At 36.4% G+C, this 68,567-nt stretch overlaps 1 protein-coding gene and 2 pseudogenes across 2 annotated transcripts; 2 read left to right on the plus strand and 1 right to left on the minus strand.

Annotated features, from left to right (window-relative positions):
• Positions 1–5,361: 5,361 nt before the first annotated feature.
• Positions 5,362–6,243, plus strand: LOC148203155 (uncharacterized; annotated as a pseudogene).
• Positions 6,244–15,666: 9,423 nt separating this feature from the next.
• On the plus strand, positions 15,667–57,812 carry LOC124849010 (putative acyl-activating enzyme 19). 2 transcript variants are annotated; one of them, XM_088105691.1, is made up of 17 exons: positions 15,667–16,038; positions 17,009–17,512; positions 29,330–29,526; positions 39,283–39,486; positions 39,839–40,555; positions 41,114–41,760; positions 49,843–49,918; positions 50,003–50,089; positions 50,838–50,881; positions 53,893–54,001; positions 54,085–54,144; positions 55,006–55,087; positions 55,194–55,258; positions 55,350–55,409; positions 55,740–55,784; positions 57,126–57,235; positions 57,498–57,812. In XM_088105691.1, the coding sequence occupies exons 1-17, from the start codon at positions 15,681–15,683 to the stop codon at positions 57,724–57,726; spliced, it is 3,594 nt and encodes a 1,197-aa protein (XP_087961817.1). In that variant the 5' UTR covers positions 15,667–15,680; the 3' UTR covers positions 57,727–57,812. The 2 variants fall into 2 exon arrangements, with proteins under 2 accessions (XP_087961817.1, XP_087961818.1); XM_088105692.1 differs by having other exon boundaries at positions 57,126–57,203.
• On the minus strand, positions 36,482–37,968 carry LOC148203156 (uncharacterized; annotated as a pseudogene).
• Positions 57,813–68,567: the final 10,755 nt, after the last annotated feature.

Consider the following 68,567-nt stretch of genomic DNA (forward strand, 5'->3'; position numbering starts at 1 on the left):
GAGAATCATTATCTCAGCCTCAGTATGCCCAGATAATTGGGAGCTTATTGCACTTGATGAGCTTTTCTAGACCCGATATTGCTTATGCAGTAGGTAGACTAAGTAGGTACACTCAATGTCCAAATCAAGAACATTGGGATGCACTTCCAGGCTTATGAGATACTTAAGAGGTTCAATGGAGTATGCCATTGAATATAGTGGATTTCCCGCTGTACTAGAAGGGTATAGTGATGCTAACTGGATCTCTGATTCAGATGAGACAAAATCCACTAGTGGTTATGTATTCACACTAGGGGGTGGTGCGATTACATGGAGATCTTCCAGACAAACTATTATTGCAAGATCAACAATGGAATCTGAGTTTGTCGCTCTTGAGATGACTGGAAGTGAGGCTGAGTGGTTGAAAAACTTCTTAGCAAACATTCCACTAGGAATGAAACCAACCCCATCGGTGTCAATACACTGTGATTGCCAATCGGCAATAGCTATAGCTAAAAACAAGAATTACAATGGAAAGAATAGACATATCCAATTGAGACACAATTTGGTGAAGCAACTGCTAAAGAGTGGAACTATTTCCATTGACTATGTGAAGTCAGAACGAAATCTAGCAGATCCTCTGACAAAACCCTTGGGAAGAAATATGATCTTAAAAACATCGAGGGGAATGGGACTTAAGCCACTAGCAAACAAACAAGTGATGGTAACCCAACCTTTGTGATTGGAGATCCCATTAATAAGGTTCATATGGGTAAAAACAAGTCATTTGTTAGTTCTGATAGCACTAATTTGATTTTAAATCAAATATGTCCATTCCTATGGTGTGTGTGTGTGTGAAAGTGTTAGAGACTGCATTATTGAGAGGTTAAACTTTGTAATTAATCAAAGTTTTAAATGATCTTCATATCCCTTACGGGTGGTGTATGATTTGCAGCATACACTTGATGAAATCACCTATATGAGTGTCAAGTGGGGCCGCTTGCATGAGATCTTGGCATGATCTCTAGAGCACTCATGAATACCGGGCACGCGCATGGCCTAGTAAGCGCATCACAGCGATAACAGCAAGGATTGTGGGGGTGTACTGTGATTGATAAACCTCTAACACACTCAAGTATCTTTGGTTCATATAGCTTGCTATACCAAATATACTGTGTGTTAAGTTTAGGGATGGCAAAAAAATCCGCGCCCGCGGATATCCGCGGATAAAATCCGCGACAGATAGTTGGTACCCGCGGATATTTACTATCCGCGGGTTGCGGGTAGCGGGTTTTTTAATACCCGCTTATAAACGGGTCGGGTACGGGTATTATACTATCCGTATCCACGGATATCCGCTACCCGCAAAAAATAAAAATAAAAATTTAATTTATATTTTATTAAGTTAAATTTAATTAAAATTAACATTAATTTATATTTTATAAAGTTAAATATAATTAAAATTAAATTTTAATTTATATTTAATTTAATATATATTATATTTTATATATTTTTTGTAATTTTATTTAAATTTTATTATAATATTTTATAAAAATATATTTTTTTAAATATTTATGGGATATTCACGGGTATCCACGGATATCCGCGGGTTTTAAAATATCCGCGGATATTTTTTAAACGGATATCCGTGCGGGTAACGGGTCGGGTAGCGGGTGGATTTTTTTTTGTCGGGTCGGGTTGCGGGTAGGCACTATCCGTGCCCGACCCGATCCGTTGCCATCCCTAGTTAAGTTTCTTGATCTAGGACTGGTTCATATAGCTTGCTATACCAGCTCTGATGCATTACATCTTATAAAACCCAGGATTTTTCTCTTTCTTTCTTTCAAATCATTGTTTCTTATCTTTTGCAATATGTGGGGGATTGTTATTATTTATTAATATAATATTGCAAAATATAATTTAAAGTTGATACGTTCCGCAAGTTTCGTATGATGCGGTTGCTAACGTTATATTTTTTAATGTGCAACGTTTAAATTGTTGTTGCATGGTCAAAGCCACTTCCGGAAGGCACGAGATTTTTCCATTGGCGTTGGGCCTTAGGCCAATCTTTGTTGATTTCCCACTCTATAAATAGAGTGGCTTTCTTCATTCTAGAGACGCAGATTTGCACTCTCTTTCCTTTCTCTCATTTTCTAATTTTTTTTTGTCTTCTTTTCTTCTAAAAATATTTTGGGTTTATTTATTCTCTTTTTAAGAGATCCTTGTTAGTTCTGAGATCCTCAGAAATTCTGAGAAGTTCCTGTTGTATCCTGGGGGGCTTGCGCAATACACTGCGGATAAGTCCTTAAGAACAGTGATCTACACGCCTCAGGAAGTACATTGTTCGTGATCTTTATTCTATTATTGTCAGCTTTTACAACATGAGTTCGTATCAGATGCACACCACTTAAGCCATGAATTGCTGAAGCAAATAGCTTGGTGGCATCTTGTGAAAACTCCAACAGTATCAAAGTTGTAGTTTATCGATCTGCATTGTCTTGTTTGAGTCTAGTTTTGGTTTTAAAATCTGTTCTGGCATATAGATCTTGCTGGAAATCTTGCATTAACTTCCCTGTGTCGTGTTTAAGCTTCAAATTGCTGTTTTAAAGTCATTTTCATCAATAATTTGTCAATTGACTCCATAAAACTTAAAACTGGTGGTGTGGTTGAGCTGTTTGATTGCATAATTGGCTATTGCAAGTTCAATTTTCGAATTACTATGTTCTGCATCCAATTTTAATGCAAAACAAGTTTGTTTTGATGTTTTAAACATGTTGAGATAGTTTAATTCGAGTTATATCAGCCTTTGTGCGTTTTTCACCTTTTGAAACCACCATTTTAAGTCAATTTTTTCTATGAAGCAAGTAGAGTGCAGTACTGACATTTTGATTTGTGCATTTATGATTCAGTTGGATTGTAGTAAGAGCTAGGGTCTGTTGAATGAAATCAAAACAAGTGAAAAAGAATATCTATACAAGTTTAAAAAGCGTTCAGACCTTGTGCAATCCAACTAAGACAAGCTCCAAATCAAAAACTGAAAACATTATCAGTTATGAACTAATTTTGTTGGGGCATTTTATCAAACGCTTTTGTAAAATTCAGTACTGGAGTCACTTAACTGTTTCTGCTCTAACTTGCTTGTTTTTCTTGCTTTCTTAATCCCCTCTAGAGCAATTCTTAGGTTCATTTTGAGTGCTTTCCTTCTTCATAGCTTTGTTTCTTGTTTGTCTTTGTTGGTTATCTAGTTTTGTCTGCAATGCATGTGAAATCTATTCTGCCAATCTTTAATTGAAGCTTTTAATTGCTTATTTCATCTGGTCTAGAGTTTCCTTTAGTAGAGTCTGCTCTGCTGTTTAAGTGGTTGTCCTGTTTGTCCATCACTTTGCCTTAGCCTAACCATTTTTTTTCTGAATTGAGAAATCTGTTTCCATTCTGGTTTTTGGGATTTGAAAGAAGGTAAGTGTGAATGGTAGCATATTAGGTGGTGGTCATCCACATGATTTTCTGGGCTAAACTGAAAATTTCCCTTTTAAACCTTTCATTTGAGTGCTTTAACTTTTTAAAGAGAAACCTCAGTGCTGTGAGCTTAGTATGGCTGATTTAGCCCACTTCCTTGGCACATTTATATGAGAGAATCAGTTTTACTTAACTGTGTGCTGACGGTTTACTTGTGCAGGAAAGTGAGATTGATTAAGCTGGAATGCAACCCATTGGACCAAGAGAGAAAGTTTTCTTGCATTGAATCTGTTTATTACATTCTGTTGCATTCATTTTAGATTTTAAGTTGTTTACTGAAATCATTGGTATATTAATTGTTTGGAATGTGAATGCTGATTCTTATTTGATAAGACATATGGGAATTTGGTAGATGCATAAGAATTGCAAATAAGGTGCTGATTGTTTTATGAGCATTTCTGGAAGTGCAACAACTTCTGATTTGCCTCACATTACTCTTTGTCCATTGATTTGATTAGCATGGTCCACTGATTTCTGAATTAGTTTAGGACATTATTCTTGACTGGTTTGGTCCATTGTTTCTGCCCAGTGTAATTCATTGATTTGTTGAAAAGGCTGCTCTTGTCATAATCAGTTGTGCATCAAATTGTTTTTAATTGCCAATGCATCCTCCAGTTTTAAGAAGTGATTAAAGCACCTAAATTCCAGTTTTGACTTGGCGGTTGAATTAATTAGGTGGTTAGTTTCTGCATTGAATTACATCCAATCTGAATTTAATTCACTGTCCATTTGCACTTGCTGGATTTTGTTGAGATTTATGTGTGCAGAGCTGATGTTTGAGAGTTTACTTTTTACTATGTTTAGATCGTTAACATGAAGCTCGTGTGTCAATCCAAAGAATCAAAGAACCATAGAAGCAAGAAGAAGTGTGAAAAAGAAGAACATTGAAGATGACATCGTAGCTTGGGTGCAGTTGATTCCCATTCATCTTGGCTTGTTGTAGCTAGGGTGCAGCTAGCCTGCAACTGAGTGCTTACTCTCTGGAACGTTGCTGCTAGGGTGCAGCTGAGCGCCTACTCTCTGGAAAGTTGTCGTTGGGTTGTAGTTGGGGTGCAACTGAGTGCTCTGTCACTGGAATTCTTTAGTTGGATTGTAGTTGGGGTGTAGCTGAGTAGTGGCGACATTGATGTGGCAAATTTGGTTTATTTAGGGCTGAAACGTGAAGGGATTTGTATCTTTGGGCACCCAAACGCGACTGCTCTCTAGTGGAGCACTTGGAGGCGAAATAGGAGTTGTGGGAACAATCCTTCTTCTTCCTTGGGTTCTATACCTTCTTCAATTTCCACCATTGTTGTAAGCTTAAGCTCTCCATTCATGGAGAGCTAGTTTCATTTATTGTTGGGGATTGATTTAACCATGAATCTCTTATGTAAACTACAATGTTTTGAATTATTATATGCCTCTTTCATTGATTGTTAGTGTTTACTTTCTTTACTTAAAGTTTGTTATGATGTAATCAACCATGACATGATTTTAGGGTTTGCTTAATATTGGTAAATATTGTGTGAATCTGGAACTGGATTAAACACCTAAAGGAAATTGTATCTAGGAATAGAACTAGGACCTTTGGTTGTCGTTAATCTCAATTCTGAATGTGGAAATAATTGTTAGGTTTTCCAAGGGATTGGAATCTAATAAGGAAGTCTAATCTTATCGGTTTATACATGAAATGATTTGGTACACTTGCCAAAATCTCAATAAGTTTTTGGCGCCGCTGCTGGGGACCCATCTCTAAAACTAGACTTTTGTGTGATTTTTAACCGATTTAGACTCTATTCTTTTGTGTATATTTTTTTGTTTTATTGTAATTACTATCTCTATATTTTTGGGCTAACTTGTGGCTCGAGTTTGGCTGTTCTCTAATGTATGCAGGGAAATATCTGTACAAGGAGGACTGTGTCATCTGAACCACTCCTTGTCGACCCTGAGATCGAGAAAACAGCTCGCAGAAACAAAAGTGGCACAAGGAGATGACGAGTTATAAGTCAACAAGCTGCCCTTGAATCTTCAACTTCTTTCAACAATCAAAACAGTGAACTTCTTGATACTTCTTTAGTGAACGAAATGGCTGGCACAAGACCACCTCCAAGGAGAACCATAGGGGACTCTATTGCTTACACAAGCCCGAGAAACTTCTCAAGCATTGTGAGGCTCACTATGAGTGACAAGTTGGCAGAAATGAAGCCTGGTATACTCCAGCTCATCAATTCAAATCAATTTTCTAGCATGGAGAATGAAGACCCTCATGCTCATTTGGTCACTTTCTATGAATTGTGTGGCTCTGTGGGTGTAATGGGAGAGGATGAAGAAGCGTTGTACATGAGACTCTTCCCATTTTCTCTGAATGGAAAAACAAAGGCTTGGCTTCAATCACAGCCTAATCAAAGTTTGACTAGTTGAGAGGATGTGAAACACAAATTTCTTGCTCGCTTCTTTCCACCATCAAAGAGCACAAAAATTAAGGCTACAATTGCTACTTTCATCCAAGGAGTAGATGAACCACTATGTGAAGCTTGGGAAAGATTCAAAGCTTTATTGAGAAAGTGTCCCAATCGTGGATTTAGCCTGGAAAAGCAAGTGCAAACTTTTTGTAATGGGCTACAACCTCACACTAAGATGATACTAGATACATCTTTTGGTGGTTCGGTTCTATTCAAAACTACTCATGAAGCCATTGCTATTATTGAAAATATGGCTTCCACTAACATGAGGAGTCAACATGGGAGAACACAAGCACAAAAGAGATGAGTTTATGAACTTAGTGCTCAAGATGCATTGCTTGCACAGAACAAACTTCTCGCTCAACAAATGTGTTGATAGGGGGAGCACTGTGTTAGCTGAACTCAATCCCTATATGTTAGTTTTTAATGATGACAACACATTGGTAATAAAAACATATGAATGTTGTCATGTCACAACATAATGTTTCTGTATTGTGTTATATGTTAAATGTGTACATGCTTATTGTGTAACATGCACATATTGTGTTTGTTCATTTGTTGGACATATTGCGTTGATTGATGCATATTATTGTGTTTATGAAGTGATTATATATGTGTATGCACAATGTATGTTTCTATGATATGAAAACCACATGCATAAAAGCATATATGCATGACTTAATCGATTATAGTGTTGTGATAATCAATTAAGGTCATTAGACAACTTGAGTTTTGAACTGAGGCAAAACAACTAGTTGAGAATCGATTACATTAGTTGATAAATCGATTAAAACTCGTGTGTTTGCACATATCTTTTTCAAAAGTTTTGTGATGTGTTTTTAGAAAGAAAAGTTGATCGATTACATTTGTTGGACATACTGTGTTTATTGATGCATATTATTGTGTTTGTGAAGTGATTATACTATGTATGCACAATGTATGTTTCTGTGATATGAAAACCACATGCACAAAAGCATATCTGCATGACTTAATCGATTATAGTGTTGTGATAATCAATTAAGGTCATTAGACAACTTGAGTTTTGAACTGAGGCAAAACAACTAGTTGTGAATTGATTGGATTAGTTGATGAATTGATTAAAACTCGTGTATTTGCACATATCTTTTTCAAATGTGTTGTGATGTGTTTTTAGAAAGAAAAGTTTTCAAAAATCTTCTAAGTGTTAAAGCTTAATCGATTAAATGCTTTGTGTATTCAATTAAGTCCGTTATGTTTGAAAACTGACTTATGCTTGTCATAACTGTTATGACGGTCATATTTTTTAAATGTGTTTGAACAACATTTAATGAGAATCGATTGCATTAATTGTGTATTCAATTAAAAGCTGAATTGGTTGTATTTCTGTTACATCTATCTAATGTAACCAATTACATAAGTTTGGCAATCGATTAGTTTGCGTCAAGACTGATATAAACTATACAAACTATATATTGATGTAGTGATTGTTTTCTGTAAGAACTTTTGATTATTCTAACATTGTCATATATGATTGTAATTGAGTTTAGAAACTTTACAGATTACAAAAAGGCTCCAAGAATCACGAACGTTAGAGTTTGACAGATCTTGGAAGAATTCTTGTGAAGCAGATTAGTAGACTGCTTTGACTGATCGCTTTAGCACACTGAAGGTGCATCTTGATTGATCAGGAGAGAAGACTTGCAATCTTTGATTTGTTATTTTCCTGTACATGTGGCGTTAGGAAGAAGAGTGGTGTACTCTTGACTTTGATAGGGGATATCTCAAAGGGTTTGCTGCAACAAGGACAAGTTGTTCTATGTTGGCAGGTTTTGTTGTTCTATATTTGATTGAGAGTTTGTGAGGTGTTTACATTGGAGAGTTTCTCTATAAAGCCTTAGTTGTAATACTCTGATCATTATAGTGAATTACTCTCCAATCTAAGTTTGATTGTGAGGGTGACTGGATGTAGGCATTGAGGTTGAACTAGTATAAAAGCTGAGTTTGTTTTTCTTCTCTCTTTCTCTTTACATTTGCATTTGCATTGACATGTTCGCATATTGTTTTACTGCACACGTTTGATTGTTGCGCAAGAAAGGTTTCAAGAACATTATTGTTTGTGAAAAAGATTTAAAAAGTGAAGGTTTTTATAAAACACCAATTCACCCCTTCCCCCCTCTTAGTGTTGAGAAACAAAGTCCATCAATTTTGACAAAATGGAGCTCCTAACTCAACATATGGCCAAGCTACCTCAACAGTTGCAAGCAAAGCAAGCTCATGCTCAACCGCATCATCAGGTAATGAGATGTGATCTCTAAGGAGATAATCATCCTAATGGTCATTGCCAAGTTCCTAGTAGTTCCCAGTCTGAAGGAATCAATTATATGGAAAACCAAGGACGACAAAATTTCTTCAACAACCCTTTTTCTAATCCTTTCAATCAAGGGTGGAGGCAAACTCAAGGAGCTTCTAGCAGTACAAATCCATATAAACCTGCTCAACATTATCCATCTCAGAATGATCGGACTTCAAAACTAGAAGAAACATTGCAAATGTTCATGCAGTAGTCCATCCAAAACCAGAAAAATACTGATGCATCCATAAAGAATCTAGAAGTGCAAGTTGGTCAGTTAGCTAAGCAATTGACAAACCAACAAGGTGGACAAGTTTCTGCTAATACTCAAGTCAACCCTAAGGAAGAGTGCAATGTTATATTCACTAGAAGTGGAAAAGAGCTTGGGAGTGATGAGTGCATATTTATGCCCATATTTATGTTTTAAAATTCAATTTTTTTATGAGATTCTTGTGCTTAAATGATTGATTTAAAATAAGATTTGTGATGATTGGCTTTATCAGGTTTCAGAATTAAAGTGGCTTAAAATGTTATTTTAGTTGCATAAATTATTTTGGATAATCTAATGTTTGTTTATGTACCTGGAATTAAAGTCTGAATTGCAATTCTGAAAAGAAAGATGTTTTGGTCAAGTTATCTAGCTTGATAGACTATCCTGATTCATGATACTAATGCTTGAATATGAAATGATGCTTGAGATTGTACAGTTAAGTTCAAATTGTGGTTGTTTTCATCATGAACAGTTTGAGAATGCTTTTTGTTTAACTGCGATAAATAATCAGGGCAGTTGCCTAATGATGTTTGTGGAACCTTGAGTTAACCTTGTGAGATGTTGTTCCTTAGATTTTTCTCGTGAATGCTATCATGTTAGATCACAATTGACTTTGCCTGAGTTTCTCTGTTTGAATCATTTGCTTGCTTGTTACATATGATCAAGGTCATCTTTGTCTTCTACCTCTTCTGCATGTTTGAGCCAAATAAGCCAATACAAACCCCTTGAACCTTAATGAAAGATGTGTTCCCTCTCTGGACCTCAAGTCTAATGAAAATTCCCTAATTTCCTTACCTTGAGCTGAATAAAGCAATCATTTGTACTACAGGAGAATGGGTTAAATTTGGGAGAGTTTGTTCTATAATGGTGTATTGAGAAAAATAGAAAGATAGAAAAATGAAAAAAAAGGAAGAAAGAAGAAGATAAAGAAAAATAATTGAATGAAAGAAAGTTGGGATATAAGCTAGAAATTGGTTGTAATTTAAGTGAAGCAAAAGAGAAACTTATGTGCATGATTTGAATTTTTTAATCTCTGAACTCAAGGTGTTTTGTTATCTAGAAAAACCATGTTTTTTTCTTAGCCCAGCCACAATACAAGCCAATGAAAGTCCTTGTGATGCTGACTTGCTTGTGAATGTGTTTAATATGGTTGAAACGAAAGACAAAGTTCATTTGTGTGACATTGTGATGGTAGAGTGGTTGACACACATCCTTATACACTAGTGCATTAGAGTGAAACACTATCTTGAGTGAGGAATGGTTCTACACATTTCAGTAAAGCGTTCTGCCTTGATTGTTGATCTCTTATAAACTGTGGCATTTAAATGATTCAATGTGTTGTGAGCACCATCGTGGAAGACTAAGATGTTACTCATTTCTAGTTGTTTCAAAACAAGCGAGTATTATGAATTCTACAATGTTTTTGAAATAGTTGTTTTGTGTTAAGGCCAAAAATACCTTTTGCTTGAGGACAAACAAGGTTCCAAGTTTGGGGGAGTTGATAATATTGAATTTTACCTATATTTCTATTATGAACAAGTAAACAAAATCAACTCTTTCTTAGCTTTCTACCTTTTTTATGCCTCAATTTGTTATGTTTCTAAGTAATTACATCTTGAGTTGTATTGATTCAATTTCATCACTAATCCCCACTTTTTTCTATGTTTAAATCATTCACATGAAGCTTGTATGCCAATCTAAAGAATCAAAGAACCATATAAGCAAGAAGAAGTGTGAAAAAGAAGAACATTGAACATGACATCTGTAGCTGGGGTGTAGCTGAAGCCCCATTCATCTCGGCTTGCTATAGCTGGGGTGCAGCTGGCCTGCAGCTGAGTGCCTACTCTCTTGAATGTTGCCGCTAGGGTGCAGCTGAGTGCCTCCTCTATGGAATGTTGCCACTGGGTTGTAGTTGGGGTGCAACTAAGCGCTTTATCACTGGAATTCTTTAGCTGAGCTATAGCTGGGGTGCAACTGACCAGTGGCGATGCTAATGTGAAAAATTTGGTCTATTTAGGGCTCAAACGCGAATGGACTTGTATCTTTGGGCACCCAAATGCGATTTCTCTCTACTGAAGCACTTGGAGGCAAACTAGGAGTTGTGGAAACAATCCTTGTTCGTCCTTGGGTTTTCTCCCTTCTTTCATTTCCACCATTGTTGTAAGCTTAAGCTCTCCATTCATGGAGAGCTAGTTTCATTTATTGTTGGGGATTGATGTAATCACGAATCTCTTATGTAAACTACAATGTTTTAAATGATTATATGTCTCTTTCATTAATTGTTAGTGTTTACTTCCTTTACCTAAAGCTTGTTATGATGTAATCAACCATGACATAATTTTAGGGTTTGCTTAATATTGGTAAATATTGTGTGAATTTGGAATTGGATTGAACACCTAAAGGAAATTGTATCTAGGAATAGAACTAAGACCTTTGATTGTCGTTAATCTCAATTCTTAATGTGGAAATAATTGTTAGGTTTTTAGAGGGATTGGAATCTAATAAGGAAGTCTAGGCTCTCTCTACCAAGGGATTGAGTTTGAGTAAATTTATAGATTGACATTGCCATTTTAATGAAGAGGAAGCAAATTACCATGCATAAAAGTGAAGTAGGTGAAATCATACCCCCAACAATATCATTCCATATCATCTCAAATCTTTCCATTCCTAAGTATTTGAGTTACCAAAGTTCACTTTTACTATTCTTGTCTTATATTTACCTTAATTGCATTAAAACCCAAATTATGGAATCATTCTTTAGTCTAAGTTAGTTAGAAATTATATGATTGTTTGGTGACAACGAGTCTCTTGGGAAACGATATCCGGTCTTACCAGTTTATTACTTGAAACGATTTGGTACACTTGCCAAAGTCTCAATAGTTATGAGATCATAATTAGTTGAAGTCTACTGTTACTTCTTGATGTAGTTAATTAGAGTTTAGTTTTGGGTTCTTTTTGGGTCTACTTTGGGGATTTTGACATGTGAAAATTTAAAAGAGTGGATTAGGGAAGAAGGTAAATGTTTGAGATCTATTTTTGAGTTATTTGTGACTTGTTTAACCACTTAGATAATTAAAACATAGTTTTTAACATGTAGAAGTTAAGTTGTGAACTTTTGAATTATTGGTTTGATCTAGTGAATCTAATTCATGACCAAATAAGCAAATTGATATTCAATTTCAGTTATAAGCATGTTTCTCAATCAAAGTTTCAAGGATACCAATTTGGTCATTTGGATAAGTTTGGGATGAAACCAAATCAGAAATCAAAGTTTGTTATAATGGAAGATGAAAAATTAATAAGGATAATCGATTATCTTACTTAATAATAGATTTTTCAGTTATTAATTCATCTTTTCTTAAAAACTCTTTGGAATAATCGATTATCTTACTTGATAATTGATTATTTTAGTGAGAAATTCATCCTTGCATAAAAAACTATATGGGATAATCAATTATCTCAAAAGAAAATCTCTATGTATCATATTTTTGGCTTTTTATGTTGTTTTCTGACTTTAAATCTTTTGTTTGGATTTAAGTTGGTTAATATGATGTTATGTATAGTTTGTAGTATGTTATGAATGTCCTTTGAATGGTAATGGCGGATAAGTATTCAGTTTTAAGTTTATGGTAAAAGGAATTCCATGGAGAAAATCCTAATATTGTGTTTAGTGTAATGTATTGTTGTAAGGACTCCGAAATGGGAAAATGTTTTCGACACTCCAATAGTCATCTAATCTCAAGTCGAGAGGGATTGTTATGCGGTGAGGAGTAGTAGGAGATCTTTAGCCTAAGATAAGTTTAACCATAGGTGTATGATGGATTAACCTTATGTGGTAATTTGGTTTGTTGTTTCACCGCACATGCACATGTCTCCTAATAGTTTGACATCAATATATGTATCCAGATGGTCAAGTCTAGAGTTTAGATAATTTGATTCTTTGATGGACTTTGAGAATGAAATTGTTATATTTTGAATTTATTAAATTGCATGTTTGGATCTTTCAAAATTTGCTTACCCTGTTACTTGTGTTGGTTTGTTTTGTGTGAATCTTTCTCTTAGTAATGATCTCATAATTTGTGTGAGCTGAGGAGGATATTTCAGTGGAGCAGATGTTGGGTGATGTGGGTGCTGACGCTTAGATAAAGTCCTTTGATTTATTATCGATGTTTTGAAGAACCTTAATTATTTTATAGATATTACTAGTAGTATATGATATATTGTATATAAAGTTTTGATTTATGGTTTTATTTTGGATAACTGTAATCATATTATATATATATATATATATATATATATATATTAGTTAATTGTTCTTGTTTATTGAAATGTGATGATTCCCTTATAATTTTAACACTATAACTTTTAGGATGTTATAAATGTCAGTCTCACATATCACTATTATGTCATATGTCATTCTCTTAGTTTAAATTTAGTATTATTTTTATTTTGTCTCAATTAAGTTCTATTTTTGTTATCTTAAGCAATTTTGTTTCTCTCCATATTAAAACAAAATTTAATTTTTATATAAATGTAATACACACATTTTTATTAAATATTGATACAAATGTTAAGTTTATTATTTTTATATTTTACATTGAACTTTATTTAAAATTATTTTTCAGTTTTTAAATTTTTTTTTTAAATTGTTATAAAAGATTTTAAAATTTTACATTTTAATTTATAAAATTGTTATTTTTAAATCAACTTAAATTTTATATAGAAATAATTGAATTTTACATATTTTAAAAAATTGAAATGAATTTAATAAACAAATTTAACGTAATTGTTAGTTGAAATTAGTTTGGAATGTTTTTCTATTAATATTACTTTTTATTTATTGACAACTTTAAAATAATTTTAAATAAAATTCAATATAAAATATAATATAAATAGATTTTTTAAAAATGTTTAATAAAAATATTAATTTTAATAAAAATATTTGTATAATATTTATATAAAAATTAAATTTTATTTTAATTTAAAGGGACGAAATAGTTTAATTTAAAAAAAAATTAGAACTAAATTAAAAAATAAAAAATTAAAAAATTAAATTAAAACTAAAATAATAACAAGAAATAAAAAATAATTAAACAAAAATATTTTTAAAAAATGAAAAAATTATGAATTGAGAACTTACCATTGTTAAGACATTATTATAAAAAAAAACTGATGGTATTAAGATTTTTTTAATAAAAAATAAACTAAGATCTATAAATAAAAGATGATTAATTTGAGATATTTCTATAAAAATAGGAGCTATATAAATTATTTAACCTTAGACACATTAGTAAAAATGTTCGAATAGAATTGATGAGAATTAAAATTAAATTAAAAAAATATTATAATTAAATTGAATAAATTAAAAAAAAGGATAAAATTTAAAGAATGGTTAATTTAGTCTCTAAACTATCAAGCGAATTTCTTTTTAGTCCCTCTTTCAAAGTAAGGTACGTTTTAGTCCTCCTCCTTAAGTAAACTTTGATTTTAGTCCTCAAAAATTAACATCAGCTGATGTGACTAACGGTGGACTAACACGATTTTTTTTTCTTGCGCTGACAGTGTTTCTCATCTTTTCTCCCTCTTTCTCCCTCGTCTCTTCCTTCCATCTTCCACCCAACCTCCCCACCCTCTGCCATTGACACTGTAAGTTCATTCTTTGTTTTCGTGCACATGTTGAAAAAGTTTCCACTGTCAATCTTCCTTATCCCATTCAAATGGAGAAAGCAAAGAAGATACTGAAAGTGTGTATGAACCATTTTCTTAGTTCCAGCTTTATTTAAATCTTAAGTGTGATTTGATAGAAGATAATGGAGAAAATATTCCTGTAACCATCAAACAAAAAATCAACTCAACAAAAAATGCTCCTAGACAAGGGAACACGACCAAGACCATGAAGATGTGTTTCCCAGCTCAGCTTAGAGGCAACTCTTTCATGTTGTGGAAAATATTCCTGTAACCATCAAACAAAAAATCAGCAAATAAATACAGACATTTACATGTAAAAAACAAACCATCATATTTTTCCACAAACATAGTCTATAACATTAACCATCATTCACAAACTGTTTTAAAACTATTAAACCAGAAAGAGAGATTGCAATTACCTCCATCTTTTTGAAAAGCTCTTTTGATGATGGGTAAGATACAATTATGTGGCGAGCTTTGGGGCTAATGAAGCCTTCCTCCATAGCTTTGTCATTGAAAGACAACAAGGTATTGTAGTATCCATTTACATTCAGCAACCCCACCTTCCAAAACCATGATATCTTTGTTAAGAAATTACCTTTTCATTAACAAAAACAATTCTTCAACTTAATACATTGTAAATCTTTGAACATTAAAAAGGGTCCTTACTGGTTTATCAGATAATTAGCCAAAGCAGCAATCAAACTCGATTTCCTTCCAGGGGACCCGAAAGCAAGTACCCTCTCTTCCACGCCTTCCCAACACTCTTATATAAACCCTTCCTCTCTACAAACCTATCCAAATCCCTAATTATCATCTCCTTCAAGTCCTAATCCATCGTCATAGTCACAAACCTCGAAAAACTGCACCGCGACGTTCGATTTGCCGCGTCAGGACATAAGCCTCTACCAAAACAGCACATCGTTGAAGGCCAGATGTTAGCAGTGAGGGCAGTGGCTGTGGTGGTATTTTTGGATGGTTTTGCGGTGAGGGACATGGCAAGGAATTTGAGGAAGCGACGCGGGAAGGGGCAGCGGGTGGCTGAGGGGATCGTCGGTGGCTGAGGGGCAATGGGAACATCTCAAGGGCAGCGGGAGGTGGAGGGGGGGCGTTGCGCCGTTTAGGGGTTGAGGTCCATGGTGGGGGAATGGGGTTGGGTTGATAGAAAAGGAGAAAATCCGACAGGAGTGATGTCAGAAAAAAAAAATTATGTAGCACTACACCATCAACCAACTCAGATGATTTTTAACGTGTTAGTTTTAAAGGATAAAAAATTAAAGTTTTCTTAGGAAGAAAGACTAAAATATACCTTATTTAAAAGAAAGAACTAAAAACAAATTTACTTGATTTAGAAACTAAAATCATATTTAATCCGGTATTTTTTCACTTTAGTATAAAATGATATAAGCCGCTTCACTTTAAATAACGAAACCTCACAATAACCGGAACGAAACCGATGAACACTGAAATGACTTGCGAAGGAAAGAGGAGTAAGGCAGAGTTCTGTTGCATTTCTCACGAATTCTTTCGAACAGCGTACGCAAACCCTAACAAAATCGCAGTGATTCATGCTACCGGCGGGGCGCACCTTAGCCGGGAGTTTCGCCGGCAAAATTCTACCACCACGGACTTCAACGGCGACATTGCCGCCCTCTTAGAGAAGCACGTCGAGTCCATATCTCCGCCATTTTACGACGGGGACCGGTGCTTCACTTACTCTCATGTCTTGGATGCGGTTCGTTCCCTCAGCTCACGCCTCCGCTCTATCCTGCTTGGTGCGGATGACCCACACTTGATCACTGCACAATCTCCAGGTTAGTTATTCACTCGACGATGGAACGTTTTGGTACTTAGATTGTTAGCTAGTGTGTATAAACTTTTGAAGGAACACTTAAACAGAGAACAATAAAACGAGTTAAAATTAGTTTATGTATAAGTTTTTTTGGTAAAGTTCTCTCATATTAGCTTATTCATAAGCTAATTTGAGTTTCTGGAAAAAGGTTATTTCAGTTTTCGTCTTCTAGAATTTTTTGTAGAGGAATTTATTCGAATATAGTGTTTCACTTAAATGCATTGTTTTAATTAGTTCACAACATTCAAAGTTTTTTCTGCTTTGCTTTAGTGGGTTCAGTGAGTTTAGGGAGAAGGGTGATTAAAGCCGTCCTTGGCAACAAATACCTAGCACCTAATCAACGTGAGACTTTCGGGAGGGTTGCAACGGTTAGATAGGTAGTCAGTTTTCAGTTTCAAGAGCAAGCTTCTTGCTTGTAAATGGCAGCATTGAGTGAAATTGCCGTGAATTTTTCTTGTGCTGTTTGGTTCGATGAAATTGAAGGGAGAGTAAGGGAGTAGTTTTGTTTTTTTTTTTTTTTTTTTTTCATTTTTAGAATTGTGAAAATTATGAAAATGTTTATAAAAGTGAACAACGCACCAACATTACGTTGCTTGGAGTAGAACTGGACTCGAATTTCTTATTCAAGGTATTGTGTTTTAGTTTTGTAAATGGAAAAATGTGGTTGGAAGGGAAAACTTTGCTTAAGGTGGCCAATCAGGTCTTATAATCAAAATTAGTTATCGGCGAAATCAGTTATATTTCACACCTATTACATGGTAACGAAAAAAGTAAATAAGGAATTATTGGATGGTTAGTCCAGGTTAAGAAAATATGTGATTCCACTTCTCAAATGTCTGTATTTGAAAAGATTTTACAAATGCCTGAATGTGGAAAAGTTTGTGTGTATGAATGCGGAAAAGCTTGTGTTTGCATCCTGTATTCTGCTGCAGGTAGCAATGGTGTCAACTGTGAAAAGAGAACTGTGCAGAAACCTGAGTCCTTGGAAACTGTCATGCCCAGTGAAGAGGCGATAGCTGAATCAAGTGAAGAGTATAGGCCAAAGATAGTGGGGATTTATATGCCTCCTTCTGTTGAATATATCGTAGCTGTTCTTTCGGTACTTTGGTGTGGGGCAGCCTTCCTGCCTCTAGATCCTTTTTGGCCAAATGAAAGGATATTGTTAATTGCCTCTTCTTCAAACGTTGATCTCATTATAGGATCCCAATCTTCTTTTGGTAAAAGAAATTTGGAGAAGCTTGATGAATCACATTGGCTGGTAAAGTCAAGTAGTTGTCCAGTTTTGAATTACTCCATTGGCCAAAAACTACAAGATTGTAGTGGTCCAACAGATTTGGCATGGCCATGTGTTAATGGAAAACAAAGATCATTCTGCTATGTGATGTACACATCTGGATCAACTGGAAAACCTAAGGGAGTGTGTGGCACTGAACAAGGTAATTTACTATAGTGGTTTGCTGTAGCTGTTATTGCATGTAAAAGCAACATTTCGTTGTTAAAATGTTACATTCTTTCTTATCCTTGTTACACATGAGAAGAAGCATGTATTATTAACATCATTTGATTGTGTTTCCAAGTTTCTCCCATGTTTCGGTTGTTGACTCTGAAGCATAATGTATTATTGTTGCAAATTTCATGTCGACTAGAAATATAGCTATATTATAGTATATGTTGGGTTCTTCTAATGGATTTACCTGGGAGAGTTGGTACCTAACCTGAGACATGTGGATTTGATACTTCTTGAGCTATGAACCAACTCCTTATATTATATTGACGCCACCATTAACCTAAAATATTAAGACAATGAGTTTGTGGGTTTTTCTCTTTATATATATTTCTAATCTTACTTATCTCTACTCGGGGACTTCTGACTCCATACTTAAATTCCCCACAATCTTCCTCTCAAGTGTGAGTCTCCAGACATTGCAAACTTTCATTCCACCTCAAAAGTGTTCTACCCACGAGTCCTCTACTTGTATAACACCTTCGACAATGCCAATTGTTGTTGGGTTCACAACAGTAACAAAGCAAGAAACACTAAAATAAGATTGAAAGAAAGCACTCTATTATCATTGGAAGGTATCACAATACATCATACTTTCCATGCCCATAACAGTTTCTATATAAAACACCTAAGCTAAGGAATAACTTAAAACGATTCAATGAAAAACTGTTAAGATAGTTACAACAGAACTGACTACACGGTGTAATTAGCCCCAACATTACTAGATGGTCTCTAGTAGATAGTATTCTATTTTCTTCCATCAGACAGTTTAATCGTCTGATTGGGCTCTCTAACATATCATCCGTTGTACAAGATTTAGAGTCAATAATTACATGATAATTTTAAAATAAAAATATATAGTTTTTTTGGTTTTGAGACTATATTTTCTGTTTTTGTTTAGATTGATAGAATATAATATAGAACAAATAGGCAAATAAACAATAACAACCTTACAAAAAATGCTTATATATATGAACTTTCATTTTTAATTTTTTATTAAAGGTGTAGGAAAGGAAAATGATTTAAAGTGATATTCAATTCTTTTATTCTTGTTATTGTTTATGAGTAATGCTTGATTGAGTGCATTTTATCTCTTCTTTTTCCTTGTTGTTAAGGTATACCTTGTTATTAAGGTGTTCTTCTTTCCTTTACAGGCTTTTTTTTTTTTTCATTCTTTCCTACTAAATTTTTTCTTATGTAATATTTTATGTATTTTTAAACATATGTAATATTTTATTTTTGATGACTTGGTGAGTAATAAAATTGTCAGCAACAATACCAAATTCTTCTAGTTCTATCTCAAAAATTCTAAGTTTATTTCAAATGTTGTTCAACAAGTTGATTATGCTCCTTTATGGACTTATGTCGATTTATTAGACAAATGAACAAAAAGAAGGGGTAATAATAGATGGTCTTGTAATTTTTTTTAAAAGTTCTTAATCTAGAGTATAAGCCCATTTATTGAAAATTTATAAGACTGAAATTATTATGGGCTCAAATGTCAATGAAAAATATTTGATGAATTGAAATTGGTTGTTGAAGGGTAGAAAATAGGGTGAAATCTAAGTATGTTTCCTTAGCCACAAAAGATAGACATGAGAATAATTCATTAAAAGGGGAGGAAGAGTAATATAGTAGAGAGAGCATTCAACACAGAAGATAGAGACAATCTCAAAGCTTTCATAGCTAAAATGTTATATTCTTTTGGGTTGTCTTTTAATGTTACAAGAAACCCCTAGTATGTGAATTCATATTTTTTTACTATAAATCATAATCTTAGTGGCTTTATTCCTTTGGGTACAATGCATTGAGGACAACTCTATTACCATAAGAGAAAACACATGTTGAGAGGTTACTTAACCTAATTTTGATGGATTGAGAAAATTTTTAATTAATTTTATTACTGCTAGGGGGTTAAACTTTTTTTTTAAGTTGTTGATGCTACCAATAAAATAAAAAATAAACATTACATAGCTAACACATTGATTCAAGTTCTTAAAGAAGTAGGAGAATGCTCCTATGTGCAAATGGAATATCGTTGAAGTTTCATATCCTAAATATTTTTTTTGGACACCATCAAACACTTAAATCTTTCCTTGAAGAACATAAGTACAACAAAGAATACTAAAGGAAATGATGTCATTTGTGGTGAATATAGTTGGGTTACAGAAATTGCGAATGATGTTTCTTATGTTAGGAACTTTATAATGAACCACTTCCTGATATATTAAGGTTCACGTTTTGAATATGCTTTAGTGATTATGTTCATTGCAATCCATTAGCAATCAACTTCAAAGAAATGGTTGAAAATGGTCAATTTCATGGAAATGCAAAATGTGTATCCTAATCTGTCATAGAGTGCTTCATGATAAAGTTCTTAATATAAGAAAAATCATCAACCATTTTTGTAACCCAATTACATTCACTATAAATGACATAATTTCCTTCAATATTCTTGTTGCACACATGTTTTTCAAGGTAAGATTAATAGAGCACACAACACAAGGTGATAGGCTTCTTTGGTCAAGAAGTCTATCTTTCTCTCAAAACAGCACACACCCACAAAAAATACTGGACAACAACAGTACTGAATATTATTCTGATGAACAACCCTCTCCTTCTCTGAAGAACACACCAAACAAAACTGAATAGAATGTATTATTGATGTATGAGTGAATCAGAATACAAAGAATCACCCCAAGGAAGCCTTTCTCCCTCCACTGGACAATAATCCAGTCTAACAATTCACAAATCCAAAAACTGCCCTCTACCAGACCCCCCTTGCCTTCTTATAAAGACAACCCACTTCTAACTACCCAACAACAATTAATTCCTAAAACTATTTTCTTTGTCCTGCACCTATTACCCATTATAACCTTGTTAGAATATGTACCCTATTTATCATGATTTTATTGTGTCTAGAGTTACCTTATTTATCATGATTATATTGTGTCTAGAGTTATCCTATTTATCATGATTATATTGTGTCTAGAGTTATCCTATTTATCATGATTATATTGTGTCTAGAGTTATCCTATTTATCATGATTATATTGTGTCTAGAGTTACCCTATTTATCATGATTATATTGTGTCTAGAGTTGTCCTATTTATTATGATTATATTGTGTCTAGGGTTACCTTATTTATCATGTATTCTTGTATCAATTTATTTTTATAAATAAAAGATTATGAGAGGGATCAATTAAGCCCTTAAGAATTATTTTACAGTTTCAATCTCAAGTTGGTATCAGAGCAGGTTCTCTGAGTCTCTTCCTACCCTATCTTTATTGCCGTTGGTGGCTAGTGGCCGCCGCCACCGGCGGCCTTAAAAATTTCATCTTTTCTGAAATACCTCAATGAGTAGTCTCGTTCTGATTTCTGTCTAGTCTCCAAACCTTAGTTGTTGTTCGCAACTTGTCTGACACTGTTTGTTGCTGTCCAACGCCGTTTGCCACTGTCCGATGTTGTTCGCCACCGTCCGTCCGTCGCTGTCTGTTGTTTCCCACTGTTCGTTGCCGACCACCATCCGCCAGTGTCCGCTGCCTACCATCGTCCACCATTGTCCGCTGCCGACCACCGTCCATCACTTTCCTCTGCTGACCACCGTCCATCACTGTCCTCTGCTGACCACCGTCCATCACTGTCCTCTGCTGACCACCGTCCATCACTGTCCTCTGTTGACCACCATCCGCTGCTGTCTGCTGCCATCCACTGTCTATTGTCGTCTGTTGGCATTTGCTTCCACAATTTAGTTCAACGACTAATGGATCTAGATTTCCTCCTTGAGCGAGAGGGCTAGTTCTCATCTAGGTGTCGCCACGCGCACCACATCTGTCTGACGTCCGCCTTCGTCGTCGTCACATTTTCTCTAGCGAAGTTAGGGGTTTTGTGCGCCTCGAGGAGTGCGACCCATCCCTAGTCGTTGCCTCATTCTCATCCACACGCGTTGTCACGCACGACTTCTCTCTGATAAGCTTCTAGCGCGTGTTTGTCACATGTCACCTTCCCGGTGTCGGAATCACATCGTGCCACTGCCGTTCGTCTCACTCGACCAAATAAAAAAAAAAACTCTTTCAACATTTTACCTTTGTTTCGGCATTGTTCCTTATTGTGGACTCCTTTCACAATATTTGTTTAGCTTTGCAAATTGTAGCAACTGTGATGTTCTTGATGACTTGTGTCATTTATTTAAAAGTCTCTAAGGAGAGTTGGTGTTATTAACTGGTTAACACCAAGGAATTTCAACACTAAAGTCATGGGTTGAAGGTTGCTCATGACATGAGGGGGAGTTTATTTCTGGCAAGATTAAGAATCTTAGTCAAAATAATTTCACCAGCCCCTTGCCAGATGTGTTTTTGGATGCTTTGATGAATTATGGAGACCATTATGATTTTCCACCTTCACGATTTGTCATCGGCGCGTCATCATTTCCGTCGTTCGCCGTGAAGAGGAGTATGTTTAAGCCACTACAAGCCCCATCAATCAATGATGACAATTTAGTCCTGTAGTTTGTTGCTTTCAACCACAGGCCCCCGTTAGTCAATGATGGCAGTTTAGTCCCTGCAATATGTTTTCGCCATTGCAGATCCCATCAATCAGTGATGGAAGTTTAGTCATTGCAGTTTGTTTCAGCCACTACAGGCTCCATCTGTCAGTGATGGCAATTTAGTCCTTGTAGTTTATCGCTTTTAACTACTACAAACCCCTTCCATACTTAATGGAATCCAATCTCTACAGTTTATCGCGTTTAGCCATGTAGGCCCCATCCTTACTTGATGGAAATCCAGTCTCTATAGTTTGTCGTTGTCTACCACTCGTCGTCCATTTTTTATGGAAATCAACTTTGTCAAAGTCATCCTACTTGAAGGTTCATGGTGCCAGTTGAAGTTTTGTGGTTGTCCAATATTATTCTCCATAAGCTTATGAGAAGTCTCTTTGGTTACGCTAGTTTGAGTCCAATTTGGTTTATAGACATTCTCTCTCTATGGTCTAAAGCATACGTGCATCTTGTTCGAAGCCAAAGTTATCATGTCTATTGTCTTGACATTCGAGACAAGTTGATTTTGTTGGAGTGAGTTTATTTATTCCAAGTTTGGTACATACAATCTATATGCTCCAGCTTGAGGGGGAGTATTAGAATATTTACCCTATTTATCATGATTATATTGTGTCTAGAGTTATCCTATTTATCATGATTATATTGTGACTAGAGTTACCCTATTTATCATGATTATATTGTGTCTAGAGTTACCCTATTTATCATGATTATATTGTGACTAGAGTTACCCTATTTATCATGATTATATTGTGACTAGAGTTACCCTATTTATCATGATTATATTGTGACTAGAGTTACCCTATTTATCATGATTATATTGTGATTAGAGTTACCCTATTTATCATGATTATATTGTGTCTAGAGTTACTCTATTTATCATGATTATATTATGTGTAGAGTTGTCCTATTTATCATGATTATATTATGTCTAGAGTTGTCCTATTTATCATGATTATATTGTGTCTAGGGTTACTTTATTTATAATGTATTATTGTATCAATTTATTCTTATAAATAAAAGATTATGAGAGGGATCAATTAAGCCCTCAAGAATTATTTTACAGTTTCAATCTCAAGTAACCTATCTTATTATATCCAATCACAAGGTGTCCAAAACAATTTAGGAAACGAAACTTCAATGACCATTCCAACATCTTTCTACATAGGAGCACCATTTGATATAACTTTTACAAATTTTCTTCTCTTACTTTAATAACGTCAGTCTTTTTTTAGCTATGTAATGCTTACTTTTTATTTTAAAAGAAGCGTTAACAACTCTTGAAAAATAGGAATCCCTCACTTGTGGCCATAAAATATAATAAGGGTTTTCTTTGGGAATCCATTCATCCATCAAAGACTATGTTAACCCTTTTTTGGTTCCAAGTTGATTTAATTGGTTTAGTGACCTCTCAACACGTACTTTTTCTTGTTGTAATGGAGTTCTCCTTAATGCGTTGTATTCAAGAGGAATAAAACCGTTGACATTATGATTTACAACAAGCAAAAAAGAATTCACATAATAGGGGTTTCTTACAAGGTTAAAAGGCAACCTAGAATAATGGAACATTCTAGATATAAGAGCTTTGATATTATCTTTTTCTTCTTGCCCTTTCAAAGGATGTTACGTATCCGAGTCGGAGATGTAATTAAACACGATCACAATAGGTAGAAAAGACAACGAACGAATGATAATAGACGAATGAATCTCTTTTATTGATGTTAATATCTGAATAAACAAAAGTAAACAATAATTGTCAATTACTTGGGAGCATAACCTCCCTCACAGGACGCATAGCCGCCTGTCAACAAAAATCAATAATCAAAAGCATACCTTTAACCCTAGACTTTTCCTTTATTTATACTAATTATTTCCTAAATAAAATATTTCCTTAGAATAAAGTATTTCCCTAGAATAAAATATTTCCCTAGAATAAAATATGAATATTGTTCTAAATAAAATATTTTCCTAAAATACATTCTTATTTACTATAATTATTTCTAAATATTTTCCGCCTAGCCTAACAATTGTCCCAGTTAGGATAGTCAATCTTCAACCGATCGGGTCCAGCTCCCGTTCGGCTTTGCTTCCCCTGCACCCTACCGTTCGGCTCCAGTTCTTCACTGCCTTCCACCGTTCGGCCTGACCTTTCTATGCCTTTCACCATTCGGCTTGACCTCTTCCCGCCTTTCACCGTTCGGCTTGCTTCCCCTTGCATCTTACCGTTCGGCAACCTTCTATCCTATTACCCAGTATCCTATCAAAGGACTACCCCTCCTTTTTAATGAACTATTATCATGTTTATCTTTAGTATGTAAGGGAACATATTTTGGTTTCACTCTACTTTCCCCCAATTGAACAATCATTCAACCAAATATTCTTCATTGACATTTGAAATAAATGAGCTTTTATTCTTAAGTAAGAAATTTTAGTATTTTTTTGACGAAAATTACAAGATCATCTCTTGTTTGACCCTCCTATTCCTTTGTCTAATAAATTGATACAAGTCTACAACAGGAGCATAATCAACTTGTTGAAATCTTTTTTGAAATAAACTTATTAGGAGTTTTGAGTTAGAACTAGAAGAATTTGGTATTATGGCTGACATTTTTTTGACTCACCAAGTCATCATATTTAAAATATTACATTTGTTTAGAAATCAAGATTAGGAAAGAATGAAAAAAAATTTCTATAAAGGTAATACAACATAAAATGCACTTGGTCAAGCACTCCCAATGTAAGGATGAGCAATAGCTATAAAATGTGCATACTTAGTTAACCTGTCCACAACCACTAAAATGGTGTCGACCCCTTGGGTTTAGGCAATCCTGCTATAAAATCCATCGAAATGTCAGACCAAGTGTGAGTAGGTATTGGCAAAGGTTGTAACAGCCCACCTGGGTTCAAGGCTTGATACTTATTTTGTTGGCAAACTACACAACTCAACACATGTTGTTGTATTTCTTTCTTCATCCCTTACCAAAAGAACAATCCAGAAATTCTCTTATATGTTATGAAAAATCCAGAATCCCCCCAAACACTGAATCATGAAGTTCCTTTATAATACAATCTTCCTTTTATTAAATGAATCCTATTGTTTCAATAAATCCTGGATGATCCCTCTTAATCTAGCATTAGCTTGAATCTCATCTTCCAACCCATCCCATTCATTGAATTGTACGGTGGAAAGTTCTGAATATTGTAGCTTCCAAGAGAGGGCATCTGTTGCCCTATTTTCACAACCAGGTTTGTACCTTATCTCAAAGTCAAAACCCATTAATTTTGAAATCCATTTCTGCTGCTCCTCCCCCATAATCCTTTGGTCAGCCAAAAATCTCAGACTTTTCTAATCCGTGAGCACCACAAAATGACTACCCATAAAGTAATTCTTCCATTTCTGAACAGCTAACACTATAGCCATTAATTCTCTCTCATAGACAGACTTACATTGAGCTTTATCAGACAATGATTGACTCATGTAAGCTATGGGTTTACCTTCCTACATAAGCACTGCTCCTACTCCCTTGCCAAAAGCATCTGTCTCTATTAGAAAAGGTTTCTCAAAATTCGGAGCAGCTAAGACAGGTAAAGTTGTCATTGTAGCCTTGAGCTGTTCAAAAGCTTGTTGAGCATCATTTCCCCACTTGAAATTGTCCTTGAGCAACTTTGTGAGTGATCAAGCAATCTTGCCATAATTTTTAACAAATTGCCTATAATATCTTGTGACCCCCAAGAATCCTCTCAACCTTTTTAAATCCTTCGGAACCGGCCAATTTATCATTTCATTAACCTTGTCTGGGTATGCCGAAACTCCTTTTCTCGAAATCAAGTGTCCTAAATATCTCAACTGTTGTCCAAAATTACATTTCTTGGAATTTGCAAATAAATTATTTTCCCGCAACAATTGAAGCACCAATTTGAGGTGTTTTTGGTGGCTTCTGTCATTTGGACTATAGATGAGAATGTCATCAAAGAATACCGACACAAACTTCCTTAGATATGGTTTTAAGACCTTGTTCATAAGAGCTTGCAAGGTAGAAGGGGCATTGGTTAACCCAAATGGCATGACCAAGAATTCATAGTGCCCCTCATGTGTTCTAAAAGTTGTCTTCAGAATGTCTTCTTCCCTCATTCGAATATGGTGGTAACCAAATTTTAAGTCCAGTTTGGAAAATAATATAGCCGATCCTACTTCATCCATAATTCATCTATTACAGGGATGAGAAATTTATCAAGTATTGTCAACTTATTAAGTGCTCTATAATCCTCACAGAATCTCTAAGCACTATCTTTTTTTCTTACCAGAATAGCAGGACTAGAGTAAAGGCTAGTACTAGTCCTAATAATCCCTGCATGTAGCATCTCACCTACTCTCTTTTCAATCTCATTCTTTTGATAATAGGGGTACCTATAAGGTATGATATTTGGAATTTTAACACCTTTGAGATTGATTGCATGATCATGCTCTCTCCTTGGCGGTAGCCCTTGTGGTTCCTGGAAAATGTCCTTATACTCCTCTAGGACAGCCTTGATCTCATCATATAGCAGTTGTTGATTTTTTTCTATATCTTCCAACTGCTGATATGTAATATAGTAGCCTACTCCTTCATCTTGTAAGGCTTTAATCATGCTCTTCCAGGATGCTTGTGCCTTGCTTAGTGAAGGGTCTACCTTTAATACCTTCTTGGCTCCTTCATCTCCCCATTTAATGATCATGTTTCGAAAATTAGCTTCAATGTCACCAAGGTCAGCCAACCAGTCCATACCTAACACCACCTCAGTTCCACCTAAAAAAATCTTGTTTAATTTTGACTCCCTGCACCTCAAGATGAACTCCTTTACACAGTCCTCTACCCTTCATCTTCTCACCCGTTCCCACCTCCATGGTATAAATAGGGGTATTCTCCACTAGAAGAGCCGACTCAACTACTAATTTTCTAGAAAGGATGCTGCTGGTTGCTCCATCATCCACCAATATTAGCACTCGTCTTTGGCCAATAGTTCCCCAAACCTTAAAAGATTTGTGAGAGTTTAGCCCCACCTTACTTTTTAAAGACAATTGAAGTGTCTTGTGCTCCAACTCTATTTTTTCTTCCTCTTCCTCATCCCTAGCCTCCGATTCTTCCTCCTCCCATTCCTCCATCAAAACCAACTGATAATGCTTCAGCTTGCATTCATGTTCAAGTCCCCACTTCTCCCCACATTTAAAACACAACCCGTTTTTACTCTGTTCTTGCAACTCAACTTGCAAAAGCCTTCTACCCATAGTGATTTGTTTTTCTCTACTGGGCCCATTTTGCGGTTTGGGCTCAGTTGGACCCACACTCCCATAATTGGGCTTCTTAGCATACAATTTATTCTTCATAGAATCTACTGTTGCATTATACGATCTACCCATCTTGGTCACCATTGGAGAAGTCTCCTTCTTGCTTACTTTCTCACCCGAGCCTAACACCCTTTGCTTCAAAGCCCAATTCTTCTCTTCCAACAATAGGGTCTGATCCATGAGTTCTGATAATGATTCTATGTTATATAGCTTCAGTTCGGCTTGCAATTCTACATGGAGTCTGTTTAGAAAAAAATTCCTTTTAACATCACCTGGTCCGCATTCTTCAATGGGGCTGAAATCATCTCAAATTATTCCCTATACTCCAATACTGTCCCAGTTTGCTTAATGCTCAACAATGGCCCAAAAGGATTCTGCACTAAGTCCAGTTGAAACCTCCGAATCACTGCTTCCTTGAACTGGACCCAGCTTGGTGAAGGTGTTTGTTCCTCCTACCAATGGTACTAATTCAATGCCCGGTCCTCTAATGTGACTAACACCGCACCTATCTTCTCATAGTCATCCATATCGTTCACCTTGAAGTAGCGTTCGACTCTGTGAATCCATCCATAAGCATCATCACCAGCAAATAGTAGAATCTCCAATTTTCGCCCTCTGTAATCCTCCTTCGGTGGTCGACTCCCCTCCACGAATCACGAGTTATGGAACAGGGTTCAGAAACTCGTGATAAAACAGCTCGACTACCCTGACTCTCCCCCTCCGTGCATCGTTTCGGAGAACGTCGTTGTCATGATCGACCCCTTGTGTCCCCTCGATTTTTCTCCTTCAACAGCTGCTTGATTTCGTCCATTTGGATTTGACTCTGATGCTTCCAGTCAAGCATACTTTTCTCTAGATTTTCAATCCTCGACTCCATTGTTGTTCTTGTAGTAACCATCCAAACCGTAAAAATCGTGTGCTCTGATACCAATTGATAGATACCAGAAATAAGGAAGCATACTATAGCTGAATATTCACTTTATTAGTAAAGAAAACAGATTGTATATCCCAGGGAAGAGAATACAAATCTGTAAAGCAAGTAAAAAGTATCTCTAGACAGTTAGAGAGTGTCTAGTCTCTCCCAATTCCCGACCAATTCCAGTCTCCCTCTCTCCCACTAACTTTGCACACCTTATACCCACACAACGATATCACTCCTTTCCTATTGTGCCAGCTCAGCAGTTTGTTACATGGAAGGATTCTTCTCATTCACTCTCTTGCCATTTTGATCCCCTACTTTGCCATTCCTTCTTTGTCTAACATAGACCTTAGATATTTTGGGTTTGGGCCTAACTATTTCCGGGTTCCTATCATAGACCAAGATAGGTAGTTTTTACTATTTACCTTCTCAAAAGTTATAGGATGAGTCCTTGAAAAAGATGAGATAGTCCCTTAATGCAACAGAGAAAGAATGGAGGGCAACCCTAGGGTTGCAAAAGAGAGAAACCATGAGCAACTTTGGACGACTCACCAAATGGTACAGGAATAAAGAATACATGGTTGAATTGAGCTCAGAAGACTTTGGCAAGTTGACCTGTGGTGGTCTAAAATGATTCTGACTATTGGAATACGACGCAGGAGACACACTCGCCTAGTTCGGTTGATACATTGATGGTGCGTCAGCTAGAGTTTGGATGCACGACCATTGAGTCTGGCTGCAAATGGTAACTGGATGGCAATTTCTTTGATGTATAGAGACAATCAGAGCAGGAGTCCGATACCAACTTTAGAAAAATACAAAAGAATAATTTGTCTTAAATAAGATTTATTTAAGAACAGTTATTCTAACAATAATTTTTTATTATGTATATTAGATACATTGTGATTGTAGTATATTACAATTTGTTTTACTTTTGTATTCTTATCAGGTCTTTCTAATCGTTTTTCATGGATGCAAAGAATGTATCCTCTGAATGGACAGGAACTGTTGTTGTTTAAGTCATCAATTAGCTTCATTGATCACCTGCAAGAATTTCTCAGTGCTATTTTGACTGCTTGTGTGTTAGTTATTCCTCCTTTCAACGAGCTAAAAGAAAATTTGTATTCTATGATAGATTTCCTACAGGTATGGTAGTTCTGGTTGTGCTTTTCTGATTTATGTATTGCCAATATTATCCAACAATATTACAAATTTATATTTTAAATATCACATGTTGGAAAGCATTCTGTTAGACAATTAAGAAGGGTCGAAAACAGTAGGATATCAGTTAGTTGTTAGTTTGGAGGGAAAGGGGAGAGTATAAATAGAAGTTAGTTTAAAGGAGAGGAGATCATTCTGTATCTTTGAGTTTTTTTACTGGAACATTGTCCAATGGAGGAAGGTTCGGCTTCCTAGAGAGAGGCCATTGTACATTGAATTCTTTGATTGATTCAATAATGAGTATTATTCATTGGTTTTCTGTTAGTTCTTGAGAGTTTCAAGAGTTGATCGACTTATTGATTAAAGAAGTGTATCAAGTTTGGTTCGACCTGCCGGATCCCAAAAGTCAGAAGAGAGAGCACAATGGAAGGCAAGGTGAACCTGTTGGAGGGAAAATTCAATTCCCTAGAAACGACGATGGAAGAGTTTCGTGCTGAGATGAGAGGGATGGCTCAAGATTTAGGTCACGTTCTTGGCAGAAGAGGAGAGAACCAGGGGAGGAGCCCCGAGGGCAGTCGCGACTTCGTCAATGGAGGTTGGGAGAGACGCGAGGAGGAATCAGATGATGAACCGGAGGAGGAGCGCAAAAACGTGTAGAGAAGCTGGATGAATGGAGTGGAATTACCCACTTTTAAAGGCACCAACCCCATGGGTTGGATTGGTAGGGCGGATAAATTTTTTGAATTGCAGAACGTGACGGAGGAGAAGATGATGTTAGTTTACATATGCATGGAAGGGGGAGCGAGTTACTGGTTCCGCTTTTGGCGAAAGAAAATCAAGAACCCAACCTGGGCGACTCTAACGGAGGCAATGGTCAGAAGGTTTGGTGGTAGGCATCGAGGAACGATATTTCCAGAAACTAGGGGCAGTGCAGCAGAAAGGGACGGTGGAGGAATAGTGCAGGAGTTTGAAATTCTGGTGGCTCAGGAGACGGGATTTACAGAGGAGCAATTGCTTGGGTATTTCTTCGCCAGTTTACAAAGAGTTGAGGGATCTCATCAGGCCCCATGATTCGCGCGACCTCTTAACAAATTTTGGAGAGGGCTCGCGATTTGGAACAGGCTAGGGTTTATCCGTGGGTGAATCGTGGTGGAATGATGCATAGAGGAGGTCAGGCGTGGGGGCGATACCCGGCTAACATTGGCATCGTTTCGAGGACGGAGACTTACTGCGGGGCGTCGGACGACCATGGGGGCGTGGCAGGAGGAAACGTTCCAAAGAGAAAAGGGGTATCGAATGTCGCGAGCTCCAAAGTGAGTAGCAACGCAGGAGGTTGACTGTAGAATCGAGGAGTGCGCACATTGCCCTACCAAGAATACATCAAGAGGAGGGAGGAAGGGTGTTGTTTTCACTGTGGGGGACCCTATAGCCCTGGATATAGATGCGCTGAGAGTTCTTTAAAGGTGATGATTATGGGGTAGAAGATGAGGAAGGAGGGGTAGAAGAAACAAAGGAAGCAAAACAAAGGTGCATGGAACTTTCAGTGTTTTCCGCAGGAGGATTGACTCAATTCAGCACCATGAAGATGCAAGGTTGGATTTGAGGAAGGAGAATATTGGTGTTGATTGATAGTGGAGCAAACCGCAACTTCATCTCAACCAGATTGGTCAAAGAGCTGAGCCTGGAGAAGGAAGAAACGCCACCCTATCGGGTGTGTTTGGGTGATGGGCAGTGAAAGGAGACTCAGGGGTGCTATGTGGGGGTTACACTGAATCTGGAAGGGGATGAGATTAAGGAGAACTTTTATCTCTTTGAACTGGGGGAGTGGACATTATTTTACGGGTAGCGTGGCTGGCAACCTTGGGAGAGATCAAGGTGGATTGGAACGAAATGTCTATGAAGTATGGCCATCAAACAAAGAATTAGTGTTTAGGGGAGATCCCACGCTGACTAGAAGGATGGTTACTCCTGAGGCCATACTGAAGGAGACGGAGGTTGAAACTATGGCCTTAGTTTGGAATCTTAGCCAGGCGGAAGTGGCAGCAGTAGACCCAGGCGAAGAAGGGTTGTCCACTGGCAGGAGGAAAGTTTGGGACATATATTGGAAGAGTTTAAAGGGGTGTTTCAGGAGCCTCAGGGGGCTTCCTCCTGTTAGGAGAGTAGACCATCAAATACCCATAAAGGAGGGTACGATGCCAATCAACATAAGGCCATATCGATGCCCACATTTGATGATGACCGAAATTGAGAAACAAGTGGAAGAAATGCTAAGTCTGGGTATCATCTGACCCGGTAACAACCCCTATTTGAGTCTCGTGATCTTGGTTAAGAAGAAAGATGGGAGTTGGCGATTTTGTGTAGACCACAAGGCATTAAACAGGGTCACAATTCCTGACATATATCCTATACCGGATATTGAAGAGCTTCTAGATGAGTTACAGGGGCAAGATTTTTCTCCAAGGTGGATCTCAAGTCTGGGTACCACCAAATAAGGATGAAGGAAGACATATCCAAGACTGCTGTCAGGACCCATCAAGGGCATTATGAGTTCAGGTAATGCCCTTTGGCCTCACCAATGCTCCTGCAACGTTTCAGGACATGATGAATTCCTTATTACGGCCTTTCTTAAGGGGGTGCATGTTACTATTTTTTGATGATATTTTGGTGTACAACAAGATGTGGGAAGAGCATGAACAACACCTTAGACAAGTGCTAGGGGTGCTGGTTCAACATACGTTGTTTGCCAATTGGAAGAAATATGAGTTTGGTAGAAAACAGATTAGATACCTGGGGCATATGATATCTGAAAGGGGGTTCAAAATGACCGAAGAGAAGGTAGCGACAGTGATGGAGTGGCCTGAACTCAGCAACATTAAGGAATTGAGGGGTTTTCTGGGGCTTACAGGATACTATAGGAGGTTTATCAGAGACTATGGAAAGATAGCAAGGCCCCTCACGAATCTCCTGAAGAAAGGAAAGTTTGAGTGGTCACCAGAAGGAACAGGGGCGATGCAGACACTCGAGAAGGCAGTGACCATTGCCCCTATTTTGGCATTACCAGATTTTTTCCAAACATCCCAGTAGAATGCGATGATTCAGGGAAGGGGTTAGGGGCTCTGTTGTCGCAGGGTAGGAAACCTATTACTTACTATAGCAAAGCTTTGTCTGAATCTTCACTTGGGAAATTGGTATATGAGAAGGAATTAATGGTATTGGGGTTGGCTATTCAACATTGATGTCCATACTTGTTGGGCAAACAGTTCAGTGTTTATACTGACCAAAAGAGCTTAAAGTACTTGTTGGAGCAACGTATAACCACACAAAACCAGCAGAATTGGCTGGCCAAATTAATGGGGTATGAGTTTGACATCTATTATAGGACCGGAGCCTCTAACCGTGTAGCTGATGGGCTGTCCAGAAAAGGAGAGGAAGGGGAAGAGGGAGAAAAGACCCTACAACTAATAACCAGGCCCTATTGGCCAAATTTTCATGAGGTGGTGGAGGAAGTAGAGTGAGATGAGCTTTAAAGAAAATTGTAGAGGAAGTCAAAGCTGACCCCAACTCACATCCTGTTTACACTTTAGAGAATGGGCGACTGCATTACAAGGGGAAGTTGGTTCTTTCAACTAAATCGGGGTGGATAGCGAAAATCCTAGCACAGTTTCACAATACACCAACAAGGGGACATTTTGGAGTGTACAAGACATATAGAAGAATTGCCCAAGCTCTTCATTGGGTGGGTATGAAGAAGATGGTAACGAATTACATAGCTGCTTGTCTAGTATGCCAACAACATAAGTACTTGGCTTCTCTCCACAAGGACTCCTCCAACCCTTATCGATTCCCAAGGCCATATGGGAAGAAGTAAGAATGAACTTTTTAGTCAGAAAGGGAACCAGCCCAATCAACATCTAAATAGCAAACGATTTTTGTATCGTTGTTAGGACCATATAGCAAATCTTTTCCAGGTGATCCTTTAATATACTTCAGTATGCGAACAATTGCATCCCAATGGTCTTCACATGGGGAGTTTAGGAATTGACTCACCATGCTAACTGTGAAGGAAATGTCAGGATGTGTAACAGTAAGATAGTTTAATTTACCAACTAATCTTCTGTACCGTTCAGGATCTGAGAAAGGCTCCCCCTGATTTGGTAGGAGTTTGATGTTAGGATCCATAGGTGTCTGAACAAATTTAGAGTTCATTAACCTTGTTTCCTCCAAGATGTCTAACGCATACTTCCTCTGAGATATGACAATACCAGTGTTGGATTATGCTACTTCAATACCCAAAAAGTACCGGAGTTTGCCAAGATCTTTGGTTTGAAAATGATGACAAAGGTGCTGTTTCATCTGAGAGATGCCAAGATAGTCGCTTCCTGTGAGAACAATATTATCGACATACACTATTAAGTAGATACATCCAGCACTTGAATGGCGATAGAACACTGAGATCCGCTTCACTGCGAGACATACCAAATTGTTGAACTACACAGCTGAATTTATCAAACCAGGTCTGAGGAGACTGTTTTAGGCCATATAAGGATTTGCGAAGACGACATACCAATCCAGATGACTCCCCCTGAGCAACAAAGCCGGGCGGTTGCTCCATATAAATTTCTTCATGCAAATCACCATTAAGGAAAGGATTTTTGACATCAAGTTGGTAAAGAGGCCATTGTCGAACAGCGGCCATGGCAATGAATAAGCGAACAGAAGTCATTTTTGCCGCTGGAGAAAAAGTATCACCATAATCCAAACCAAAAATCTGTGTGTAGCCTTTGGCAACCAGTCGAGATTTCAGACGATCAATTGTGCCATCAGGGCCAACCTTTATAGCATACACCCACCTGCAACCAACAACTAACTTTCCAGATGGTAATTGGACAAGCTCCCAAGTTCCACTTTTCTGTGAAACACTTAATTCATCCAGCATGGCGTGACGCCAGCCAGGATGAGTTAAGGCATCACCTACAGACTTGGGAATTGACACAGAAGAAATGGATGAGAGACATGTGTAAAAAGATTGAGATAATCTATGGTAACTAAGAATAGTATAATGGGGGAAAGGGTTACGGGTAGAGCGTATACCTTTACGGAGGGCAATAGGCAAGTCAGACTCATTTGCTGGAGCCGGATAAGACACAGGAGGCGGCACTGGAAGTGAGTCATGAGGGAGACAATTGCGGCGACTATAAACATGAAGGGGTGGTGGTGAAGGATGATCCTGTGGTGAATGAGAGTCTAAAGAAGGAGGAGGCAAAATGGGTGGAGCATCACGAGGAGGATCACAGAAAATAGGAATATCAACAATAGCAGGTAGAGGCACAAAACTAGAAGATATATGTGAAAAGTAAAAAGAATATTCATCAAAAGTGACATCAGCAGAGATAAAATGACGATTGAGGGAAGGCGAAAAACACTTATAGCCCTTTTGTGACCGTGGAAATCTTAAGAAGACACATTTGTGAGACCTAGGAGATAACTTATTGTTAGAAGTGGACTTTAAACCTAACTCAACCCTACAAAATCGGCTTTTAAGGTGAGGTTTGCACATCACTTATATGTTATAAATTGACCTTATCTCTAGTCGATGTGGGACTCCCAACACACCCCCTTCACGCCGAGGTATAGACATCTCGTGCGTGATAGTAGAAATTGGATGGTTCGATAGCGGCCCGACAACGTGTGGAAACAGAAATGCCCACTTAGAACTCGCTAGGATAGGCTCTAACCATGACTCTGATACCATGTTAGAAATGGACTTTAAGCCTAACTCAACCCCACAAAATCGACTTTTAAGGTGAGGTTTGCACCTCACTTATATATTATAAATTGACCTTATCTTTAGTCGATGTGGGCCTTTCAACACTTATCAAGACCAGGACTAAAATCATGAACAAAACATGTAGACCCAAAAACTCTAAGAGGTAAGGGATGTAGAGGGTCTTGAGGAAATAAGATAGAATGAGGGATTTTGTTATCTAGGACTGAAGATGGCATGCGGTTTATAAGATAACATGCAGTGCGAACTGCATCACCCCAAAAACGTGAGGGTACTTGACCATAAATTAAAAGTGTACGAGTTGTTTCAATAAGGTGTCTATTCTTGCGCTCAGCCACCCCATTTTGTTGAGGGGTATAAGCACATGAGGTTTGGTGAAGAATGCCATGAGAAGCCATAAAATGTTTAAATGGTTGAGAAAGGTATTCACGGCCATTATCACTGCGTAAAGTTCGAATAGGAAACAACTCAAAACAATTCTTCATTAAAAACAACCAAGTACATCTGGAATAGTCATCAATAAAGGTAACAAAATATTGAAAATCTAAAGTGGACTTAACACGACTAGGTCCCCAAATATCAGAATGAACCAATGAAAAAGGGACGACGCTCGTTGTGAGACACTACGAGGAAAGGAACTACGAGTATGCTTTTCTAACTGACAAGACTCACACGACAAACTTGATAATTTCGACAACCTTGGGACAAGTTGTTGCAGTTTGGCAAGACTGGGATGACCTAACTGAGCATGAAGAAGGGATGGTGACTCCATGATTTCGCCAAACTGAGGAGAAGGGCAGAGATGATATAGGCCATGAGACTCACCTCCTGTGCCAATCATGTGTTTCGAACTCTGGTCCTGCAACCAAACAGAATCTTTAGTAAATGAAATAACACAATTAAGGGTACGAGTTAGACGACTTGTGGACAATAAGTTGAAGGGAGACCCAGGGACATAAAGTACATGATCAATGGATATGGACGGAAAAATATGAACAGTACCAACACCATGAGATGAGACTCTAGACCCATCAGCCATTGTTACCGAGGGTAAATTATCTGGACATGACAAGGAAGAAAACAAGGACTTGTTACCAGTGATATGATCGGTGGCGCCTGAGTCAAGGACCCAAGGTTCGAGGGAGTGAAAGTGAGTCAGACCAACAAAAGGTGTACATGTACGTGCAACAAATGCAGATGTAGTGGAACTAGAGTGCTGACGATCCTATACCATCTGAGAAATTCGTGAAAGATTGTAGGGTTTTCTACGGTATTAGATGAAGTAGGATGGTTTGCAGATGGTGATCGGGGAGGTGGATCAGAATTAACCATTACAGGTCGAGGAGGACGTCCATGAAGCGCATAACATCTATCAATTTTGTGGCCTAACTTGCCACAGTGGTCACATTTTGGACGTCCTTTACTTGGCTTGCGAGACCGACTTCGATCATCACGTTGGGCAGCCATAACTAAGGAATCATTAGTATGAGGAGATGTCTCAGTGATTGGTTTGCTCGGTATACGCAAAAGAGTAGAACAAGTAGAAGTAAAGTTGGGTATGACAGGAGAACCCAAAATCTGATCACGGACATGAGAGACATCCGTATAATGCCAACAACATGAAGAACTTTGATCGTTGTTCCAGTTCTTCAGCAGGTGTGGAAGCAGGAGGTAACATCTCATTAAAATTATGAAGAAGGGCATGAACTTTAACCAAATGTTCTGCCATGGGACCAGGACTGCGCGGACCAATAACAGTTAATAAGTCCTGACAAACACCATAAAGACGCTGAGTGTCATTTGTGTATAACAACTTCGCTTGTGCCCATACTGAACATGTTTCATATGATCGAAACATTTGTTTTAGTGAGGAGTGAATGGTGGACTTTATAAGAATACATAACTGGGCATCAATTTTCATCTAGCGAGAACTGTCATCTGTGGTAGCAGTAGTCACTTTTTGAGTAAGGTGATCTAAGTACCCTTGACTCTTCAACCAAAGTTTGATGTCGGACGCCCATGTTGCATAATTTGTGCCATCTAACTTGTCAATGGACAAGTGTACATTCACATAATTGGTGTATATTGAGGGATCAGAAGATGAGCCACCAACAGAGGTGTTTGTAGACGAGGAAGACGCCATGGAGAGGGAGAAACCTTAAAAATCCAAAGTGCTCTGATTGACGCAACGACAACAGATCCAGAAATAGGGCGAGTAGGCGATTACAACGATTCTGATCGGCGGTGGAACTCTCCGGCGACGCGCCGGCAAGCGCGGTGGCACCGTTGACTGTTGCGGCGGTGCGTGGGTGGTCCGTTCGCCGCGATCTTTGTACCACAGTGGTTGCTTGGCCGAGACGATTCCGAAGGTGTGGTTGTCGGTCGATTCTGGAACTCTGGCGACGACGGCGGCGATGGCGACAACGGCGGTGATGTGTGCCGGAGATCGTGGAGTGGGCTGGAATTAATCCTATGCTCTGATACCATGTGAGAAATAGAGAAGATTGGAAGAAATATCCCTTGTGTCTTTTGCATACACATAGGGTAGTTTATTTATAATGTAAGATATGAGCTAAGGCCCTTAATACAGAATGGGCTGAGCCCAATTATCATAAACATACATCTTAACATCTAACAGTAAGTGACAAGGATTCCACCTTCCTCAGCATATTCTAGCAGGAAATATTTCGAATGTATGGGGCTCAGCTTAGAATGACCACAACATACCACCCAGAGACGGATGGTCAAACCGAGGTATTGAAATTCTAGAGACCTACCTGAGGTGTTTTTGTTCAGAACAACCAAAGGCGTGGAATGCAGTTCTGCCATGGGCAGAATAGTGGTACAATACCAGTTATCAAGGGGCTTCTAAATGCACTCCTTTTGAGGCTGTTTATGGAGGTTGCCTTCCACTCTAACCAGGTTCATACCAGGTGAAACAATAGTGGAGGCGGTGGCATAGGATCTCCAAACTCGAGATGAGGCTTTAAAGCAACTACAACATCACTTAACCCAATCTCAGGATCAGATGAAATAATATGCACACAAAAGAAGGAAGGAGTCCAAGATTAAGGAGGAGGATTGGGTTTTCCTCAAGATTAGACCACAAAGGCAAGTTTCTATGCCTACCAGGTATCCCAAGTTGCCTGCTAGATATTATGGACCTTTTTTGGTAGAAAAGCAAGTAGGACCTGTAGCTTTTAAACTACAACTACCAGCAACCGCTCAAATTCATTCGGTGTTCCATGTTTTGCAACTGAAGTTAGTGGTGGGGGCTCATCAGGTGGAAGCCAATTTACTAGTGGGGTTACAGGTGGATGGACCGTTATACATGCCATTAAAAGTGTTGCAACGAAGAAGTAGACAACAACAAGGCGAGGAGATAGCACAAATTCTGATCCAACGGCAGGAGGGGGGAATGGAAGGTGCTACATGGGAAGATGAGATGTATATAAGGCAACAATTCCCTGATTTCAACCTTGAGGACAAGGTTGTAGTTGAGGAGGAGGGTATTGTTAGACAATTAAAAGTGTACGAAAGAAAGAAAAGGAAAGGAGGGAAGGTTATAGAGTAAGAAGGGCGGAAACAGTAGGATATCAATTAGTTTTTAGTTTGGAGGGAAAGGGGAGAGTATAAATAGAAGTTAGTTGGAAGGAGAGGGGATCGTTTTGTATCTTTGAGCATTTTACTGGAACATTGTCCAGTGGAGGAAGGTTCAGGCCTCCTAGAGAGAGACCATTGTACATTGAATTCTTTGATTGATTCAATAATACGAGTATTATTCATTGTTTTTCTGTTAGTTCTTGAGAGTTTCGAGAGTTGATCGACTTCTTGATTAAAGAAGTCTATAACATTCTATATTCTATTTTTCTCTCACAGTACCAGTTGGTACTTGGTAATAAAATTATATTTCTTTCAATTCCTTACTTTGCCCATTATATTAATTTCTTCTGTAGGCATATTTTGTTAATAGGCTCACAGCCGTTCCATCACTAATGAAGACTATTCTTCCGGGATTGAAAACCAATGCTAACATGCGAGTTGAAAATTCATTGAAATTGATTGTGCTCAGCGGTGAAACTTTTTCTTTGACCTTGTGGGAGATGCTTTCAACTATATTACCGAAGACATCAATCTTGAATTTATATGGAAGCACTGAGGTTAGATCAGAAGGTTATCTTTGTATATTATATTCTGTTTCAACAATGTTCATAATTTAAATTTGCTGTCTGGTTCCTGTTATGACATTCTTTTCCCCACAATTTAGTATAGCATTGTTTTGTTTGATGCATCAAGGTAATTTCAAATATTTCCTGGCTGTTGTCGTGTTTTAGTGTTTGCTTTGTTCCTGCTATTCAATGCTTATCTAGTCATGCATGTTCGATATTACAGACTAAGGTAATTAACTAGAAAGGAGTTGACATGGTGCTTGTCGTATTGCACTTTTCTAGTGTTTTGTACAATTATTATTGGCTAATGCTTTTATGTTTTATTTCCATTTTTTTAACTAAGGTCTCTGGTGACTGTACATATTTTGATTGCAAGAGAATGCCATTGATTTTTAAGGAAGAAAGGCTAACCAGTGTTCCAATAGGTTTACCCATTCCTAACTGTGATGTGATTCTTCTTAGTGAAAATGATGCATCAAATGAGGGAGAGCTATATGTTGGTGGTCATTGCATCTTTAGGGGTTACTACAAGGAATCTAAGGAAATGTCATTTGCAAAATTGCTTCCACATTACAGTTGTGGTGATTTTGTTAAAGGATGCCAAGATAAATTATACTTTAGAACGGGTGATTTAGTCAAACAGTTGCCTAGTGGTGATTTTGTATTTTTGGGAAGAAAAGATCGCATTATAAAAATCAATGGACAGCGTATTGCCCTAGAAGAGGTTGAAGATTTGTTAAGGGAGCATCCACATATAAACGATGCTGCTGTAGTTTGTCGAAATAATAAAGCAGAACTTGTGCTTGTTGAAGCCTTTATCATACTGAAGAAAAAAGAAAGCTTGGGTGAATCATTAATTCCTGCAATCAGAAGTTGGATGATTAACAAACTTCCTTCTGTTGTACTTCCCAACCGTTACTTCTTTATAGAATCATTCCCCCTGTCTCCTAGTGGTAAGGTTAATTATGAATTGTTGTTTGGCTCAGAATTATTGACAAAGAATGTCAAAGATAAAGTTGGTGACATCGACTGCAGCAATCTTTTGCAACTTATTAAAAAGGTATGATTTCATTATTTTATAATGACATTATCATTTTTCTCAACAGAAATCACAATTTTTTGTGGACCATGTTGTACTGAACTGAATTGTAAATTCAATAGTCATAGTTGGTCTTGAACCATGGTGTAAGCTGTAAAGTATTGGACATTTACGTTGTTTTAATTGAATTAGGAAGGGATATTTTATAAGTCAGCTTGTTCAGTTTTTTTTTTCATGAATGTTTATTTTGTTAAATACACCTCTATGATTGGTTATTTTTCTTTAGTCTTTTTTGTTTGAAGAATTCTTCACCCTGTTCTCTCATAAAATTTCCTGAGAAAATTTCCTTTTCTGAATATACATTTCTTTCCATTTTGTGATGTATATGATGACGACAAATCATGAATGAGTTTATGAACCTCTGATATACATGTAACTTCTTGACCCCTAAACTATTTATGCAATAGCTTTGAGTCCTCTAAAGTCATGTTTCCTTCTGCAAATTAAGTCAATTATTATTGCTCAATTAATGGCTTTTCTTAAGATTAAGGGTTCTGATTTTGGTAATTGCTTTAACAGGCATTTCATGATGCTTTGATGATTGAAAAGGTTTGTGATGATGATGATTTCTTTATGATGGGCGGTAACTCTCTTTCTGCTGCACATGCTGCTTACAGTTTGGGGATTGACATGAGATTTCTTTACTACTATCCAAGTGCTCTTAAGCTTTGTATGGCTCTTCTCCAGAAAAAAGGATCTTGCACTTTGCATAACAGTCTGGACTTTTGTTTGCAAATAAACACAGACAGACAAGATAACCATATTTCTATTAATCATACGGAAAATTCTAGTCCTCTTGAGTCTAGGATGACTTCCAAAGATAACAATGATGGTCCGTTTCCTTCTAAACGTTTAAAGAGGGGTTTGACAGATGTTACATCATGGGGTGATGAATTATTCCCATGGTATTCCCCTTCAGTATTATCATTCTCATTGAACCGATGCAACAAGGTCTTGCATAGAGGGCAGCAGGAAGTAATTGATACGCACCAAAATACATGGTCTGCAGACATTCCAAGAGGCAACAGAGGTCACATGAAAGACTTTTGGAAAGTTTACATGGAGTCTTGTGTTGATGCTTCACCAATGCTTGTGTTTAAAGGCACACACATTTATTTGTTCATTGGATCTCACTCTCATAAATTTCTCTGCCTAAATGCTAGAAGGTAATTCTGTAGCTTCATGTTTCTCTTGTTATTGAACTAAAATTAATCAAAGTTGTGTTTGCTTTTTCATTTTGTAGTTTACTCTCCAGGTTCTAACGAAAGTTTGCATACCAGCAATAACTCACTTTCTCATCTAATGTTTGACAAATTTTTCATTTGGCATCATGATCATTTCCTGTGCACTGAAATACTTTTTGTATAAATTGATGAATGATGTGGACCTGATTGAATTTGAGCTCCTAGTGGACTAGGAAGCATTTGTTGAACGATTTTAGGCAACTATTATAATGAGTGTTTCTGAGAAAAAGTAATTTATTCTGTATCAGAAATTTTGCATTAATTATGTAATAGAATCTGCGTGATGGTGGCTATTAACTGAAAGTAACTAATGACAATTATTATTTCTCAAAGTAGGGTACGTGGTTAGGCATTATATTTTTATTTTATGTTTGTTGACTGAGAACACTCCTTTTATGAGATTTTTTTTTGGACAACATGTGTATGTGTATTACTACACTTTATGTTATTTGTATCAGGTCACAAATAAAACAACTACAATCTTGAAGATAATATAGCTTTTGTAACAAGCATCAATATGACAGAACAAAGTTGATGTATCATGTTTTCTTTGGAGGTTTTGACTACTACTCTCTAAAATTTAGTTTGTACAATATGACAGTGATAGGTTTCGGATTAAGAAACCTAGTCAAGAACCCTCTAAACCACCTCTCAGAACAGAAAAATAACAAGAATGGGAACAAAACTGTGTATTATTCACAAAAGAATACTCTGGACACTTACAGAAACAAGGGCATAACCCCTTTCACAGGACTAAACCTGTTAACAAATCAACTACCCAAAAACTCCCTTCTAACTATTCAAACAATCCTTTTATACAATTCCTCTACCTTCTATCTTAATCCCATTTCCCATTATACCCTTATATCCCAAATACCCTATATCCTAACATTACACCCTTCTTGAGAACAACCTTGTCCTCAAGGTTGGAATGGGGAAGATTGGTCTCATGGTTCTTCTTCCTCATCGAATTACCCACTGGCTTTGCCCTTCAATTCGAATCATGGGGCTTGGGCGGTGGCACATTTTCCTCTTCTTCTTCGGCCAAGATCAGCATTCGCAATTCCCGCTCTGGACATCGATGACCTGGGCTGAAAGGCCCTCCGCATCGGAAGCATCTTCCCTCTTCTCTCCTTTTCACGTACTCCGAATATGGTAGGTTGCGGGTATTCCTTTCCCTCCAGTCGTCAGTGGTTCTTACGGCGCCGCCTCCGGGGGTCGCCTCTTTCTTCACGGAACCGACACTTTCCGCGGCCCTCCTTGACTCTGCGTATCGCGTTGGAACTCTACTCGCGTAACAGCCCCCGCCGATCGTCCCCACATACCTTGATTCTTGGGCGCCGATCCTCCTTCCTTTCTCGAGACTGTAAATCTCTCCACATCTCGCGCCACCCGCATCGCCGTCATCAGGTCTGGTGGGTCGTGCGGCCTGACATGGTCTCCCACCTCTTCCTGGAGTCCCGCCATGAAGTAACCCAGAATTTGCTCCTCTGGAATCTTGGATGTCTGTCCCACCAACGTCTCGAACTCCCTGACATAATCCTCCACCGTTCCGACTTGCTTGATGGTCGACAATTTCTCGTAAACGGTTCCCCTCGTTCCTCCCCAGAACCTAATCCCCAAAGCTCTCTTCAACCCTTCCCAAGAATGGTTCTTGGTTTTCTCTCTCCAAAATCGAAACCAACTCCCCGTATACCCCTCCATACTAATGAAAGCCATTTGTAATTTCTCGTCTTCGTCCACTCTCTACACCTCGAAGAACTTTTCCGCCCTACTGATCCAGTTCCACAGTTCGCCACCTTTGAACACGGGTAACTCCACCCGTTTTCTCCAATTAATTTGTTCGTCTTGTCGCTCTACTCCCCGTCTTCCTCTTTCCCCTTCCGATCCGCCGTCGTTATCATTTACGGAGGATTCACTACCTTCACGGCGCGGCCCGTGTGGGTCTTGTTTGTGATCTCCCAACAATTTCATAATCGCTTGGATGTCTCGGCACATTGCCTCCTGGTTCTGCCGCAAGAAGACCATATCCGCCTTCGTTTCGGCCAGCGTAATCTCTACCGCCTCCAGCTGACCTTCTACCGCCAACTCTCCATCACGCGCGTACTTCACTCCTCCAATTGGGATCCGGCAGGTCGGACCAATTGATAGGTTTCCGATTAAGAAACTTAGTCAAGAACCCTCTAAACCACCTCTCAGAACAGAAAATAACAAGAATGGGAACAAAACTGTGTATTATTCACAAAAGAATACTCTGGACACTTACAGAAACAAGGGCATAACCCCTTTCACAGGACTAAACCCGTTAACAAATCAACTACCCAAAAACTCCCTTCTAACCATTCAAACAATCTATTTATACAATTCCTCTACCTTCTATCCTAATCCCATTTCCCATTATACCCTTATATCCCAAATACCCTATATCCTAACAGACACGTGAATTCGAAAGAATACAGAAAACACCAACACCACTATAGTATGTTGATGGAGCCACTTTGAGTTGTATGCTATTGAAGCCTTGTGGGCTAATTCCTAGTATTTGATGAATGTGAATTGTCTATGTTATTAGGCTGGTATATAAAATGAAAAATTTGTTGTTTGAACCAGTTGGACTGAGATTTGAAGAGCTGTTTGGATGGAGCCATAGGTATTGATGTTGAGAGTTGATACAGATGAATGGAAAATATGAGTTAGTTTGCTTTTTTTTTTATATATATATGAGAAATAGAGAAGATTGGGAGATAATATCCCTTGTGTGTGTTGCATACACATAGGGTAATTTATTTATATTGTAAGATATGGGCCAATGCCCTTAATACATAATAGACTAAGCCCAAATATCAGAAACACACATCTTAACATCTAACACTCCCCCTCAAGCTGGAGCATATAAATCATATGTTCCAAGCTTGTTACAAAGATAATCAATTCTAGGTCCTCGTAAGGACTTAGTGAATATGTCTGCCAACTGGTTGCTTGAGTTAACAAACTCAGTCTTGATATCTCCGGATATGATTTTTTCTCGAATGAAATGACAATCAACTTCAATGTGTTTGGTTCTCTCATGGAAGACAGGGTTAGAGCTAATATGGAGAGCAGCTTGATTATCACATATAAGTATCATGTGAGTGACATCTCCAAATTTCAATTCACTAAGCAATTGTTTAAGCCACACAAGCTCGCAAGTAGCTGATGCCATAGCTCTATATTCTGCTTCTGCACTAGACCTTGCCACAACACTTTGCTTCTTACTTTTCCAAGATATCAGGTTGCTACCAATAGAGACACAATATCCAGAAGTAGACCTCCTATCAGAAGGGGAACCAGCCCAATCAGCATCTGAATAACAAACAATTTTTGTATCGTTGTTAGGGCCATATAGCAAACCTTTTCCAGGTGATCTTTTAATATACTTCAGTATGCGAACAACTGCATCCCAATGGTCTTCACATGGGGAGTTTAGAAATTGACTCACCACACTAACTGCGAAAGAAATGTCAGGACGCGTAACAGTAAGATAGTTTAATTTACCAACTAGTCTTCTGTACCGTTCAGGATCTGAGAAAGGCTCCCCCTGATTTGGTAGGAGTTTGATGTTAGGGTCCATAGGTGTCTCAACAGATTTACAGTTCATTAACCCTGTTTCCTCCAAGATGTCTAACGCATACTTCCTCTGAGATATGACAATACCATCATTGGATTGTGCTACTTCAATACCCAAAAAGTACCGGAGTTTGCCAAGATCTTTGGTTTGAAAATGATGACAAAGGTGTTGTTTCATCTGAGAGATGCCAAGATAGTCGCTTCCTGTGAGAACAATATCATCGACATACACTATTAAGTAGATACATCCAGCACTCGAGTGGCGATAGAACACTGAATGATCCGCTTCACTGCGAGACATACCAAATTGTTGAACAACACAACTGAATTTACCAAACCAAGCCCGAGGAGACTGTTTTAGGCCATATAAGGATTTGCGAAGACGACATACCAATCCAGATGACTCCCCCTGAGCAACAAAGCCAGGCGGTTGCTCCATATAAATTTCTTCATGCAAATCACCATTGAGGAAAGCATTTTTGACATCAAGTTGGTAAAGAGGCCATTGGCGAAGAGCGGCCATGGCAATGAAGAGGCGAACAGAGGTCATTTTTGCCACTGGAGAAAAAGTATCACCATAATCCAAACCAAAAATCTGTGTGTAGCCTTTGGCAACCAGTCGAGCTTTCAGACGATCAATTGTGCCATCAGGACCAACCTTGATAGCATACACCCACCTGCAACCAACAACAGACTTTCCAGATGGTAATTGGACCAGCTCCCAAGTTCCACTTTCCTGTAAAGCACTTAATTCATCCATCATAGCTTGACGCCAACCAGGATGAGTTAAGGCATCACTCACAGATTTGGGAATTGACACAGAAGAAATGGATGAGAGACAAGTATAAAAAGATGGAGATAATCTGTTGTAATTAAGAACAGTATAATGGGGTGAAGGGTTACGGGTAGAGCGTATACCTTTACGGAGGGCAATAGGCAAGTCAGACTCAGTTGCTGGAGCCGGAGGAGACACATGAGGCGGCACCGGAAGTGAGTCATGAGGGAGACGATTACGGCGACTATAAACCTGAAGGGGTGGAGGTGAAGGATGATCCTGTGGTGAAGGAGAGTCTAAAGAAGGAGAAGACAAAATGGGTGGAGCATCACCAGGAGGATCACATATAAGAGGAATATCAACAGTAACAGGGAGAGGTACAGAACTAGAAGATAGATGTGAAAAGTAAAAAGAAGACTCATCAAAAGTGACATCAGCAGAGATAAAATGACGATTGAGGGAAGGGGAAAAACACTTATAGCCCTTTTGTGACCGTGGAAATCCTAAGAAGACACATTTGTGAGACCTAGGAGATAACTTATCAAGACCAGGACTAAAATCATGAACAAAACATGTAGACCCAAAAACTCGAAGAGGTAATGGATGCAGAGGATCTTGAGGAAATAAGATAGAATGAGGGATTTTGTTATCTAGAACGGAAGATGGCATGCGGTTGATAAGATAACATGCTGTGAGAACTGCATCACCCCAAAAACGGGAGGGTACTTGACCATGAATAAGAAGTGTACGAGTTGTTTCAATAAGGTGTCTATTCTTGCGCTCAGCCACCCCATTTTGTTGAGGGGTATAAGCACATGAGGTTTGGTGAAGAATGCCATGAGAAGCCATAAACTGTTTAAACGGTTGAGAAAGGTATTCACGGCCATTATCACTACGTAAATTTCGAATAGAAACCCCAAACTGAGTTTTTATTTCATTGAAAAAAGTTTGAAAAATAGAAAACAACTCAGAACGATTCTTCATGAGAAACAACCAAGTACATCTGGAATAGTCATCAATGAAGGTAACAAAATACTGAAATCCTAAAGTTGACTTAACACGACTAGGTCCCCAAATATCAGAATGAACCAATGAAAAGGGGGATGACGCTCGTTGTGAAACACTACGAGGAAAGGAACTACGAGTATGTTTACCTAACTGACAAGACTCACACGACAAACTTGATAATTTGGACAGACTCGGAACAAGTTGCTGCAGTTTGGCAAGACTGGGATGACCTAACTGAGCATGAAGAAGGGATGGTGACTCCATGATTACGCCAGCATGTGGAGAAGGGCTGAGATGATATAGGCCATGAGACTCACATCCTGTGCCAATCATGTGTTTCGAACTCCGGTCCTGCAACCAAACAGAATCTTTGGTAAATGAAATAACACAATTAAGGGAACGAGTTAGACGACTTACGGACAATAAGTTAAAAGGAGACCCAGGGACATAAAGTACATTATCAATGGATATGGACGGAAAAATATGAACAGTACCAATACCATGAGATGAGACTCGAGACCCATCAGCCATCGTTACCGAGGGTAGATTAACCGGACATGACAAGGAAGAAAACAAGGACTTGTTACCAGTGATATGATCGGTGGCACCTGAGTCAAGGACCCAAGATCCCAGAGAGTGAGTCAGACCGACAAAAGGAGTACCTGTGCGTGTAACAGAAGCAGATGTAGTGGAACTAGAGTGCTGACGGTCCTCATACCATCTGAGAAATTCCTGAAAGAGTAAAGGGTTATTCATGGTATTTGATGAAGTAGGATGGTCTGCAGACGGTGATCGGGGAGGTGGATCAGAATTAGCCATTGCTATAGTTCGAAGAGGACGTCCATGAAGTGCATAACATCTATCAATTTTGTGGCCTAGCTTGCCACAGTGGTCACATTTTGGACGTCCTTTACCTGGTTGGCGAGACCGACTCCGATCATCAAGTTGGACAGCCATGGAGAGGGAGAAACCCTAAAAATTCAAAATGCTCCGATTGACGCAACGACCACAGATCCAGAAAGAGGGCGAGGAGGCGATCACGGCGGTGCTGATCGCCGGCGGAAAGCTCCGGCGACGCGCCGGCACGCGCGGCGGCAGCGGCGGCAGCGGCGACTCTTGCGGCGGCGCGTGGAGGCGCGTGAGAGGTCCGTTCGCCGCGATCTTCGTACGACGGTGGTCGCCCGGCCGAGACGCTTCCGATGGTGTGGTCGCCGGTCGATTCTGGAACTCCGGCGACGGCGGCGGCGACGGCGGCGGCGGCGACGGCGGCGGCGGCGACGGCGGCGGCAGCTACGACGGCGGCAGCGACAGCGGCAGTGAGGGGTGCCGGAGACCGTGGAGTTGACTGGAACTATTCCTGTGCTCTGATACCATATGAGAAATAGAGAAGATTGGGAGATAATATCCCTTGTGTGTGTTGCATACACATAGGGTAATTTATTTATATTGTAAGATATGGGCCAATGCCCTTAATACATAATAGACTAAGCCCAAATATCAGAAACACACATCTTAACATCTAACAATATATATATTGGCCTTTAAAACATAATTTTCTTTGAATGAGTGATAGACAGTGAAATTATGAAAGACATTTTAATCTAAGAATGGCTTCTTCTCTCAAAAATAAGTTAATAACATTATCATATATTTATATATATTGCCATATCGTAATATATTAGTTTTGTTCATTTAAAATGTTATTAACTTATTCTTGCAATTGTTTTGTTTATGGTTTTTGTCGACCTACGATGATCATATTCTTTTTATGGGAGCCAATGAAAGTGCACGTAAATACATTATGAATATCTAGGTAAATAATGCTAACAACTCTAGGTATTTAATGCTAACAACTCATAAATAGTTACTAACCACCTACATTAAATACCTATCTGTCCACTGATCCATTCAGTCAGAATCGCTTTGTACACATCTAGGTTTTCCTCCTCCCTCTTTGATCTTGAATTGCCGTAAGGTAGCGATATAGGTTAATTGTGTCGAATCACTATTGTAGATTGCACTCAGGTGGGAGCAGCTTTTATTACGACTATGGGAGCAGCTATCCTTGCGGCCTTGATGTTCTTCACAATGGTGCCTCTTGTGCCATTTCTTGCTTGTGACCTCGGGACGACACCTCTTGCGGACTTACAATGGTGTTTCTTGCTTGTGGTCTCATTGTGCTCTTCGAAATGCATATCATGGCAGCTCTCACAGTGAACCTCTAGCAGCACACCTTGTGACCTCTTGCATTGCATCTTGGGGCACCTACCTTCGTTTCTAGCTTATAACCCAAAACTTCAAGCCCAAATTTTTCCCTGCAAAATCTTGTTATTTAACAAACCTCAATCCCATTGCTTAAAAACATCCCTTAACCGACACAACCCATTGCCTATTGTCTAAAACCACACCAGTTCTTGAATTATCTGTACATTTTAGATTTATCATGTTTTTCAATTTTTGTAACGCTGATTTTCAAGGTAGCATATAAATAGAGGTTAACAATGTAAATACCTTCAGGTATAGCAGTGGAATCCACTATTGATGCTAGAACTATATTTTGGTTTCTATTTTCTTTTCTAGCTCTACTGAAGCTTGTACCTAATCAACGTTTTTAGTGGTTCTGTCCAGTGGGAGATCAAACTGGAAGGGCGAATTGAAAGTACAGCAGCAATTGTTTCTGATTTTTCCCAGGTTTGATATTCCTTTGTTGTTAATATGAAGTTACTTTAGTTATAAGATTCTATCCATCTATTCTAACATGTGACATTTCTCTAGGTTGTTGTTGGTTGTTACATGGGAAAAATATATTTTCTTGATTTTTTGAATGGACACATATGTTGGATTTTCCAAACTTCTGGTGAGGTATCTTCTTCTAATGCTCAAATTTTTATCTTTTCTTGTTTGTAGTTTATGGTGTCTTTCTTTTATGTAAGCTCTTTTTCTTTTTAATCACAATAGAAGAGGTTACTATGTTAAGGAGGCTTCAGTGTTGGAGGCTTCAGTGTTAGAAACATCTGACACTTCGAGTGTTAGTGTCCATGCTTCATTGCTTCGAGTGTTAAGTCATTATATATACCACTCACCTAACAGCATAAGCATTACTAAGCCTCCTTGTGACCCCATTTTTCTAAATAAAACTGAATTTCTCTGCATAATAAAAGTAGGTCATCAATTTCCATGTCTTCTTAGGGATCTTGTGAGAAGGGGTGTCCTAGAGATACAAGCCATTTATGTAAGTGCTAGTTTGTTCATGATGATGACAACAATGATGAAGTATTTGTGTGGAAAAAAATGACTGAGTTTCTTCATTTCTTTAGATAAGTTGATGTATTTTTTGTTAATGAGCAGAATATTAACATATTGTGTTCATGGATTCATATGGATGTTCTGCTCGTGTCTGTTTCAAGGGAGTTCCATTTCTGATATGCAGAGACACAACAGCATTGTGGCATTCTTTAATTTTTATAATTTTTTATTTTATTTTGGAGGATGTGATTTGCTATTTGACTTCATTGTTCATACAAAGGAATAAGTCTATTGTTATTCTTTGTTTATCATTTGACTTCATATAGTCCCCTGCCCCTCTAATTATGTTTTTGAACTCCTGAAGGTAAAATCACAGCCGGTTGTAGACAAACGCAGACAATTGATCTGGTATTTTGTTTTCTGATTTTGCTTCTCTTTATGTTATGTTGATAAGGTTAGCAATATAGACAACCATTGAGAGGACAGTTCACTGATTATGAAGGTAATATTCAGAAGAAGAGGACGAGGGGGGCGCCAGGGGGCAAGGGGTTGTTTAGTCCCTCATTTACTAATGATGTAGCTAACATATAATGTATAAATGAGGTGTCGTTTTTACAAGTCAGTTTGTTAAGAATAAATTAGACCCAATTCCAAATTCTAAAAAACCCAAATGAAAGAGACAAAAAACTTCTTATCCTTGTGACAATAGCTAACATATAATTATAAATGAGGTGCAATTTTACTTAACAACTCAGTTTGGTAAGAGTAAATTAGATCCAATTCCAAATTCTAAGAAATACAAATGAAAGAGACAAAAATTTCTTATCCCTGTGATAATAGCCATTCACAAGTCATAGCTACCCAAATGATTGATTGCCTGCACGGTCATTTTCCCTATCTTCTCTTATATACAACACAGACTCAGTACCTCCCACAATTATTGCAATGTATGCAAGTTTGTTTTATAGTCTATAATCTCTCTTTTAGAACCCTTGTAGATGGGCTGAATGCGCAATATACTTCCTTTAGAGGACTGCTGCTGGTTTGTACAAATCAATCTTCAAAAATGCTATATTTGGCATTTTGTTTTTTGAGGAGAGGAATGAAAGAGACTAAAATTTATGAGGGTTGTAGGTTGATATATTTGTTTTGAGTTTGACCTCTTCTCAGTTTTATTTTATTGGAAATTCTATATTGACTAGAAATATGACCAAATAATAATATATATGTGAGCAAGCTAGTTTTATGAGATTGAGTTAGGCTTAAAAGTTAACTTTTTAAAATAATATCAAAGGCTATCTTAATGAGAGGTTTATTAGGCCTATCTATTTAGTCTCACATTAGCGATGTCTAGTCCTCAAGCACGATAGGGGTGCGTTGGAAATGTCCAGTCCTTTAACGTGAGGGGATGTGATGGATATTGCACATCAATTAGAGATAGTAGATGACTTTTAATGGGATATATTAAATCCAATTTCCATCACATCTGAGTTGTTTTGTTAAGAAATTTACAACCTACATAGTTACATTCAAACATGTCCTTTTTATTTTCAATTAAAATGTAATATACTTTGGAGATTATCTGATGGCCAACTTCTATTCGCATGGAAAAAATTGACACACCCTTTAGCACAATACAAGTTGTCAAACCTAGAAAATCATAAGGGTGGAAGGATTCTCTATAAATATATGAAAATTAAGGATTTGGATGTGTTAGATATATTATTTTTATTTTTATTTTATTTTTTATCTTTAGTTAGTTTGTTATTCTTCCTTATTTGTATTTTGGACTTAGCCCATATATCTTCTATTATAAATAGAGTATCCTAAGTGTATATTCAACACAAGAGAGATTAATCCCATATATAATTTCTACTATATTCAACATGGTATCAGAGCCAGGTTCTTTTAGGAAAAAAAATTTCGTTTCTTGCACCCGCCGTTGCCGGTGGTGGCAGCGTCTATCACCGTTACCGGTGGCGACAGCATCTGTCGTCGTTGCCGGAGTTCCAGTTTCGACTAGCAACCACACAGTTATGATCGTCTCAACTAGACGACCACCGTTCCTTCAACGATGCCTTCATCGGAGCTCTTACGCGCTATTAGTGCCTTTCAAAGTTGTGGATTTGTTCCCCTTTTTGTCCTGCGTGGTGGCGCGTCCTGTCTCCTCTCAAGCAACAATTCAGAGCAAGGTTGTTCTTTTTCCTCTTTCAAGTTTGCCATGCGTGGTCGCATGTCCCGCTTCCTCTCAAGCAGCTATTTAGAGCGTCGAGGTCGCTCTTTTCCCTCTTTCTGGTGTCTTGATTGGAGAATCTTGGATTTTTAGGGTTTTTCTCTCCTGTTCATCCATGGCTTCTTCTACTGCTGTCTCTTCTGTCATTGATACGTTTGATTTGTCCATATATGCTTTTTCTCCAATGGCAAATATGGCTTTTGTTAGGTTTTTTATAGTCGTGGTGGCTCTTCAACAATGGCTTCTTTATTCACTAGATGTCAATAATGCATTCGTCAGTAGCGATTTGCAAGAAGATATTTATATGGAGAAACCTCAAATTTTTTGTTAAGGGGAGTCTTCTGGGTTGGTATTTCGTCTTCTATGTCGTCTTTGCAAATCATTAACAATTTAGTATCACTCGAGTACAGAAGCATATATTTTCACTAAGTCTTTATTGATTATATTAGTAAAAAGTTTGGTACATACGATTTGTATGCACCAATTTAAGGAGGGTGTTAGATATATTATCTTTATCTTAGTTTTACTTTTTATCTTTTAGTTAGTTTGTTATTATTGTTTATTTGTATTTTGGACTTAGTCTATATCTCTTCTATTATAAATAGAGTACCCTAAGTGTATATTCAACACAAAGAAGATTAATTCCATACATAATTTGTACAATATTCAATGGGGTGCATGGTTTAAGATTTCATTCAAGACTCTCAGGTGCTGAGTTTCCTGGCCGTGGGAATAAATTCCCTGCCTAATGTGCTTCCCTTTGATACCCTACAAATTGTCGTTTGAAAGTGTTGTCATTTCTTATTAATAAACTGAATGGGATTTTCTGAGCTATTTTTTTTTTTCACGTTCTTGTTTCTTGACTTTTCTATTTAGAAGAAATCATATACTCTTGTATCATGTAATACTTTTCTTTCCCCTGTAATAATTTTTTTCTGATAATATAAATAAAATTAGTAATTCCTAATAAGTACATGTTGGTGACCATATTTACAATCTAAACACCATCACACACAAAAATGTTAAATATTAGACTAGAAGCAAAGATGGAACTTCTCTCTGTAGAGTTCATGTTCAAAGAATCTATTAATGTGTCAGAAGCCTCTCGTACATGTTGAAAAGGTATGTAACATGTAGCTTGATTGGAAATTATTTAAGTTTCCAGCATGGTTTGATGTTTATATAGGTGTGGCTCACATGATCATAACTTATATGCTCTTGATTATGAAAAACATTGCTGCGTATTCAAGCTACCATGTGGAGGCAGTATATATGGGTCACCAGCAATTGATGAGGTGAATTTCCCTTGTAATGAAATAATACATACATTTTGTTTAATTAAGTATTACTATTGATCTCTTACTAATTTTTTGTGAAGGCTCGTGCCTTGCTTTATGTGGCCTCCACTGGTGGTCGTTTAACAGCTATATCATTATTGGTATGTGAATTTCTAAATGCATACATGTATTTCTTTACCGGGGCTTCAATTCTGCATTTATATAGACTGCTTTGTTTCTAGATGTGCAAATTTCATCCTTTGGATTTAGTTCCTTATGGAAATATTTTGTAGAAATGGCCAATTCTTTCCTATAGATGCAAAGGTATCCATTTCATGGTAACTCTATTAAGTATGATACGGCAATCATTATATAATCATAGAAGAATGAACCTAAAAAGAATAAAAGGAACAAAAAGGAAGCAGAGAGTTTTATACTTAATGTTTATCTTGCAAACTGACAATTATTGATGTTTCATAGAGGAAAGAACAAAGAGAAAAAGAAAAGAAACATGGATTTTTTCGTGATAGTATTATATTAGCAGATATAGAGGTCTTTTCAAGTGTCAACTAAAAGTACCGGCTAAATTAAGTCTACCAAATCCTCTTTGCGTGCCTCTGACAGGATGACAAGGAGTTAGACAGTTACACTAACGTTTAACATTTGGAGTTATTATGAGTTAGGATTTGTTGCCTGCCTGCTGTTCACAACTTGATCCATTTCATGCACTCAATTCATGACAAATCTGGTATAAATAGACACATATTTGCTTTTTCATAGTTATATTTCGTGAAACTGTTTTTCTACCGACATCTTTGGTGATTGATTTAGCATGGGCGTGAAAAGGTACAAAAAGTAAATGATTGAAGTTGCTCCGTATTGACCCAAGAGATCAATCCTTGGTTTGAAGTTTTAGCATTGAATGCATAAATCTGTTAGTGTTGCTGAATGATGAAATTGCCAACATGTTCAAGTCAATTATTGGCATAAGTCATACTTAAATAATCCTTTTCTGAATTCAGGCTTCTCCTTTTACTATTTTGTGGCTAAATGAATTAGAAGTTCCTGTGTTTGGTTCTCTTGCAGTCGCCCACAATGGAACTGGTATGTGTTGTTACATTGCCTTTTGATTATGTGTTATATGCCCTTCTAACTATTTTTGTCCTGTATTTTTTCCTTATAGTAGTATTTTTTTTCCTCTTTCTTCTAGTGATATGTTGCTTGGTAGATGGTCATGTTCTTGCATTGAGTCCAAATGGATCCGTTGTTTGGAAGGTATGAAGTGTGGACCTCGTTAGGTTGCAATCTTTAACTATGTCCCGGATGGAAGTAATTTTAATCTGATTTGTTACCGAATTTTGCTCAGAAAACAACTGATGGTCCAATATTTGCTGGGTCATGCATACCTTCTGTTCTTCCTGATGAGGTAGATCTATCTCTTCATGGATTTTACATAGTCATTTACTTAATTCTTTTTCTACTTGCCTTGTTACATCCTTTTTTCAAGATCACTAAAAGATTGTGAAAGTTTATGCCGGTTTCTGTTTAAAATACACTATAGTGATAACTAATGTGGAAATGTGTTCACTTAGTTTATCTGTAGTGCATCCAAGTAAATGACATTTGTATTTTTAAGAAGTCTCCTCCATATTAGTATACAAATATTAGAATTACAGGTGAAATATATTACTATCTCTCTTAATAACCAATGAAGGATTTTTTTACATTGGTAATTGTTTTATTTATTCCACCTTAGGTGCTTGTATGCTCCAGAAGCGGAAGTGTATACTCATTCAAACTGGTGAGAACTGACAGATAACCTTGTTTCCTTTTTATTGCATTTTGGCGGGTTTTAATTTTTACTATTTAGATTCATGACCAGCTACTTTTTAACTTCACAATATTTATATTCCATATCTTGGATAAAAGTTAATTGCTGAATCTGTGTATCAGTTCATTGGCTGTTTGCTATTAGACATTTTTTCTCCCTCCCCTTTCCCTTTCTGATAATACTCCCATTCGTTGCGTCGTGTTTCATAGCTTGTATGCTTTGTTTGGTTAGGGGTGTGGAAAGCGGAGGATTGATTTGTAGTGTGATTTGAAGAGAAAGTAAATAGGAAGTTTATTGATATATGTGTTTGATTTTATTGAAATAGAGAAGGTTGATGCGTTATTTTTAATGTAATGTCAAAATTGTTCTTGGGGGTATTTCTTAAAATATAAATATTTTTTTGTTATAAAAAATTAGTTGAGAAAATAAAAAATATTATTTCTTTAAAATATTAATGATTTAAAAATATTATTTATTAATTTCCAATAATATTTTGTAAACAGTTAAAGAAAAGTTCAATTAATAGAATTGTTTAAAAAAAACAAATATTTAATACTGGTAAATTAGTATTTTACCTAACAATTCCCACAAATCCACCACTTTATTATCTCTTTTAAAACTTTTCCTACCAATCATCATAAATCCTCACAAAACACGTAAATTAAATACACACAATCCCTCATAAATCATCTCAAATCAATGGTCACAATCACTCCTACCAAACAAACCATTAGTCTTACATATTAATACGCCTTGTGTTTTCTGTCACCGAGTGAGGCGACAAAATAGCTTGAAATTTTGTACTGCTAACAACTGTTGTGCATTCTAGTCCCTCCTCACAAAGTATTTTACTATGCCTTCAATGTGCCTGTTTAAAACATGAAATTTTCAGTGTGTATTGGAAATACATCTATTCTATACCTACCTACACTTTAAAGCACTCACAATTTGTCCAAGTTTTGAATTTGCATTTTCTTATTTTCAATAATATTCTAAACTTTGTAAAAGTTTTCTTGTGTAAGACTTGAAATGAGATTAATTCCTTCTAGAAAAACAATATCAAATCATTTGTCCCATGTAAGAATCCGTGTTATTATTGTGTTGGTCCAAGTTTCAGGGGCTCAGATTTATGCTTACGGAAAAAAGTATAATTGGTAGGCGTCCTTTCATGTCTGACCATATACTGAAGAAATTATTCTCACTTATTGTGTAAATTAATGGGTATTCTGGGGGAAAGTAAGTATGTGCAGTGTTCAAAACGAATTGTTTAAATTAATATTTGTTTTGTTCCATATGTTGGATTATCACCAGGAGGAGGGGGACCTACTATGGGAATACAATGTTGGACATCCAATTACAGCATCTGCTTATGTTGACGAGCACTTGCTGGTAGAGTCTGATGCTTCCAATTCCTCAGACAGGTTAACTTGGTCTTCTTAGGGTCAATTTTGATAAATTTGTGCATTAGTACTTTTAGGAGAAGAAAATAATAAGAAGAATTTCATAAATTAAAATTAATTTACGTAGGAGTAAACTAACACAAGAAAACTTATATCATTTTTTCATGTAAAAGTTAAGTACTTATGAAAAAATTTACTCAAACTAATCTTTAAACTAGAAAAGAAAGTGTGTTATACCATACCAGCTATCAACTTTAATCCTATATTTTACCAATTTTTTCAGGCTAATTTGCATTTGTTCCAGTTCTGGAGGCATACACCTTCTTCGAGTGAATATGAATCTCTCCAAAGATACTTATCAACAAAGAAATGTGCAAGAATTTGCAAGGCTAAACTTGGCAGGGGATATATTCTCTTCACCTATAATGATTGGTGGTCGGATTTTTGTTGGTTGTCGGGATGACTACTTGCATTGTATTGCCCTTGAAATTTCTAAACAACAAGAAACTTAAAGTTTATATATTTTAAATTTGGTGCACTGTGTAGGTGGACTGATTCTGTTTGTAAAGTCTGAAATGTATTCAAAATCTTTAACTTATGTTAGACTTTTAATCTACAGTTCTATAGTGATAAAAATGAAAGAATGAATAAAAAAAATTTATTAAAGGCTGATTATGTTGGTATAAATACATTCAACATAAGATTTTATCTCACGATCAATTTTTTCTTGCCTAATGGAAGAATATTGTTTACTTGACTTGGCAATGGATCAAATTATTTCCATTTTAATTTAGAAAAAAAAGTATAGATATTATAATGAAAAATAAATGAATGGTAATTTCTAATTATGGGTGAAAATTATGAACTAATTTTTTTCATATTTCAATAAATTTTATTATTGACATTTCACTATTTTTTAAATATTTACTTTATTGTTTTAATCTATAACTATAAATACTTAACTGCAATATAAAAGGTATTAAAATATCTTGTGTATGAACGAATATGCTAGGTTTTTGTATGAAACTAGCCAATTTTATATGAAATTAGGCAAATTTGAAGAAGAAATTACCAATGTAGGCAAAAAAAAATCCGATTATAAAAATAGGTAAGTCATAGGGATCCATACGACTTTAAATGAAGAAGTCGTGTCTCTCTGCACGACTTCACCTTGTATCATTGACCAGAGTTGAAGTTGTGCACCCTAAAAACGACTTTAGGCCGTTATAATCGATTACCAAGCATTGTAATCAATTACGTGCGGAAGTCGTGCAAGGGGCATGACGTCACCCTATACAAGCAAAAATGTCTCTGGTAATCGATAACATCATGGTTGTAATCGATTACCAACATGTTATATGGACATAAACTCTCTGGTAATTGATTGCAACCATGTTGTAATCGATTACTAGATGCATTTTGGTGTTAAATAAAATATATTTTTTGGTTCTTGACCATCAATGTAGGTTATTTTTGTGTAGTTATTTTAATTTTTGTAAACACATGGTTGTTGATGACATTGACATGTATTATTATATTTAGGATGAGTAATTTTTTGAATGTAAATACAAATGGAAAGCGTAAAGCAAAGTCATAAATGAAATTTCAACTATTTTATTAAATTGAAAATGCATTACAGAAGTAAAAGCTAAAAATAAAATAAGAAGAAAATATAATGAAATTGAAATCTATCTATGAAGAAGATCTGCCATGTGGACCAAAATGACGATGCTGATACTGCATGTCGTGCTTTAGATGTTCAACTCGAGCATTAATTGTATCAAAGTGGTCACCCATGTTAGGTCCAGTTGTTCAAATATTGCATTCATACTATCATTCATAGTATTGAAGTTGTCCCCAACAAATGTTCGGAGATCATTGATCCCCCTCATGACGTCATCAAATGAAGAAGTTTGTTGTTGAAGAAGGGGTGGTGGTTGTTGTTGAGGATGTGTTTCACTATGACGTTGACGAGGAGGAGGAGCATTTCTGTGAACCCATGTGTCGTCTAGGTTTTTTCTAAATCTAAAGGACTCTATCACTTGTTCCGCTATTCTCATCTTCTTATTTTCTAGGCTAGGTATTTCATCATCCAATGGAATATAAGAATGTTGCAGGATCCGGGTGATCAAATATGGATAGGGTAAAGGAGCCCTTGGCCTCAAAGCCTTCTTCATCCTATATCGGATGAGATGACTCTAGTTTATCTGTTTTTCCGTCATTATAATCCACATTAAAAGTAGATCTTCCTCGCTAGTGTGTGCAACGTTAGAAACACGTGGAAACAAAATATGACATATAACATAATGTAATATTCTACCTTCAACCGTCATAGAGGCAACTAGAATTCTACCTGTACGGGGTTTGTATGGCAACAAATCAAGTCTTTTGCTACGTCAATACTGTATTGATCCTCCCATTCGTCAAATAATTTACCTTCAAAATTCAAGCTTGGCTATGGAAGCTAATAGGCTGGGTTTGATAATCATTTTAACATTTTTTACCTCAGTCTTAATGGTTCCATTGTTAGACAATTTGAGGTTGCTATAAAAAACACGTACTAAATCAGGGTAGTAGTATGCACAATCACAGACAAAATTACCCAAACCCATATTTGTCAACATGTGGAAAAACTCATAATTTTCTTGGTTGAAATATTCTTCATCAAGGAATTTTGGGTTAATAATGTAACCGTCACAGAAAAGTGAGAAATATCCTTCTGACTATGTAGGGGTTGAAAAGAGAAGATTTAGACGTGGTTGAGTCGGTGACGGTAGTGATGAGGGTGAGGGTGAGCTTTCACTAGGTGAAGGTTGACGGCGGCGACTTCCCGCACTTGAAGAAGATGAGTCCCTAACCCTTTGCCTCTTTGAAGATTCTGCCATTTCAGATTCCAATCGATGCAAATTGAAGAGAATTGAAAGGGGAATGGGAAAATGTTGTTTAGAAGTGAAAGGAGTAGAAGAAGAAGTGATTTTTGAGCTTTTGGAGGTGCTCTAATGGAGGACAGTCGCTATTCTGGGAGTGGGAAGGGTGGGTGTGCGTGAGGAGAGAGAAAAAGTTGAATTTATAGGGGTAGGGTTGCGTTTTAATTGATTATAGGGTTTCTGTAATTGATTTCCAGAGAGTTTTTTCTATAAAGACACGTTGTAATCGATTCTCGAAACCTTGTAATCGATTACCAGAATTTTGGGTTAAAAATACATTTGTTTCTTATTTTTGTTTTAGTTTAAATCATTGTACAATATAATTTACGTATATAATTGTTATTTTTTGTATAATCCATAATAGAAATTAAAATCTTTATATAGAAATATTATTTTGACTATTTGTATCTAAATTTATATTTATTATTGACATGTAAAATAATAAAAAAAAAGTAGTAGAACTAATTAGAAATATATAAAAGGAGAACTTTATCTAAAACTTAAAAATTATTACAAAACATTAAAAAGTATTATTACAATCATCCGACTCGAAGTCTTAAAGAGTCTTAAACAGTTTTAAACAAAATAAAGAGTGTTAAACATTACAAATTATCATCAAAATTAATATATGAATCTTCTTCTTTTTTGTCTGTGTTCGTCTATGTAAGTCCAATCTTTGAGATCCTCGTAGTCTTCAGCTTGAGTTGGAGGACAAATATCTATTGTTCGGACGAAATTTTCAATATACTCATAAGTTTTTGGACGTTTCACATATTTGTCAATAGTTTGTGCTTTTTGCCAACGTCTAATCATTTGTGCAATATCATTATCACATTTTATTGAAGTTGTATCATGAATGAGGTGGTTGTTACATGCCTTTACTACACGACGATAATCAATATACGTGACAAATTTTCTCTCTCCACACTGGACAATTTCACTTATTTGAGTTAAGAGTTCATTGCATGTTGAAATATGATTGATTGAGGTGTTGAATTTTGCATCTAATCGAAATTTGAGCCTGTACCCAGACCGACTTTCTATGATTCCCACACATTTTAGTGGACCCCCAAAATAGATTATTGTTGGTGAGTTCGGAGTGTCAGTTGTGTGTGTCGCAGTTGAAGTGATGCATTTGTTGGATTCATAAGAGCCATGATTTGGTCCGGAGATCTTGACCAAGTAACATACTGTCAACACCCCATTTCGTCCGGGTAAGTAAATAAATAAATAAAAATAAGAGAATAATAATTAATGGTGGGTAAAAATGATAAAATAATAACTATAATGCCGGACACAATATTTTTGAAATGTTAGTTTAATATGGTAATAATTTGAATTATAAGCAATGATTAAAATAGTATATTAATATAATTTGTTGCGTCAGTTGCTTTTAAAGAGGAAAATATGATTTTTAAAATGGATATATTTTCTGACAATAATTATAATTAATGTTTTGAATATTATTTGATTTCTTTTTCTTGGAACCAAGACCATTTCTTTCCCTATTTTGTTCATCCTCAATTAATTCACATTTAAGACAAGATTATCATAATATTACAATGTGTGTATATAAATATGCACCCTGTGATAGAAAAAAGGGACGAAAAAAATAGAGAAAAATACTTTGAAATAATAGAGATAGAAAGAGTACGAAAGAGTATATAGAAAAGTAAGTTCTCATGTTAAAGTAACTCTGCCAAAAGAAACTACCAAGGGAGAACTAGGAGAATACTTAGAGCCAAAAAGGTATGTCATCTTTGCACCTTTCTCTTTTTATTGTACTTTGAAGGTCTTTCTAAAGGTATTTTTTTCTTACTACACACCAATAATGTTTTTCATAAAAAAAGAATATATTCTCTCATTTCTTTTGGTATTGGTTGTATCTCTCGCATCACGTGATATTTATTTATTTTATTTAAAAAATAAATAATAGGTTTAATTGCTTCCTTTGTCCCCAGTTTGGTTGAATTGTGTCAAATTCATCCTCATTTTTAAAAAAGTTTCATTGTCGTCCTCACGTGGTGTAAAAGTTTCATTGTCGTCCTCACGTGGTGTAAAAGTGTCAATTGAATCCAAACATAGAAAAAATTTGTGTCAAAGTAGTCATTTTTCCTATATCTCTGTGTCTTCCTTTCATACAATCAAGTACAGATATTCATTTTACTTTATCCAATTTAAGGCTTTTCATAGCTCCAGAGAAGTGACATATGAAAGGAAGACACAGATATATAGGAAAAATGACTACTTTGACACAAATTTTTTCTATGTTTGGATTCAATTGACACTTTTACACCACGTGAGGACGACAATGAAACTTTTACACCACGTGAGGACGACAATGAAACTTTTTTAAAAATGAGGATGAATTTGACACAATTCAACCAAACTGGGGACAAAGGAAGCAATTAAACCTAAATAATAAATAAATAACTTCAAAATAAAAAATATTTCTTATCACATATTTTCCTATAAAAATAATAATAAGTCATAAAATAAATTTTACAAGTACTCGTCGGCCTATGGCCGGTTTCATTCTTTTTTTCCCACCATTTTTCAAAATAAAAGATTTTCTTCAAAAAAAAAAAAGATGTCAATTTTAATCGAGTTCATTTTTCAAAAATCCAAAATAATTCATAATAATTTTCAAACAAACTCACAAACATTTTTCTAGATAAAGAACTATGCGATCTCTGATTGTCCATCATAAATGGATATACGTAGGAGCAAGGTCAATCCTTGTCGGGTTCATAAAACAAAAAAATATTTTTTGTTTCTTAATAATTTCTTTATATTATTTTTTTAGGGAAAATTAAACATTTTGAAAAACCACGTCAATTTTATACATTTAATTAAAGGTACTGCATTTGGACAGACGCGATAGGGTGCTAACACCTTCCTTATGCGTAATCGATTCCCGAACTTAAAATCTAGTTTTCGCAGACCATGTTTTATTTTTTGGTTTTCCATAGTTTTTTCATAATAAATTATGGTGGCGACTCCCAAATCTTTTTCTCAAACCCGTTTGCTTTCGGCTCGCCGTCCCGTCGCGATCCCAGTTGCGACACATACATTTTTATAATTGCGTTAATGGGAAAGTGAGACTTACACGTTATCATTTGTGAGACATCTTCGTCTGATCGTAGTTTAACTGCATCATATGAGATTGTTTGATCACCATGAATTGTCGGTCGCGAAAGTACAACTTGTTGATGGCTATGTTAGTTGGTTTGTCAGACGCTATGCAAACTTTTTCCTTAAGGAGTTTGAAGGTGTAATCGTATGGGAGTCGTAACAATTTTGGATGCTGACATATAAATTCGACCCCATGATCACCATTTCTAATTTCGCCGTCTTGAAATAAGGTAGTAAGGTATGAGTTATATAGGTTGTTTGTGGCGTTGATGCTAACAACTTCATTGTCATACGTGTTCATCTTTTGTGGGGGATAAGGTTTGGAATGAGTTGAAATTGAATGGGAATGGAGAATTGACTTAAGAGGAAATAAGAAGTACGACAAAGTTATGTTTTAAGGTTGTGTGGAATACCACATGATGTTTGGTTGTATTTATAGTGGAAATGTGTGAAGTGATGTCCATATGAGAGGATTTTTCATTCGATATAATTTATTCATTATAGAAAGTAGATAATTAAATACAATTGTTTCCCACTTTCACTACCTATCTACCTATGTCTGTCAGTACCACAAGTTGGTCTTCTTCATTGTCGTTGCCCTTGTCTTTGTTGTTGTGGTGGGGGAGTTTGCGTGTCTTCATCTTTGTCACTGTGTTGAGTTTCAATCGACTATTGATGGTGTTGAAAATCTTTGGTCGGTCGATAAATGTTTTTTGATGAAGGAGTCATTGTCGAGGTTCCAAATACATGTGAAGGACCCGCACTAAATGTTAAAGGACCTGCATTGAACGGTTCCAATTCCAATCTGCACGTCCTCTCATATCCTCTTTATGTACGTCATCAAGATTTATTGGGGTTGACGGATAGTTTGTCGAAATCCAAATTCACGCATCAGACGTTTCGATTGTTGGTATTCTACAATTAAAAAGCATATATGAGGCACAATTGTCCGACAAGTGAGGGGCAGTTCGACTTCAATCATTTGACGAATCTCATCACATATGAACGAAGTCCATATGAACTGAAATATTGGAATTATTGGTTACAATACAATTTATATATTTATTCCAAAACACAACACTTACATACACCAATTGTTCAATGTCTGTCTGGGTGAGAGGTTGATGAATCACTAATATGTACTATTCACTTATCTTTTCGCACCAAATTGTGTTAGTGAATTGTGTTTAATTTTCCATTATTATCTCATTTTCACTATTTGGGCTTAATTTAACTAATAATTCTTATTTTAATTAATTTGAATTATTTGGGCCTAATTATTCCAATTATTATTTGCAGGACAATTTTGGAATTATTATTGGGACATAAAGAGAGTTGTCACATCATTTATTGTTTTGCACATCAACATTTCTTTTTAATTTTGTTTTTAGGTTAGCTTGGAGCCATTTTTGGCCATCTTTTGTAGAAGCCCATTAGAAGGGCATTTTTGTAATTTGGGGCTTTTAAATCCCCAATTCAGATTTCACTTCACCCTCTCTCCCTCATTTTACGTTTTTCTCTATAGGTTTTGGCTCTTAGGCGTTTTTCCACCCCTCCCCCCTTTGGGGGTTTAGGTTTGCTTCCATTTTCTTGTACCAAATCATTTTATTTTAATTCAAATTTTGTTTTGTGCTTTCAATCCCATTTCGTTTCAATTGTAATTTCGTTTCTGCATTGAATTTTAGTTTGTTTTCAATTCTTGTTCCTGTTTGAATTCCAATTTTGTTCTTCCATTGCAATTTTCGTTTTACCTTTGTTTATGTTGCGTTTTGCTGGTTTAATTTCGTGTTAATGGAAAGTTGACACTGTTTTGGTTGGGCACTATGGAGATTGCATTGTTTCCATGAGATTCTTGTGTTTGGAAGTGTGTTTTTGCTGCTTTGACTTGGCTAGTATTGAATTTGTTTTGCGCTTGCGGTTGGGTATACGCTTAGTTTCCTAATTGGTGTTCAATCTTCGCTTAATTGATGAAATTGTATGGTACAGAATTGGTTGAATATTAGCATTTTGTTTGCTTAATTCACTTTTAGGAAAACATGGTTAGTGTGGGTTATGTTTGTGTTGTGAGTGTGTTGTTTTGTTTTATTTGTGTGTGTATTGTGTTTTCGTAGAATTTTTTTCTATGCGATTTAAAAAAATTTCATCCAATTCTAATAAAAGCATAAAAAATTATCGTAGTTTGAAGTTTTCACACTTTCTGTTTTCACAAAAAAAAATGTAACAATAAATCGGGACTATTACAACTGCTTCTATGATTTTTCTATCAAGATATGGACCATAAGAAATGCACAAAAAAAATTTCAAAGAAAAATAATACTCCTAGCTACCAAAACAAAAATTGTCAATTATAATAGGGAAATCGGACACTATTCACACACTATTCATTGCCGCGCTCATCGTGATCATCGCGTTTTCTTCAAAAACATGGCAAACAGTGTCCAATTCTCCAAATATTGACTTAAAACAACTACAAAACACAATACACACACAAACAAAACAGAACAGCACACTCACAACACAAAGAGAACACACACTAACATTAAACAAAGAACCTAAGACTGAACCGTTAGAGAATAATAATTGGAATAATTAGGCCCAAATAATTCAAATTAATTAAAATAAGAATTATTAGTCAAATTAAACCAAAAAGTGAAAATGAGATAATAATGGAGAATTAAACACAATTCACTAACACAATTTGGTGTGAAAAGCTAAGTGAGTAGTACAAATTAGTGATTCATGAGAGGTCGTCCAAATTTTGACAAAATTGTTGAAGAGTTGTGGTGTCGTGGAATATTGACTGCATTGTTCGACACCATCTTTTCCCCAACGGGAAAATAACACCGACAACAATATCCTGGTCAATGACTTCATGTATTTGTGGAGAAATACATGTAATTTTCTCCCATGCCCAACATTATAACAATAGCATGCACCCTCCGATATTGTCTCGGTCGACCTTTGTACCATGATCAAGGACACGGTACAAGTAGGAAAGCACTGTAGATTCCCAACTGTAGTTGGACACATTCTACAAGTCAGCTAAGTGGGAGATACATCAAATGTACCATACTTGCAGATGTATTCGGCATTAATATGTTGTTGATTATCATCAACGTATACGCTCTAGCATATTATTGAATAACACCATCACTGACATCATGAGGCAACTGCCGAAATGTATTATTCAACCAAGACAATTTGATTTTATTGCCTCTGACATATGTCTCCGGAGGAACATCTCCCAATAGGTATTCACAGTAAAATATGAGCGGACCGCTATTGATGTTAGTGACAGCCTCGCCTTCAATAGGAAGCCCGAGTTGCAATGCAACGTCTTCTAGTGTTACAGTAGTTTCCCCAAAGGGTAGGTGGAATGTATGAGTCTCCATTCTCCACCTCATAACCAAAGCAGTGACTAACAGGTGGTTCATTTTCATATTTGAAACTTTTAAAATATGGTCAAACCCTGCTGCTTGTAGTATATTCATGACTTTGTCATCGAGTTCGTCGACATGTTTAGAAATCCAGATTGCATGTCTTCTTGGACGAAGAACTCTTTCAGTGTCCTCCCAAATCGCCTTTACAATGTGTTTGTCTTAAAGACATAGAAAGTACATATCAATCCGAAGATGACGTGTGAAAGTCATTACATGTTTGAATTTTGGACTATGAAGAGAACAAAACTATACATAGGGGTTGAACAAAGAAATGAGAATGAATCAATGCTTCTCACCTTTGCCCAACGTATATTATGTTTGTATGATGAACAATTGTTTCAACCATTCCTTCCACACATTGATTGACATTGAGAATTGATGCCCATGCACATTTTCACGTGCATGACAAGATGGCATGCAAAGAAAAAATCAGAAAAGTTTGGTGGAATATATAACTCAGAGCATACTTCAATAACCAAGGAAACAAACAAAAAAATAAATGTACCATTGGTCAAATAATATTTGCTCAACAACAAAATTATACACACATGGAGATGAATAGTAAGCCTAAAGAGGCTATAAAAAAAATTAAGTACATCACCACATTATTATATAATGGCATTAATAAGATTATTTAATACAAATAAATAAATAAATTTGATTAATAAATGGTAATTTTATTTCTTTTCATTCAAATAAAAAATTTAAAATTTTGACATTTTTCACATTATTTTTTCGAATAAAAATAAAATAAACACATAATTTAGTAAATTAAAATATTTAAATTAATTAAAAAAATAAAAAAAGTGAAAATGTAGGGGTACGACAGCTTTGTGCACCTCTACATTTTCACTTTTTTCCATTTTTTAATTAATTTAAATCATTTCTAATTAATAAAATAGGTTTTTAAATGTAATTAAATTGAAATATTTAAGTTTTTTAATACAATTAAATAAAAAAAATTGTAGAACTATGTATAAAATTAATTATTTAAGATTTTTAAAATAAATATAAAAATATAATATTTAGTGTTTAATAATTTTATACATGAACTAAGTTATTTCAACAATTTTGACAATTAAATTACTTAACATATATAATTAAAAATGGAAACTTTATATCTTTTCATTCAATCAAATATTTAAATTTTTTTGATAATTTTCACAATTTGTTTGGAATAAAAATGAATAAAAACATAATTTAGTAAATTAAAATAATTTAAATTAATTAAGAAAAAGAAAAAAAAAAACATACACGACTTCAATAGAAGAAGTCATGCACCCCTACATTTTCACTTTTTAATTAATTTAAATCATTTTTAATTAATAAAATAGGTTTTTAAATGTAATTAAATTCAAATATTTATCTTTTTTAATACAATTAAATAAAAAAAGTAACAATTGTTTCTATGTCATGTAAATAGTATAAAATTAATTATTTCATATTTTTAAAATAAATACATATATATAATATGTCGTGTTTAATATTTTTATACATGAATTAACTTATTTCAACAATTTTGAAAATTAAATTACTTAACATATGTGATTCAAAAATGGAAAATTTTTTCTTTTGATTCAAATCAAATATTTAATAGAATAAAAAATGAATAGAAACATAATTTAGTAAACTAAAATAATTTAAATTAATTAAAAAATAAAAAAAGTGAAAAAGTGGGTGCACGAACCCCTACATTTTCATTTTTTTTTATTTTTAAATTAATTTAAATCATTTCTAATTAATAAAATAGGTTTTTAAATGTAATTAAATTCAAATATTTAACTTTTCTGATACAATTAAATAAAAAAAATTTAACAATTATTTCATGTCATCTAATTATTTTAGATTTTT

The sequence above is a fragment of the Vigna umbellata genome, chromosome 2, assembly GCF_029865625.1.
Source record: "Vigna umbellata cultivar VRB3 chromosome 2, Vumbellata_1.0, whole genome shotgun sequence".
Classification (NCBI taxonomy): Eukaryota; Viridiplantae; Streptophyta; class Magnoliopsida; order Fabales; family Fabaceae; genus Vigna; species Vigna umbellata.

Excerpts from the sequence above, each read along its gene's own strand:
- LOC124849010 (XM_088105691.1), top strand. The coding sequence starts at position 15,681 with ATGAACACTGAAATGACTTGCGAAGGAAAGAGGAGTAAGGCAGAGTTC. Across the intron at positions 17,513-29,329 it reads AGTGTGTGGCACTGAACAAG|GTCTTTCTAATCGTTTTTCA; the intron begins GTAATTTACTAT and ends TATTCTTATCAG. Across the intron at positions 29,527-39,282 it reads CTATGATAGATTTCCTACAG|GCATATTTTGTTAATAGGCT; the intron begins GTATGGTAGTTC and ends TTTCTTCTGTAG.